This window comes from Podarcis bocagei, assembly GCF_964188305.1.
Source record: "Podarcis bocagei genome assembly, chromosome: 10".
NCBI lineage: Eukaryota > Metazoa > Chordata > Lepidosauria > Squamata > Lacertidae > Podarcis > Podarcis bocagei.
Genome location: NC_138135.1, coordinates 21,841,619 through 21,904,560, shown reverse-complemented (window position 1 = coordinate 21,904,560; position 62,942 = coordinate 21,841,619). Strand labels below are relative to the sequence as shown.

At 44.8% G+C, this 62,942-nt stretch overlaps 1 protein-coding gene across 1 annotated transcript; it reads right to left on the bottom strand.

Moving 5' to 3' along the window:
- Nucleotides 1–24,166: 24,166 nt before the first annotated feature.
- LOC308595642 (sodium- and chloride-dependent GABA transporter 1-like) lies at nt 24,167–61,443 on the bottom strand. The gene is made up of 14 exons (XM_081210173.1): nt 61,145–61,443; nt 55,969–56,100; nt 54,507–54,607; nt 52,900–53,009; nt 51,548–51,680; nt 50,048–50,182; nt 48,582–48,685; nt 46,373–46,497; nt 44,982–45,094; nt 39,878–40,009; nt 38,370–38,472; nt 38,054–38,154; nt 37,320–37,487; nt 24,167–25,022 (listed from the first exon to the last, which is right to left on the bottom strand). The coding sequence occupies exons 1-14, from the start codon at nt 61,386–61,388 to the stop codon at nt 24,918–24,920; spliced, it is 1,806 nt and encodes a 601-aa protein (XP_081066299.1). The 5' UTR covers nt 61,389–61,443; the 3' UTR covers nt 24,167–24,917.
- Nucleotides 61,444–62,942: the final 1,499 nt, after the last annotated feature.

Sequence of the window (62,942 nt, the reverse complement as noted above, 5' to 3'; positions counted from 1 at the left end):
CAAGTATGTTCTAGGGCTTGGGGTCCTGAGTCAAGTTAAAGCCATGAAAAATGAGTGTATAAAGGCTACTATGAGCTCAACACCATATGTAGCTCAAGTTAGAATCATAGAATCATAGAATCATAGAGTTGGAAGAGACCACAAGGGCCATCGAGTCCAACCCCCTGCCAAGCAGGAAACACCATCAGAGCACTCCTGACATATGGTTGTCAAGCCTCTGCTTAAAGACCTCCAAAGTAGGAGATTTTCTGGTTATTGAACCAGAAAATGTTGCCTCCATTTACAAGGGTTGGGCCTTGATTTCTGTACAATTGTTTGGAGTTATTTTCTATGTGAAATGCTTGGATACTAAACCACTCCAATTTGGAGCACTGGAGGCAGAATATCAGTGCTTGTGAACCAAAGAACCATAATGAGTAACCATGTGGAATGCCTATCTCTACTTATTCTAAATGGTTGCCAGATACTTTCTGTTATAACTAACTGTGTTTAGTTGTATATGCATATTTTACAGGCCATTCTTAAATCTTGAGCATATCTGGGTCAACCTAACTTAGCTTTCCCCAACCTAATGTCCTCTAGATATTTGACTATAGCTCCCATAATTCCTGATCATTGGCCATGATGCCCGCAGCCAATGGAAGTGGTAATCCAAAATTACAATCCAAAATGTGGGGGGGGGCACCAGGTTGGGGGAGGCTAGCCTAGGCAGATATTAGTCATAGCCATTAGAGAAAATGGCAGCCATAATATAGGCAAGTGTGTGTTTTAGTGTTTTGCTGAGCAGTTCTCGAAGCTAGCTCATCTTAATTTTCCCTGGGTGAAACCAAAGACACATTGTTTCCAGTTACGCTCAGTGTACACCCCAGGTCAGCCTTCCATACCCTGGTACCCTCCAGATTTTGTGTATCACAACTCCCATGATCCCTGGCAATTGGACATGTTGATGGGAATGGGAGTCCAGCAATATCTGGAGGGCTTCAGGCTCGAAAAGACGGCCTTTGCATGAGTTTCTAGATTACTGTGGCCACACCGACATGTCTTCATGTTTCAGGACTGTGTCATATGGAAGTGTGTGGTTTAGGAAAGTCATGAGATACAGTATTGAGAAAGAGAATCAGGCATATCCCATCACCTTCAAAATTGAGGTCTAGTAGTTCCATACTTACACTGGGAGTTTCTTGAGGATGACACACAAGTATTTAATTGGAAGTCCATGTTAATTAAAGTCTGTGTTTAAAAGGCCACAATTGCCTGGTTGGTTAGCTATTAGAAAATGTTCACACCCATGCCCTCCCAGATACACAACTGCAGTCTGTCTAATCTCTAGTGTTGTGTGCAGTTAGGGAGATGGGAGTTTAAAACATATTAAATGAGTGGTGGATTTCGGAACCTGATGTGCCACTTGCTATGTGTGATGATGTTGCCCAAAGCAATTCACAGACTTAGGCGATGGCGTTTTTTCCAGTGGTGAGAACAGCAGGGATCTTTTGTGGTCACAAGTTTAAGCATGGAGCTTTGCTTGAAGAAAGTCTGCAAGGCATGCCACATTGCTGACAGCTGCCGCTGCCTTTGGTTTATCCTGTATTTTAAAAAGAGAAGCAAACAGTTGTCTAGAGAAATAGTCAAGCTGGGATGGTTTGCATCCATGCAACACTATGGAGGTAAGCATGGAATAATCACCCACTAAGGCTAGAAGATGGCCATGCATTCTATAAATTAAAGACCTGTAAGATCCATCTCATCATATTCTTAGGCCATAACACAGCACAAGGTTATACACACACTAATTTCAGCAGGATGTAAGTTCATATATTTCATATATTTCTGGATTATGATCTTTGTGTACAAGTCACTCTTGAACACTTCCATCCCAATTAAGTAGCTTCCTAGCCTTAATTTAGGAATTGGCTACAGTAGATTAATAAGCATTTCCAAAGAAGGACACTCTAGAACAGCCTTCAAGAACCCGGTGCCCTCCAGATGTTCTGGACTACAACTCCCAACGGCCAGCCAGCAAGGCCCAAATGAAGGATATTCTACAGCCTTCACCAACCAACCTAATATATTTCAGATGTTTTGTACTACTACACCGGTCAGTACAGCTATGCTTGCTGGTGCTGATGGGAGTTGTAGTCCAAAACACACAAAGTTAGCAGGGATGGAAAACTTCCAGACCTCCAGATGTTATTAGATTACAACTCCCTTCATCCTTCACCATTGGGGCTCATGGGAGTTGGAGTCCAGCCAGAACTGGAGAGCTGCAAGTTTCCCATCCCCATTGAAGAGCTACAACACCTGAAATAAGGAATGCCTATTAAGTAATGAGAGCTGGAGAAGAGTTGCAATAAGATGCACCTTTTGCATAACTTTTAACATAAAGGATGTCAGTTCTACACTACAGAGTTAACCTGATTTAACATTAAATTCCTCTTCCTGGGCACTGTTAGTCTATAAAGTGTGTGTGTGTGTGTGTGTGTGTGTGTGTGTGTGTGTAAGGGGCACCATTTCTGGGTCTCTGGGAAGGGCCTTGATGGGTAAAGTCTGCAGTGTAGATAGGCTTCTAGGATTATTGCAGTGGATATGTGAGTGAGTGATCCATCTGGCTCACTATTGTTAGTCACAAATGTAGAAGGACCTCCAGCGTCTTGGATAGGCAATTCCTCCCCATCTTCTCCATGTGATATTGTTTAATCAGCGAAGCTGCCGATAGTGTCTGGAGAATCAATGTAGGGCAAAGGCTCAATTACTTTTTCCTCCCCTATTTGAAATGTAAAATAAATCATGATTTGAGCCATTACTTCCTGTCTATTACAGTGTAGTATCTTGTAGGACATATTTTAAAAATGCATTTTCACCTTGTTTCCCCCACCACCACCTCTTTTCAGCTCCTAAAGATATATGTGTGTGCGTTTAGGCTTCAAACTGGAACAGAAACATCATAGTTTTTTCTCCTCAAAGAAAGCAGTATTAGTCACTAATGGCACTAACAGCTTCCACTCCACAGCCGTGTTATTATAGGGACCGGTGTGTTCTTTTGTAGCCTAACCTTCTTATAACCATCACATAATACGGTTGGCTTTGACGCAGCACTACTTGGGAATTTAGGGGATATCTGAAACAATCAGTGTCCCTTGGATCTCTGGATTTGATGCCTGCCAGGAAGATTCTGCCTTTAAAATAAAAACAGAAGCAGCAGTTTGTGGGGTAGGAGAGGATTTTCAACATGTTGCTCTGCCAGGCCTACATAGTATATTCCATCTTCTGTGAACCCACCAACAAGGCCAGACTAGAACTGTTGATAGTAGTTCTTGAGTGATGTCTGTTACACTCTAGTGGCTGCTAAGCCCATTGTCTCTTCACTGCTCCATGGTTCAGAAGCTTTAAAGATCTCTCTGTTTTTGTTCCTTTCCTCTCCACTCAGTTGTCACTTGGCACATCCCACCGAATCTTTCTTTCTGTTCTCCAAGCAAGAAAACAAATGTTACTTACCTGTGTGCGTAGGCTATTCGAGAGCACCTGTCTGTCCGTCTGTCTGTACCTGTTTCCTGCTGTACAAGAGAAGCTTCCTTTGGGAACAGCGGTGTGCTCACATCTAGCAAAGACTCCAAATGGCTAATATTTTGTAACAGAAATAGACAAGATGTATTTTATCTGTTCAATTAATAGAGTTTTAGAAATTATATTGAGATATGTCACTTGTGCAAATCTGTCTTCTTTGCCTCCGTCGTGTCCTGTGCCCCCTCCTTCCCCAACACTATTAAATGCACATGGGCTGGGGGGCTTACTTTGAGTAACAAATCTTCGGTGGCACCAGGATTTCTGTGCCCAAAAGGTGGTGGTCTCTCTCTCAGTTTGGACAACGCTGATCACCGTGCTGGAAGCAGTGTGTGGAAGCGTGTTCTTGAAACATGTCCCCTCCTGCCCCGCTCCCACCCCATGAGTTATCATGATGGACACAGCCATACAATTAAAATGGTTACCGGGACAGTAGACCAGCTCCAGCTGTGAAAAGTGCATCATTATTTGCAAGTGATCTCTCAGCACACTGAACTTTACGGATTGGATTCCCTTCCGGAATAATACCTTTTTTCAGCCGTAGGCTTGACATTTACCAAACCCTCTAAAAGGAGTCTTTTAACACATGGACATGATCCATCGGATTGTGGATACACCTGTGAAAATGCCCTTAAAATAAAATCTAGAACTCTGGATGGAGTCGTCTCCACCAAAGCCCACCCACCCAATCTCTTCAGTGAGAGCAAGAGAAAAATCAAAGGATTCATTAAACTCTGTAGAGGCAGAGGATGTGACGGATCCCTCCTCTTATTTATGCACCTCAGCTGCTCATTCCCCTGTACTAGAGGGGAAGATCATAGGAGGGCTTGTGCTCTTACACAGTTTCTATTCAACTGAATTGTGTTTGACAGCTACCTAGTGGCTTGTGCCCTGTGGTCTGAATATGAAAATCCACATGGCATGTGCATTGGTTTCTTTAGAAAGACGGTCCAGGTATCCTTTCACAGCGAGCTTTGTTTGCATTTGTTTGCCTTTGCTTTCCTTTGAATGCAGCTCTTCTCTTAATGTTAACACATTGGCAAACATTTATGTACCAGCTGCGCCTCCCTTTCAAGTCACCAGCGGATGAATCCAGTCAATGGGAGTCCCTCAGTTTCAGGGAAATTGTGAGGATAAACATGAAGGAGCTCTTTACAAATAATTCTATGGGCAGCTTCGTTATTATCATTCCCTGAAGCTCCATAATGCACTTGATTAATGTAATGTGTTGCACAACCTGAAATCTATCTGCCAATTAGTCACAAGCATTGCAGAACATCTATAGACAGTTTACAGTGCGATCCTATATATGTCCACTCAGAAGAAAACCACGCTGTATTAAACTTACTTCCAAGTAAGTGTGTATAAGGACTGCAGCCTTAACCACCTTCCAGTGATGATGGACACAGTTCCCACCCCCACCCCCCACCAATGTACACTCATGTAGGTGAAATGTCATGGTCCCAGTTCAGAGCAGGGACAGATGCACTTATGTTCCATTGAAATCAATGGGACAAAGTAGTTACAACTAGTTTTCACCATTCATTTCAGTAACCCTTAAGTTAGCTGCAGCTAATCTGGTTCTCTGATTCATTGTTGCCATTTTCATTATTTAATTATTATTAATTCAATTTCTCACCTGCCCTTCACCATGAGGTTTCAAGGGCAGGATACAACTGTTTTAAAAACAGTCAAAAGGGATCACGTATATATTGGGTGTCAAAGGCCAGGATTAAGAGCTGTGTGGACTGCAGCGCAATTCACACATGGCTCTTGACACATGGCTCTTGGACCAGGCAAATTTCTACTATTTTCAGTGGGACTTACATGCCAGTGGGCAAAAGGTAAAGGTAAAGGGACTCCTGACCGTTAGGTCCAGTCGTGACCAACTCTGGGGTTGCGGCGCTCAACTCGCTTTATTGGCCGAGGGAGCCGGCGTACAGCTTCCGGGTCATGTGGCCAGCATGACTAAGCCACTTCTGGTGAACTAGAGCAGCGCACAGAAACGCCGTTTACCTTCCTGCCGGAGCGGTACCTATTTACGTGCGGTACTTGCACGTTGACGTGCTTTCAAACTGCTAGGTTGGCAGGAGCAGGGACCGAGCAACGGGAGCTCACCCCGTCGTGGGGATTTGAACCGCCAACCTTCTGATCAGCAAGTCCTAGGTTCTGTGGTTTAACCCACAGTGACACCCGCGTCCCATGCCAGTGGGTAGGTTGTGCTATTTTGAATCTGTGAGCATGGCCGGGAATAATTGCCAACAGCTCCACCTAGCTACAAGTATTTTGTCAGGATCATGTCTTCATATCCTAGAAACTAGCCAACTACATTTTGTTATACATATATGTGCTTGCACTCAACTGTGACCTAAAAGCTTCAGTAGGTGTCGAATGTGGCTGTTGCCTAGCCCCAGCTGGGAATTGAGAACTGGGAGCACATTACAACACTTTGTAAGTGGCTGCCCTGATTATTGTGTTCTAGTCTAGGCACAAGAAAACCCTAACTAAGCTGGAGCTGAGGATAGCCAAGAAATTGCTTATGGTGCAGGAACAAGAACTTACAACCTTGACAAAATGGGGTGAGGTGTGTATTATGGTTGCCCGCTAATAAAGCAATTGCTTCCCATGAAAACTGGCCTGAGATTAGGAATCATAACGTTGATGATTTTATATATATATATCGAGCCAGTCAGAGAAGTCTATGAGAACACAAAAACATTTCAACAAAGGATAGCAAGTCTTCTGCATGTGGCTTCACCACTGCAACCTACACACCTATCTGCTCACAACACAGGGATTTCCACAAATGCCTGTGTGAATTTAGTACAATCATATATCTCTTGTGGATGACAATGTAAGATTCAGTTTCAGTTTTCATCCCCACAGGGGATGGTTTTAAAATATTCCTCCACCCACTATGCCTGTTCCTTTATTTCACCCCAACTTTCACTCTCTGGCTTCTTACGTTCATTCCAGCAAGGCAACACTGAGTGAAAAATGAGATTGTATCTCCCATTGTCTTCTGATACTATACTGCAGCATGGGGAACTTAAGAAGCTACACAGATCTTCTCCAGAGGGTCAGGTGAACCCCTGAAACAGATTTAGGGGGCACATGTGGGAGGGGAGATGGGGGAGAACATTCCATTGTGTAAAGAGAACATTCCATGGCACTGGTGGAATGAGAGACTTAGTGCCACGTTGGAGTTCACCCACAGATTCTTATTGGCAATAAGCTCACCCTGCCAGAAAACACTTTCCAACTGGCCTGTCATCTGCATCTTATTTTCAGCTCTTTCTACAATAGTGCTGATGGTGAAGAGGTCACATGAGGTCTCCCATGACTTAACATTGCCTGCTGACTATGAATCCCACAGCCTGAGCCATGTTCCCATGGGTCTGCATGACACTGATAACTGCAGCAGCAGCTCCAGGTCTAAACTACAATGATGATCATGAAGGTTGGGCTCTTGGCAGCCAGCATATGGAGGAACATGAGCCACGTCACGTAGATTAAAAATAAATAAATGGGGGAAGGAATCACCAGGAAGTAACTAGAGGGCTGACCTGAGTGTTGCACCATTCAGAGGTGTTGGTAGGGAAGAGACTCGCTGTGCTCATCTGAGTCAGCAGCTCGCCATTCTCGTTCACAGTCAGATCCATATGCTCTGGAGTTCATTTCAGGCTGTGAGCCTGACTATGCATAAGTGCAATTGGGAAGGTACATTAGATGCACAAAGCAACGAAACAGAAGGAAACAGAACATATCCTTATGCAAACCATTCATCGCCACGGAAAAGGTTGCGCAAACAGCAGCTCTGCTGGAGCAGGCAAACCAGATGCCTGGATGAAGCCCACAAGCAGGACCTGAGTGCAACAGCTCTCTCCCCACTGGTGATTCCCAGAAACCGGCCGCCAACAGTGGAGAACACAGCCCTCATGGTCAGGACCCATTGATTGCCTTCTCCAACATGAATTGGGTCAATCCTCTTTTTAAAGTCAAGTCTGGACAGGGAGGAAAATGGCCCAAGCCCATAGCATTATCTGTTGGCTATTCTTTGCTCATGTCAAGCTGTCACAATACATACAGGCAGACCCTGCAAGAAGCCCCCAACACTATGAGACCTGTGGGAAGGCTGACATCCACACCCCATGCCCATTGTCCCCTTTACCGTAACACAGAAAGTCATGTCTTCTGCTAGGTTGAGTTATGAATATGTGTCCAGACGTGCAAGTCGTTTCCCCGCCTGCTATATCTGCTCTGACATGTTAACATCTCAATTGACCTTCAGCTTGGGGAACGTTATGAATATCACATCTAGATAAGCTTTAAAGATTTATGACTGGGTTGCGTTATTAGTTGGGTTTTATAGTTGAATTATTATTGTGCTTTGAGAAGAGCAAGCTATTTCCCTTTCTACCGTATCTGCTATAAAGAGCACATGCTTCGCATACAAAAGATCCCAGGTTCAATTCCTGGCATCTCCAGGTAGGGCTTATAATACCTCCTACCTGAAACCCTGGAGGGCCACTGCCAATCAATGGAGGCAGTACTGAGGTAGGTGGACCAGCTCTCTGACTCAATACAAAATAACTGCCTAAGTGTGCTTTGTATCAGCCCTCAACCCTTGAGGAATGATATGACTATACAAAGTAGATTTGCTTAAAGATATAGGCATTAAACTGTGTCCATATCAAGGGAACCCATAGTACCGCTCTATTCTGCCTTGGTCAGACCACACCTGGAGTACTGTGTCCATTTCTGGGCACCACAATTTATGAAGGATGTTGACAAGTTGGAACGTGTGCAGAGGAGGGCAACCAAGATGATCAAGGGTCTGGAAACCAAGCCTTATGAGGAGGGGTTGAATAAACCAGGTATGTTTATGCTGGAGAAGAGGAGACTGGGAGGAGATAGGATAGCCATCTTCAAATATGGAAGACGGAACAAGCTTGTTTTCTCCTGGTCTGGAGGGTAGGACTTGAACCAGTGACTTCAAGTTACAAGAAAGGAGATGACTAAATACCAGGAAAAACGTTCTGACAGTAAGAGCTGTTCAACAGTGGAACGGTCTCCCTTGGGAGGTGGTGGACTCTCCTTCCTTGGATGTTTTTAAGCAGAGGTTAGATGGCCATCTGTCATGGATGTTTTAGCTGAGATTCCTGCACTGTGGCGGCTTGGAAGAGATGACCCCTGGGGTCCATTCTAACTCTACAATTCTGTGATTCTATGATACTGATCAGTATCACAGACAACAACTCAAAGCACAAGCCACCGGATCCTCCCCTCCCTTACTGCTCTTCCACCAAGCAAAACTGGGACTTCACCACTCTTAATTTGCACCCCTTGGTGAGTGGTGAAAGCCACTGGTCAGATGTGCCCCCCTCATTTTCTTGCCACGGTGCCTAGGCTTGGATCAGAGACCTTTATAGTCCTTCCAGCCCCAGCCCTACATAAATTTATGTGACCCCCCCCCCAACTGCTTCACATATTTTAGTCCACACCGGAAGCAGCCTGGGATCTTTGCCAGCTCAAGCCCTCCCCTGAGCCAGTGCTGCTGCTGTAACTGCCATTGATGCCTCTCTCTTGCTGATGCAGACATAGAAGCTGACGCACCTTTAAAAATAACTCGGGTGCGTTTGCAGTTCACAGAAGCCTGAATTGTCTCATGGAAAGAGGGAAACTGCATCTTCTGATTCTTGTGCAAGACAGCGGGAAAGGGCCAGGCCAAAAAGGTTCTCAGCTGCTTCCAGGCATCTCTACTGCGTGTGGGGGCACTCAAAAATCCTACTGCATATATAGTTAACAGTAGTGACCCCTTTGGAGATGCTGCGTCCAACCTCTATAGAGTTTCCTGGAGCTGTGAGATTTCGAAGGCATGCTTGCTTAAAGCAAGGGTCTATTAGCAGCAGTTCGAATGTGCAGTGGTGAAAGAAATAAAAGAAGCAGCTGTCTATATGGAATCAGCCTATAGACTCATCCTGCACGATTTTAATATGCAATTTAGACTAATGCCCACATTTTTTTTGTAATTTCCCCTAATACTCCTGCATGTTATTTTCACTACTACCTTCATTCTTATGCACACTTTCCCCCAATATATGCATATATTTTTGGGGGGAAACATTGGTTGGTTGGAGAACTGCATTGCAAGATTCAGATACGTGCGAATCTTGAAGGTTGTGTGTGTTTCGTTCATGTGAATTGTTTCAGATAGTGTGAGTTTCATAAATCCGCCTTTAAATGGGTGCTGAATCGAATTCCTCCTCCTCCTCTGCCAGTGGCATCTCAGCTCCTCTTCAAAACATGCCTGTGATGAGGGAGAAGGGCTGCAGTTCTGTGGTCTGTTCTGATCCCCCACCTCTGTGCCATGAATATGAACGAAGCAGGGCATCAGCGGCATCAGGAGGAAGTCACAAGAGGCTGCGTGGCTCTTGCCAGAGAGATGAGAGAGACAGAGAGAGATTGAGAGATCATCCAGCAGTCACATTGCATAGCCATGCAAAGCGCTGCTTCTGAGTCATTCGCACAGCCAGTTTTGGGCACACAACTACAGGGGGAAGAGGGGAGTTGTTAGAAACCCGCCAACCTCCTCCCCCTACTTCCTATTTAAAGCATCCTCTACTAGAAAGTGATACAATTAAACAATCCCAGAACATTAAGTTGCCAACTGATCAGGGAAAAGAAACCAGCCTGCCTGGAACATAAGTTCGCTTTGCGGGAAATAAGCAAGTGCTTTTTGCAGCATGGAGGAGAAACATTATTCTCTGCTTGTGTCAGCTGATCGAACGGCCCTTACAAGCAGGGCTCAGAAATAATAATAATAATAATAATAATAATAAGAAGAAGAAGAAGAAGAAGAAGAAGAAGAAGAAGAAGAAGAAGAAGAAGAAGAAGTCAGCTCTACTTAATGGACTTCGACCTCTTTATGAGCCATAATAATAATAATAATAATAATAATAATAATAATAATAATAATAATACTGTTGGCGTGAGGGTATTGTTTTTGTTTGTTGCTATGTTGTGTATTTTTGTGTTTTTGTCTTTCAGACTGCCCTGTGATCCTGGATGAAGGGTGGTACAGACATTTAATAAATAATGATGATGCTTTTGAGTGGATTTACAGTACACTAGGCAGCAGCAGAGCATAAGCCCACGCTGCCTGGGGCAGGCACACTCCCGAGGGGGTGTGGCGTGGAGGGTGCCCTCCCAGGTGTGGGATAGATGCTCAGGTACACAGAGTGGCGCGCGCGCTGTACTGGTCCATTGGGTAGATCGAGAGGCAAGGTCCAAGTCGAGCCCGAGTTCAAAGGAGCAATATGGAGGCAGTCCGTAAAAGCTGAGGCTGGGTGCAGGGCAGGGTTCAGGCAGGAACTGGCAACCAACAACGTTGCTTCCACAACTTGAGACTGGGGCTGGCTGGCTTTTATCTGCCCCGAGGCATAGGGCGGCCCCGATCCTCTGGTGACTCGCCTCTCCTGGCCTGGAGGCGAGCACTCCTCCTGCGGGAACTTAGTTCCCTCCGCCTCTCTGCCCTGAGCCTCTGCAGCCCAGGTGTGATGGCCTGGGATTCCGATTCGGAGGATGAAACAGAGGAATCCCAGCCTGCACAGGAGTCCCCGCCTCCAGGGCCGGCTGAACTGGGGCAAGGCCTAGAGGCTGAAGAGCCTGCACCTGTGGCAGTGCAGCAGGAGCTGGCCCCAGGTGAAGTCCTCCTGGCCCCAGAGGAGCCTGATGACTCAGTGGCCACAGGTGAGCCTCCTCCAGGGCCCAGTAACCCTTCGGCCTCTCCTGATCTGCAGAGGCTTAGGGCAGAGAGGCGAAGGGAACTAGTTGCCCCCAGGAGGAGTGCTCGCCTTAAGGCCAGAGTAGGCGGGGCTCCTGGGGGTCGGGACCGCCCCTGACCTTAGAAGAGGATAAAAGCCCACTCATCCCGGCCCCAGGTTGCGGGAGCAACGTCGTTGTTGGCTTCGGACCTTCCTGTGATCCTGATCCTTGCTCGGCCTCCTGTTCCTGACTAACCGGTACTCCTGTTCCCTGCTCGGCTTCCTGTTCCTGACTATCCAGTACTCCTGTTCCCTGCTCGGCCTCCTGTTCCCGACCATCCGGTGTTCCTGTTACCTGCTCAGCCTTCTGTTCCAGCGTTCCTGTTCCCCGCCCGTCTCTCTGCATCGGACCTCGCCCCGCTTTGTGTGGACTCTGCTACACTCACGGTACCATACCCCCGGGACCAGCACACCAGGAGAGGCTGGAGGGTTATTGGATCCAGAGGCAACCTCAGCTTGCTCTGACGGGGCTGAGAGTGGAGCACCTGCAGGCAATGGGTCCTCCATCCCCTCAGGAGCCAGAGCAGACTCAGATGGTGCCTGCACCTGAGGATCCAGCACAGGGGAGGACCCTTCAGGCTCATGCCGCAGCCCCGGATCAGCTGGTTCTGGAGGCGGGGACTCCTGTGCAGGTTGGGATTCCTCAGGCTCAGCATCTGACTCCGAATCCCAGGCCATCACACACCCCTTCAGCCAGGGGCAGAGTGAGCCACCCACGTGGGTGGAGTGAGCCGCCGATGGCTGATATTCAGTGTGGCACCCGCCCGCGACTGCCCTCTCAGTGAAGGCACCTAGGGTGGCCCGCCCCCACTGCACTCCCCTTCCTCTGCCCCTGACACTAGGTGCAAAGGAGGGTGGGATTTCTGTCTCTTTTATCATTATCTCCTGCACAACAAGCTTTGCCTGCCATATAACGACTCTTCCTCCAAACACTTAAAGATGCAGGATCACTTTCAAAGCAGCTCATTCAAGCTGACTTGGGACAAGCCATCTTTCTTCCTACCCCGATGGCTTTGCAGTGGTACTTTACTTCTCTGGGTTTGCCCTGTGAACATTCAACTGCTTTCTAAAAACAACAGTGCCAACAGCCGGAAAGGTGGGGCTTCCTAGAGCTTTAAGAGACATTATAGTTTCGCCTCTTCCCAGCAATATATTTGTGTGTGCGTTGTCGAGATCTGAGAGAGCACAGCAGACACCCTTGCAATGTGAGAAGGAAGCTATTAACAGCCACCACAGTGTTTCTGCGCCGATGACCTAGCAAACAGTCTGGCGGTGAATTGGTGGTGGTGTAGCAATAACATATTGGCAGTGACAGGTGTCATCATAGCAGCGGCCGTCATAATGTTCTTGGCAGTTACTCAATTCAGTGTTGCAGTGACATTCCATCAGCGCCAGCCTCCATTGTGGCTCTGGGAAGGGCAGGGAATGCAACCAACAGCTCAGCAGATGTTTTCTTAGACATCCATCGTTTTAGAGAGATGTTCCCTGTCTAGGGATGCAAAAAAATAAAATCTGCAGCACCCCCAGTCTGTGCAGCTTGACCTGCAGAATTTGGCAGTGTGGAGATCACATTGCCCGTTAGTCCTTGCCCATGTCGGCATGGCACTGCACAGGATCAGCAGCTGGTGAAATAGCTGGCAACTCTACACGTATCTGAGACCTTTCTGTCCCAGCATAATGGAGGTGGAAGGCGTCTTTGTAGCCCAACCCACTGCTCAATACAGGAAGTGACCATTTTGCATAGGGGTTCCGTTCTTGGCCGCCATGTGTGCCAGTGGAGCATGCATAAGCCTGTCCGTCACACAGCGTTATGCCCCTGTTCTGCCCCCATTCCACCCCCTCCAATTCCAAAAGGACTCACGCATCAGTGGTTGTGTGTCAATTGTACATGCACACAATGGTCACAGCCTGTACAGGACATTCAGAGCTAGAGAATCACTGGCAAGTGGCTTCCCAGCCTTTGCTCTAGTGAGAAGAGAGCCTAACAACCCTTAGGCAAATCAGTTTTGTTGTTGAACTGCTCTTAAGAAAAGCATCCTAAAGTTCAAGTAAAATCTACCATTTCTTCCCTGGAACCTAACCCCTTTAAATGTAACCCTGCCCTTTGGGGCAGCAGATAACAAGTCTTTTCCTATGCAACAGACCCTCAGGTGTTTAAAGTATGCTATCAAATCCCCTCTCAGTCTTCTCCGATAGCAGCTGGCAGGGTTAGGATTGTCCTACACTTGTGTAGGCCCTGGCAGAGACATATGCCCAACTGGCATGTTCTCTCCCTCCTAGTCGTTTGTTTGGGAGCTTCAAAAGCTTTCTTCAGCCAGACCTTAAACTTTATTATGAATCAGCAGCTTTTTGCTGGCTGAAAGAATGGCTGCTTCTTGAAAACACAGACATTTTGGATTTAGAAGGTTTTAATAATGTATTTGGATGGCATGCATATTTGTGGTATGATAAGGTCAAAGCACATAAAGCATTTAAAAATCATATTGTCAGGAAAGCATTGTTTAATGTCTGGATAAGATATAAGGACGTACTTGAAAATAAAACCCCAAGGTGGTTGTCACCGATGGAAGCGAAGGCTCAGAAAAAGCTCAATATGGAGGCCAAATGGCCGAAATATTGGGAAATTTTGGAACAAGAGGGAGACAGATTGAAACTGCAGAGCTTTGAAAAACTAAAAAATAAAGTGCGAGATTGGCTTCATTATTATCAGATAATGGAGGCATATAATTTGGACAAGAAAATTGGCTTCTAGGTGGAAAAATCAAAATTGGAAACAGAACTGTTAGAACCCAAAACCAAGACTTTGTCAAAGATGTATAACTTGCTGTTGAAATGGAATACTCAGGATGAAACGGTGAAATCTGCTATGATTAAATGGGCACAAGATGTTGGACATAACATAATGATGGCTGACTGGGAACAGTTATGGACCACAGGTATGAAGTTTACGGCATGTAATGCCTTAAGAGAAAATATTATGAAAATGATATACAGGTGGTACATGACCCCAGTCAAGCTTGCAAAAATCTATTATTTGCCCGATAATAAATGTTGGAAATGTAAAGAAACTGAAGGTACATTCTTTCACCTTTGGTGGACGTGCCCAAGGATTAAGGCTTTCTGGGAGATGATTTATAATGAAATGAAAAAGCTATTTAAATATACCTTCCCTAAGAAACCAGAGGCCTTCCTCTTAGGCATTGTTGGCCAGAAAGTGTTAAAGAAGGACAGAACTTTTTTTATGTATGCTACAACAGCAGCAAGGATACTTATTGCAAAATATTGGAAGACACAAGATTTACCCACTCTGGAAGAATGGCAGATGAAGGTGATGGACTACATGGAACTGGCGGAAATGACTGGCAGAATCCGAGACCAGGGAGAAGAGTCGGTGGAAGAAGATTGGAAGAAATTTAAAGATTATTTACAGAAATACTGCAAAATTAATGAATTAGAATGATGTTGGATTGAAGTTAAGTGGTTTTTAGCAGCAATATTATAAAGGAATATGTAAAAATGGATTGGTAACAGGTGATAACCTAAAGTTATAATATATTAAGATAAAAGATTAAGATAAAATCAAAGAGGGAAAGGATTTGCTGAATTACCTAATTGAACTGGAATACAAAAAAGGGAGGTGTGAGGAGGTCAGGGAAACAAGCAAATGAAAGACAAGATATGGAAAGACTGATTTGTTTTTAACTGTTGCTACTTTGTATTTTTACTTTTATTTTTTATTTTCTGTTACTTTTTTCTTTTATTTTTGTAATATGCTGAAATTTTAATAAATATCTTTTTTAAAAAAGCTTTCTTCAGCCCAAACATCACAGCGACTGATCCCAAGAAGCATCAGCACACTTAGGGATCCTGCAGAGTATTGGCGATTTGTGTAACAGACTCAATAGCTCAGCATCTTGGCTAATCTACTTTATTTGCATATAATACACTTGGAGCATTCAGCCTTAGCTCCTTCCTCTTTCTCATCAGACAGCAAAGAGAAAGAAACAAAGGACAATAGTCCTACATTGCAGAACACAATAGTTCAAAACATCCTGTCTCCGTCACTTCCCACTCTGTGGAATGAAAACATACACCGTCATGGGATAGACAACAATCTCATGACTGCAAACACGGAGCAAGAATCCTAACAGCTGGCACTCATCTGACCTAACCCTCTCCCGGTCAATGGCTTTGCTGCAAATTAGTGGGGAGGAGGGGGAGAATGGGGGGAAGGAAAAGAGAAAGGAATTGGGAGTGGGGGAAAGGGAGGGTGATTGGACAAGGGGAGCAAGCTGGGGGCACTCCAGCCCATACTGCATTTTTGCACTGTTGTTGCACACCGCTTAGAGACTTTTTATAATGAAATTGTCATACGTACATGTCAGAGCTGCTTCCAGATCCTAGCTCACAGAGGATCACGCTAGCCAGCGGTCATTAAGTAAAAGTCTTTATTGAATTACAGTTTCCATTCTCACGCTGCTGTCTGCAACTCTACGTCTACTAGCTAGATCGGCGAGGCTCCGTCTGAGTCTCCGCCCCGTGCGCACCAACTTAATATCCTAGCCTTGCTCCACCTTTTCCTCCTGACTGTCCTCCTCTGGGTCCCTCTACCCCCCGGGGCTTCTTCCTTCCGGGATTCTTCTGACGCTGACCCGGACCCTTCTGCCTCCTTGCGCCGGGCTTTAGGACCTGGTTCCCTTTCGGGGCTGCTCACTGCGCCGCCTTCCTCTGCATTTGAACTTGGCGCGCGCGCCCAACCTTCCACTTTCCTCTTAACCGTTTCTTCGCTCCCTGATGGAGGTGTGGCCACTCCTGACTCCTGCCCTCCCTCCTGTGGTGAGCTGCCAGCGCTTCCCCCCTGGCTCCTTTCCTCTTCCCTGCTTCCTGGCGGTGACGCTGGTCCCGATTTCCAGCTGCTCCCCCCTGAGTCTCCTCTGGCTCTATCTTCCTGGGGTGCCTCCCTAGACTCCCCCCTTGCCCTGGCCACTGGTGCTCCTTTCTGTGAATCCTCTGATTCACTGGAAAGACTGGGAGATCTCGGGTCGTCGTCATCACTCATCCTTTCCTCTGTCTCCTCCCCTTCGCTCTCTGTTTCCTCCCTTGCCCGTGCCTCTGCACCTAAACCCCTGACAGTACATATGTACATACATACATACATACATACATACATACATACATACATACTATTCCCCCCTCCCCAGTGTGGTAACCAAATACTTCATTATAATGCCCAAAGAGGAATGTCCTCTTGCCTGAATTGGCAACAGAGAAGCCCTTGTACAGATCACATCCGTAGGCTAACCAGATCCTGTCCTGAAAGGAGCATCTCAGAGAGACTTTTGGAAGGGACAGCCCCATCGGTTGCTTGTGCGTTGCGGCCACAGAGCAGCCTCTTCCTGCTACCCTTCAACTGTTGAAGGTCAGGCCAGGCTGGAACCTGGCAATTTCTTGCCCTACGGCAGGACTAGGAAACTAGGGCCTCTAGATATTGCTGAGCTACAACTCCCATCAGCCCTGGCAGGTATGGCCAATGGCCAAGGATGACTAAAGGTTCCCCACTCTTGCCTTAGAGCTTGGGAATCAGGGAAACCCTTTCTCAGTTGGAAATGCATTAAAGCATTATTATTATTATTATTATTATTATTATTATTATTATTATTATTAAAATTTGTATAACTCACTTCATCTGAAGATTACAGGGCAGTTCACAGCATAAAAATGCACCTAAGGCTGCGTCAGATTTTGGTACTGTCCATCCTTCCCATCATGGCCGGTCTATTTATTCAGGCCATGTGGAAATGCCACCAACTTCATAGATATGTGGGGGTAAAGGTTGGAGAGGAGAGGAGAGCAAAGGACAGAATCTGCTCTCTGGGGATCATTCCACCCTGCCACTGTTCACATTCCCCTCCTGAGCCCGTAATAATAAGCTTATACTAAGTGCAAAAGCCCTCCTGTGTTTATCTGGAATCTCTTCCCTGTTTCCCTCTGCTAGCAATTACGGTGCCAGCTCTACTGAATGCAGCGCGGCAACAGATGGCTTTGGGTTTTTATCTCTGAGTGCGCTCTTTAATAAGGGCTCTTGGCTCTGCCTCGTTGTTCCTTGCACATGTCTTCCCTGGCTACAAATCGCAGGCTGCCTGGCATGTTTTGGGGGGTTTTTTGCTGCAGTTGTCAGCGAACAGATTTCCGTGAGACAAACGATCAAGCGAGGGTTTCAAACAATGGTGGTTGAGCCAGGAAGACCATGGTTATGGCGACGCTTGAGTGTGGACTCAGGGCCACATTGGCATGAAGAGATGCAGACCACACCCTCACCCCTTGGATTAAGAGATGGTGAATCCATCTGCAAGGGCATACTAGTTACTTGTGCCCACTTAGGGCTGCATACACACCATACATCTAAGGCACATGCCTTCCCCCAAAGAATCCTGGGATATGTAGTTTACCCTTTGCAGAGCACCAATTCCAAGCATCTTTAGCAAACTACAGTACCCAGAATCCTTTGGGGGAAGCCACGTGCTTTAAATATTTGGCGGTGTGTATGCCATGTCTGACTTTTCCCAAGAGATTTGCAAGTTGACTCCAGCATTCAGTTTCTGCATTACTCATAGCCTTCTGGTTGGTCACTATTCCAGTGTGTGTGGCCTGTCTTGGAGACACCTGATCTATTATTGAAACACCCCTCCCCACTCTTGTTGTGATTCTCTCTATAGCTGGGAACTCCTTGGAACGTTGGTCTTGCCTGATGAGTCGTTCTGTTGCTCATAAATAAACAAAATTACTGAAGTTCTCCTGACTCCCACTGCTCCTTGGGATTAGGCAGGCAGTGAATAACTGTCCCAACTCTGGGAAACAAGGTACTGCACTAGATAGGTGGGATTTCGGTTTGAACCAGCAGGGCTCTCCTTATGTGCTTAGTATGTGCTTTTAACATGCTTCTCTGCTAATATATGCACTTTAATATGCAACTTTGCCTAATAAATGCATCTTTGCACATTAATTTCACTAATGCCTGTATTTTTGGGTGCACTTTCCCCTAAAATATGCATTTTTCATTTGGAGAGCAGTGTCGCAAAATTCAGAGAAATGCAATTTTCAAAGCATGGCTGCATTTGGGTTGACGTGGCGGTTCAGGAAGTGGAAGTTATGCAAAGCAGACAAATGGTTCCTCCATCCCAGCCTGGATGTCATTTGTACAGCCTTTACCTCAGCACAAGGCATTTGGCAAGCACCCTCTCTTCTGTATTTCAAGGAACATTGAATTATATCTCTACAGGACATGATCACGCAATGCTGATGTAAAAAGCTCTGTGATGGTATAAATAAACGGCAGAAGCAAAGAGGAAAGGGGAGAATAACATTAGACAATATCAGATATTTTTATTCAGAGGCTTTTAAACATAGAAACTCCTGCATGTCGGCACCCTTGGAGTTATATTATTATACATTCCGCATGGATGATAGTGAACTAAGGTTTCCTCATTCTGAGCACAAACATCAAAAGAGATTCACAGCTATCCCAGGTAATAGAAATGTGCTTTTATGGGCTACTTTTCTCAACTTTGGCCGCGGAGCAGTGGGGGCAATAGGGGCTTTTGAGTTCAGAAAAAAAGGTGCATAATGTGAGGTGACAGAGGTTTGTAAAAATTATGCATTGTGTGAAGAAAGTGGATAGGAGTTTCTCTCCCTCTCTCATTAATGCTAGAACCTGGAGTATCCCTATGGAGCTGAAGGGCAGGAGATTCATGACAGACAGAAGTTTTCAAATGTCAGAAGTTGGCTGAACCTGTGAGTTCAGAGAGGCTTGTTTGGAGAAAGCTGGTGGTCATTTTCCCATCACTTAAGTCCAGAGTTTGTGGAGCAGAAGTGTGTGTGTGGGAACCGCATTCTATGCCTCACTGTGTGATTCTTGAGAGAAGTGACTGTTCCAGGCTTCCATTTATTTTCCTCCACTTCTTCAGTTTCCCCTTCAGCCTCCAACTCTGCACAGGAGAGTCCGGAACGATACTCAGATTACAGAAGACAAGAGTTCAGTCTCATCTCCATCTTTTCTGTACCAGAGTAGATAATGGCTTCGCCAGCAACACATAAAGCCTCTCCCACCATGCTGGGAACAATATTATGTTTTATTGCACACATCTCCCCATGCTCTAGGTAGCTTACAGCAATTAAAAATGCAAAACCAACCACAAAAGCGAAAACAGTTTAAACGACTCAGCGAAAACACTGGAGAAAAGAAAACCAATCAATAAAACCAATAAAACCAATCCTTTGAAAGTTGGTTTGCAATATCAACATGTCCCTGTTGCTCAAATGCTTTGCAAACTAAGCAGACTCTCTTTGACCTTCTTGCCTAAAGTGCATGAGAGAGGGACACTGGCAAACTGCTTTGGGGCTACTGTTGGAAAGGCCCTGCTCCTCATGTCAGATGTTCTAACTTTACATCATGGGGGAAAATATGTTTTAAAAACAAAGGTATTTGAGGATCAACTTAACTGGCAGTAAGGGGATACAAGAAAGGATGTTCTTTGAGGAACAGATCGTGAATAATGGCACTTAAGGACAGAGCAGAGAGACTTTGCAATTATTGCTTTTTATGAATAATTTAACATTCTAAACTTTTGAACAATAATGAATGGATTAATCCAACCTTGAAAATATGCCTGCAAAATGGAGCCAGTGTAGCATTCTACTTAAAGTGTTGGATTTTGATGGACGAGGGTTTCAACCCTCACTCATCCATGAAGCTACTGGGTGGCCTTGGGCCAATCACTACCTCTCAGCTTTGGCCATGGTGGGTAACCTCGGGCCCAGGACCCATGTGTGCCCCCCAGGCCTCACTCTCTGGCTTTCAACCCTCTCTCCAGGCCCCACCCCTCAACAGACCTGTTCCATGCTCTCCCTGAGTGCCTACAGAAGGCATTTTGGCCCCTGGGGCAAATTTCAAAATGGCACCCCTCCCTTTTGCCTCTGGGTCAACCCACAACTGACAAGTGCTTCTGGAAGGAAATGAGACATTAGGACTGAAAAACTTTGCCCACCCCTGACCCAGCCTGCTCCACGGAGAAATTGTGAGAATAAAATGGGGAGGAGATGGAACATGTATTCAGACCTCAGCTCCTTGGAAGAAGGGTGGAATTAATATGTAGTAATGTTTTTAAAAGATTTAATACCTATGCTAGTCATTGGTGGCTCACTGAGAGGTTGGGAGAAGGAGAAGGAGAAGCTCCTTCCCAACAGTCAGTCTGACATCAATACCAGGGAAGATTCTGGAGCAGATCATTAAGCAAATGAGGAGAAGATGGTGAAATGCAAACAGGGGACACAGAAAGGGCTGAACTCCTCAATGCCTTCTTTGCCTCAGTCTTCTCCGATAAAGAGAACAATGCCCGACCTGAAGAATTTGAAGCAAATGATTCAGCAAAGGAAACACAGCCCAGAATAACTAAGGAGATAGTACAAGAATACTTGGCTAGTTTAGATGTATTCAAGTCTCCAGGGCCAGATGAACTGCATCCAAGAGTATTAAAAGAACTGGCAGATGTGATCTCAGAACCACTGGCAGTCATCTTTGAGAATTCCTGGAGAACAGGCGAAGTCCCAGCAGACTGGAGGAAGGCAAATGTTGTCCCTATTTTCAAAAAGGGGAAAAGAGAGGACCCAAATAATTACCGCCCAGTCAGTCTGACATCAATACCAGGGAAGATTCTGGAGCAGATCATTAAGCAAACAGTTTGTGAGCACCTAGAAAGGAATGCTGTGATCACCAATAGTCAGCATGGATTTCTGAAAAATAAGTCATGTCAGACTAACCTGATCTCGTTTTTTGACAGAATTACAAGCCTGGTAGATGAAGGGAATGCAGTGGATATAGCCTACCTTGATTTCAGCAAGGCATTTGACAAGGTGCCCCATGATATTCTTGTAAAGAAGCTGGTAAAATGCGGTCTTGACTATGCTACCACTTAGTGGATTTGTAACTGGCTGACTGACCGAACCCAAAGGGTGCTCATCAATGGTTCCTCTTCATCCTGGAGAAGAGTGACTAGTGGGGTGCCACAGGGTTCTGTCTTGGGCCCGGTCTTTATCAAGGCATCTTTATCAACGACTTGGATGATGGACTCAAGGGCATCCTGATCAAATTTGCAGATGACACCAAACTGGGAGGGGTGGCTAACACCCCAGAGGACAGGATCACACTTCAAAACGACCTTGACAGATTAGAGAACTGGGCAGAAACAAACAAGATGAATTTTAACAGGGAGAAATGTAAAGTATTGCACTTGGGCAAAAAAAATGAGAGGCACAAATACAAGATGGGTGACACCTGGATTGAGAGCAGTACATGTGAAAAGGATCTAGGAGTCTTGGTTGACCACAAACTTGACATGAGCCAACAGTGTGACGCAGCAGCTAAAAAAGCCAATGCAATTCTGGGCTGCATCAATAGGAGTATAGCATCTAGATCAAGGGAAGTAATAGTGCCACTGTATTCTGCTCTGGTCAGACCTCACCTGGAGTACTGTGTCCAGTTCTGGGCACCACAGTTCAAGAAGGACACTGACAAACTGGAACGTGTCCAGAGGAGGGCAACCAAAATGGTCAAAGGCCTGGAAATGATGCCTTATGAGGAACGGCTAAGGGAGCTGGGCATGTTTAGCCTGGAGAAGAGGAGGTTAAGGGGTGATATGATAGCCATGTTCAAATATATAAAAGGATGTCACATAGAGGGAGAAAGGTTGTTTTCTGCTGCTCCAGAGAAGCGGACACGGAGCCATGGATCCAAACTACAAGAAAGAAGATTCCACCTAAACATTAGGAAGAACTTCCTGACAGTAAGAGCTGTTCGACAGTGGAATTTGCTGCCAAGGAGCGTGGTGGAGTCTCCTTCTTTGGAGGTCTTTAAGCAGAGGCTTGACAACCATATGTCAGGAGTGCTCTGATGGTGTTTCCTGCTTGGCAGAGGGTTGGACTCGATGGCCCTTGTGGTCTCTTCCAACTCTATGATTCTATGATTCTATGAATAGAGTAAACTCTCAACTTACCTGGGGGTTACATTCCAGGGATTGTGTCTAAAGACAAAATTGCATATACTCAAAACACATTGGGTGAAATGGTGGGTGGAATTGCCAGAGTCTTTTCCCCAAAAAGCCCACACCCTTTCATCTATATCTATATCTATATCTATATCTATATCTATATCTATATCTATATCTATATCTATATCTATATCTATATCTATATCTATATCTATATATCTATATCTATATCTATATCTATATCTATATCTATATCTATATCTATATCTATATCTATATCTATATCTATAGCATATATATCACATATATATGTGCCAAACATTTGAAACTGAATGTGCACAAGTTAAGTGTGTGCAATTTGCAGACTTACTGTATACGAAGGCTCTTCTGCTGGGCTGCAATTTGTACCACAATAAGAGAGCAGGCGACGCGGGTGGCACTGTGGGTTAAACCACAGAGCCTAGGACTTGCCAATCAGAAGGTCGGCGGTTCAAATCCCCACAACGGGGTGAGCTCCTGTTGCTCAGTCCCTGCTCCTGCCAACCTAGCAGTTCAAAAGCACGTCAAAGTGCAAGTAGATAAATAGGTACCGCTCCAGCGGGAAGGTAAACGGTGTTTCCGTGCGCTGCTCTGGTTCTCCAGAAGCGGCTTAGTCATGCTGGCCACATGACCCGGAAGCTGTATGCCGGCTCCCTTGGCCAGTAGAGCGAGATGAGCGCCGCAACCCCAGAGTCGGCCATGACTGGACCTAATGGTCAGGGCTCCCTTTACCTTTACCTTTAAGAGAGCAGGCAAGTGACTGGTTACAAGCCTGGAATCATCATGGGTTTAGTGGGTGTAGACAGCCCAGGTATAAAGCAGGAATGGATACCCTGCAGCCCTCCAGATGTGGTTAGACTCTATTCTCATCAAACCGAGCAAGAATGGCCAGTGGTCAGGGATGAGGGGAACTGTAGTCTGACAACATTTGGAGGTCCACAGATTAACCTGTTATAAAGGTTAATATCTCCTATGGCACTTCAGCTCAAAGCAATAGTTTAGGGGTCACCAACATGGCACCAAGTGTGCTCACCAGTTCTCAGTGAAATCTCCTCAAAAATCCATAACACACGAGAGACTGTTTGCTGTTCCTGTTTAGTTTCTGTTTGCACTGGCTCAGCCTCTCCTATCTTGAACATGCCCACATTTCACTCGATGTGAAAACTGGACAACTCCCCCCCCCCCGTTCTGAACAGAGAAGAGGTGCAAAGAACCGCATTGATGGGGTGGAGGTGTGCCCACACAATTTTGTATTTTTGGCTCTTTTCCTGCTCTTCAGGATGTAGTAGCCACTTTGTGTTATGCCACCCTCCCACAGCAGACGTTTTGTTGTCTGGAACCCATGACACTTTCTCAAAATCCAAAATGTGCCCACTAGCTCAAAGAGGTTGGCGACCCTTAACCTCTCTATCCTGGCAAATCATATCCTCTGCACCATCGTGCATTCCATTCAGCTGCGCGGCAAGAGCAATTCATACCCATTTAGCACCACCTGCCAAAGTTAAAGGTGCTTCATGCTAAACAGCTGGGAGCTTAATCCGTAGTCGCAAATCGGCAGTTTTTATATGGTGGCAATAACAATCCACACTCACGGTTCCTTAAGTGCCTAAGAACCTTGGCACTGCACGAAGCAAAGTGAAAGTTAACAGACCCGGTGCTTGCAGGCATTCTGCAGGCTGAATTCATACACAGAAGGCCACAGGGAAGGAATAGAAAAGTTAGAAGGAAAAACTTAAGTGGGAAAAGCCCTGGAAGAGAAAGACGGCAAGTTGTTTAATTTTAAAAATACACACAGAGGGAGTCTGTATCACATGTTGGGTTGAGCATTCCACACATAAGGAGCACCCAAGGAAAATGGATAGAGATGGGAAGCAGTGGTTGGGGCCATGAGGTGAAACATCAAACAAATCCTGAAGCATGGAGAGACTGAGTCAGAACATGAAGCGCAGAAAGGAAGATCATATTGTTGACCAGTGGAGAATAATTGGGGGAGCATTTAAGGAGGAAAGCTTTTAAGTACATCACAAACAGGGTCCCTTGAGAGCCAACGTTAAATCTGTGGAGAAGAGGAAGGCGATTCCTCTCAGGAGGTCACACAAGGAAGGGAATCTCCAAGGGGCAAAGTGATGCCTGCACATTGTCCTTGAGGATGTGGGATATGAAATCACTCAAAGGATGCAGAAAACGGCTTTTCCAATACGGCCTTTTCTTTCTTTCTTTCTTTCTTTCTTTCTTTCTTTCTTTCTTTCTTTCTTTCTTTCTTTCTTTCTTTCTTTCTTTCTTTCCTGATTGAAACCAATGGCAGAGATGTGAATGGCGCATTGGGTTCCGCAATGGAAATAAAATGGGGTAAAAATATATAAAAGTGCTAAAAAGAGTACGAGCAGTGTCAAAGTAGGTGAAAGGGCAGAGAGTGAGCAGCTGCAGGCCACAGTAAGGTTTTCTTCTCCACCTACACTGGAGCTTCAGAGACACTTCCAGTTAGTGAAGTATTTGGTCGCAGTCCATTGTGCTGAACGTCTGTGTCTTGTGTCGGCTGGGTCATCAGTTGGAAGCGCTGGCCAAAGGATAGGCAAAGATTACCAAAACAAAGACGATACAAACAACCTTAGCAAGAACAAGGGACAGAAATGGACACATCTTCCCTTGTGTTACACATCCTGAACTAGACTAATTCTACTATAGTGTTCTTGGGTCATGTAACAAATTCCATAGCTTGTTACAGTCAGAGGCGGATTTAGGGTAGAGCGAATGGTTTGCTGGCACAGGGTGCAGGGGCCAAGCAAATGCCTTCCTGCCTCCTTCCCAAAGTCTGGTTAGTGCTTGTCCAGCTTTGGGAAGAAGGGTTTTGGACCCTAACAGAGCCTCCCACCTCCTTCCCAAAGCCTGGTCCTCACTTACCTGACTTTGGGCTGGAGGGGGCATAAAATGTTGACCTTGCACGGGGTGCCATGTTACTAAGCTATAGACTCTTGAGATAGAGTAGGAAACATGGTACTCTTCAGATGTTTTGTCCATGCCAACTGGAGACAATTATAACCCACAGCATATGGGGGGGGGCACCAATTTGCCTACACCATGCTCTATCTGGTTAATAGATGGTGGTCAATATCAAAACTCAACTTTAGTGCATATTAGAAAGTTGAAAAACAAAGCAACAGAGACACTCCAATATCAATAAAGGTGAACATTTTGGAAGTGCCCATTGGGCTGAGGCCCTACTTTAACCAACTTAGGTTGAAGCCAGTGACAGAACATAGAGGTTGAACCTTCGATCTGATGCAGAAGCAAGTCACATAATTGGGATGCAGCACAGAAGATGAGGCAGAACACAAGGCGGGGATACAGAGCATGTGTAGCCAAAGTGGTGCCCTCCAAATGCTGCACCCAGAATCCCTGGCTATAGCCCATGCCGGCTAGGGATGATGGGAGTTGTAGTCCAGCAACATATGGAGGGCATCGTGTTGGCTACCCCAGTCTACAGCCCACACGCGGCAGGAGAAGTAGAGTTATGGGCACACCCATTGAGTGTTCCTGTGTGTGGGATCACAGGATCTCCATATTTCAGGTGCAACATTTGTGAAAGGCCTACATGTGCAAAGGTAATAACATGAAGTCCAACTTGTACAGTCAGCTGCACTCATTTTGAGGAAGATCAGACTTGCCCATGGTGAAGCATTCCTTAGTTACATCCAGAACAGATTACTGCAATGTACATGGGGGCTGCCTTTAAAGATTCTCTGTAAACTTCTGCTGGTTCAGAATATGGCACCAGGGGTTTGACAGGGTAGGTTGTCCTTCGGGGTACATAACACCTTTGTTTCACCAGCCTCTGGTTTGTTTCTGGAGCACAACTCAAGATGCTGATTATCACCTTTATAGCTATGGAGGTTTCGGACCTAGGATATCTAAAGGATTGTCTCCATCCATCCATCCATCCATCCATCCATCCATCCATCCATCCATCTATTTCTAACAGCATTCATCAGGCTGATCTCAGGGCAGAGTATAGTACCATCAATTCCAACCAAAACAATCCGGATAAAATAGCAAGTCCTTAAAACACAGCTTTCCTGCTACAAACTATGGTTTGCAGGGATGTCCTAACTGGATGGATCATGACCTTCTTGCTTGCCATGCCTGGATTTGAGACTCCCAAACTCAGAAGGTCTGCTGGACCCTTTTCCACCACCTAAATAAGGCAGGTTTTTCCCCCCAAGCAGGCATTTGACATGCCAGACCAGTGGAATTTTGGTGCAATGACCAGTTAAATTATTTTTATGTGCCTGCCTTTGCTTTTAATGGTTTCCTGTGCTGCTTTCCCTTTGATGGATGACTCGTCGTTGTTTCGAACACTGTATCTGCACTGGAAGAGGAGGGTGTAGACCCCTCCAACTTAATGAGTTAAATTTCATGCATGGAAGCCCAGCCATCCTATACAGTAGGTGAAGGTTTGCCCAGTCAATGGGGCAGGCAGCTGTGATCTTTCTCACACCACGGATTGGAAGAGCTTGCCCCCACTGTCTCAGCACTGTTATGCAGAGATGGTATTGAACAAGGCAGGGATGTGGTGCCTTCAGGAGAGAGGAAAAAGCCCTCGGTTTCCAAATCAGAAGGCAGATGAAATGCCTTTTCCTGGATGAGGTCTAGAAAGCATTTAGCCTAGCGTTCCTACCATTGGTGTGTGTGTGTGTGTGTGTGTGTGTGTGTGTGTGTGTGTGTGTACCTCTTTACATTTATGCTCAGTAGGACTGAAATGGCCTATAATCTTTCCTGTCTGTCAGAACCACTTTATTCTGCACCAACATCTAATTTCCCTCCAAGCCTCAGCTCCGTTACAAACTAATCCAGGATCATTGCAGACAAGAGGCCACAACATCGCACGCAAATCTCCCTGCTGCCACCTGCTGTTTGCTGCCACGATGGAGAATCCAGCGAAGAATGGAGGGAGGAAAGCGGGCATTGATTGTAGGCTGCCTTCCTGTAAAAATAGCATCCCGCCGTGCTGTGTAGGAGGGTCAGAGTGCACAGGGGAAAGAAGGATCCCACACTTCTCATTCTAAGTGTTTTACCTGAGCAAAATGCACAGATATTGTCAGGGAACTGCCATCGGGCTCGGGGGGGGGGGAGAGGGGAAAAGCCGGATGGATTACAGAAAGCCCCCAAAGATCGTGGGAAGCAGCACTTCATAAGCGGAGGAAGGAAGCCACGCCTCTAGTGGGGAGGAGATGCGGGGCTCGGAGGAGGCGAGGCGGTGCCAGGACACCTTGCCTGGGCAAAGCGGGGAGGAGAGAGGTCCCCCGTTACCAACACCCTCCTTGCGCAGTAAGGTTTCGCGCCGAGAGGTAAGGCGCAGACTGGGCGTCAAGAAACTACTTTGCTGGGGAAGGTTTAAAGACTGCCCACTCACGGATTCTGCCAGTGAATGAGCCAGCCACAGGAGAGTGGCGCTCTGAAGAAGAAGAAGAAGAGTTTGGATTTGATATCCCACCATTCACTCCCTTTAAGGAGTCTCAAAGCGGCTAACATTCTCCTTTCCCTTCCTCCCCCACAACAAACACTCTGTGAGGTGAGTGGGGCTGAGAGACTTCAGAGAAGTGTGACTAGCCCAAGGTCACCCAGCAGCTGCATGTGGAGGAGTGGAGACACAAACCCGGTTCCCCAGATTACGAGACTACCGCTCTTAACCACTACACCACACTGGCTCTCCAAATCTCTGGACAGATAAAGTTTATTTTGGCATCAAAAGCAAGGCTTCACAGCCGAGCAGGGAGGTATTTGCCTGCTTGCTCTCGAGCAACCCCTTGGAACCCTAACAGATATGAACCTTTAAAAAAATCCTTTTTCAACTGGCCTTTTAAGAGAGGTGTGTGTGTGTTTGTGTGTGTGTATTCCAGTCTGCATCTGTAATGGGTTTGAAATTATCATTGTTGATATTTTTTTACTGTTAAATAACTCTTGAGATATTTCACTGGAAGGGACTCCTTTAATGAATGAATGATGCAGAAAGAGGACATCAAATAAGGATTTGGAATAATTCCATACAATACCTTTCCCATCACAAGGAATAGCCTACTCTTTTGCCCCCACGATTTCCCCTGCATTTCATCTCATGCGCATCCCTGAATATGACGCATGATATTAATTTTTGGCTTTTAAGTCACTTGTAGGCCCGGCCCTACCATTAGGCAGAGTGAGGCAGCTCACTCAGGTGGTGGGTGCTGGGGGGCAGCAGCAATGCCAAGATATTGGCCTCCCCTGTGTCCCCCTAAGGTAGTTTGCTGCCCTCAGCTGCAATGGAAGAGGCAGTCATGTTAAGAGTGCTAAGAATTGTGCCAGAATTGGAGAGGGAGGGCATTTTACCTTTTGCTTCAGGCAGCAAAATGTTGTGGGCCGGCCCTGATTGCTTGTGCCTCTGCAGTCATATTGTTTAAAATTTGCCCAGGACACACTTTGTACTTGTCAACTATTATTTTATTTTTGGCCTCTGCCAATCCTTTGCCCTTCAACAGAAATTATATTCTAAGCACAACCATGAAAACCTCCCTCAATTTACTCCTCATCTGCTTTTTATCACCAATTAATTGAGGGTGCTAATTTGGGCTTAACTTTGGATTTCATGGTTTTAACCTTGTTGCAAAATATAGTTTCTGCATTGCACACAATAAGCCAAGGAATTTTTCCTCTTGTTTTCCTCCTAGGAGTCAGTTCATTTGTTATCTGGATCCCGACTTTGAACGCAGCATGAGATCAATAACGCGTCCCATAGTTGTGCAGATGTTCTTCTAACTAAAGAAGTGAAGCTTGCTTGGCCTGGATTTGGAAGTATGCAGTGCTCAATAATTCCTGGCTTATCCTGTCCTTCACAAACACAACACAACCCTGTTCCCTTCAAAGAACACTGACCAAGCTGTGGCAGAAATGGGACTGGCACTCTGGCCACAGGAAGAGAAGAGGGAAATTTCTCTCTCCTTTCATCTTGTGGCCAAAGAAAAATACTGCTTGTCCTTTGGAGATGTAGTTTTCCCAAGGACTAGAGCAGGCATAGGCAAACTTGGCCCTCCAGCTGTTTTGGGACTACAACTCCCATCATCCCTAGCTAACAGGACCAGTGGTCAGGGATGATGGGAATTGTAGTCCCAAAACAGCTGGAGGGCCGAGTTTGCCTGTGCCTGGACTAGAGGATCCTCCAGCTGTCCTTTGTACTATACATTCATTGGGATTTGTGCTGCTGATGCTATCTGGGGGGGGGGGTGTCATATGGGACCCCTGCTTTCTACACTGTTTGCACATGCAGATATTGGAGGGGGGTGGCTGTCACACTGCTTCATTTACAGCCACTGCATATCCTGTAATCTTCAGCTGAAATCCAATAATTTTGGCCCCACTTTTGCATCACTATAGCACCTCTGCACAGCAATCCTGTGGTAGCATTGGGGAAACATCGCAGAACAAAACTCAAGCAGAATAAACCCACCATTAACGCACTATTATTGTGTCAAGAACAAATTGCAGAAGACACTAGTAAAAGCACACCAAGCTGGAGGGGCCCTAACACTTGGAAAATAAGCCAACCTATTTCCCAACCTATTTCCATTAACCTGGAAAAGTAGATGGACTCCCCACCGCAAACCAACCTGACATGAGTTAGAGCAGTGTTTCCCAAACTTGGATCTCCAGATGTTCTTGGACTACAACTCCCATCACACCTAGCTAGCAAGAGCAGTGGTAAGGGATGATGGGAATTGTAGTCCAAAAGCAGCTGGAGACCCAAGTTTGGGAAACACTGAGTTAGAGTGAGGAGTGACTCACCTCTACTACCGCTTGCAGCAGGACAGCAAGCAGCAACACATGAACTTGCAGCAGGGATAGGGGGAAAATTTGTTTGGTTTGCATTTTAACTAATTTGCACCTCTTGAGGCTATAACGGAAACACAGCTAGCCTTCAAAATGTGCCGTCCTCTCCAATTTGTGATGCAGCCCTTCAGCCAAAAAGTGTGCACAGAAATGCACAAATTAGTGAAAAGTAGCATACCAAAATTGCATAGTATTAGGGGAAAGCCACTTGCAAAAATTGGACAAAACTGCATACAAAAATGTACATATTGAGAGAAATGCACACAAAAATGCAGATTTAAAAACAAACAAACCACCAATTGGGGCAAACTGAATTTAAGGTCAGAAAAATGAAAAACGCAGGAGAAACTGAACTTGACAGCTTCGCCCGTCCCTACCTTGTGAAATTGACTTTGATAGGGAAGGATTGTTTATGATCAGGCTCAGTTCTATATTTCATCCTGAACACAACTGTGAGAGTCATGCAATAAATGAGCACATCCTCTCCAACTTTCCTCTGATTAAAATAGGGACATTCTATTCTACATCAGTGTCTGTCCCTCCCCGCCAAACCCCTCTATATACAGTAGTACCTCGGGTTACAGACACTTCAAGTTACAGATGCTTCAAGTTACAGACTCCGCTAACCCAGAAATAGTACCTCGGGTGAAGAACTTTGCTTCAGGATGAGAACAGAAATCACGCCACGGCAGCGGGAGGCCCCATTAGCTAAAGTGGTACCTCAGGTTAAGAACAGTTTCAGATTAAGAACAGACCTCCGGAACGAATTAAGTTCTTAACCCGAGGTACCACTGTACTTGGACTGCTAATAGAATATGGGGAAAGACTGGGTCTGGCTAAGATGCCCCAACAGCTGTTGCCAAGAGGAGTATGTAACAATACCCTACCAGCAACTGTCTTGGTTATATGCAGGAGCCTTAGGTGATATATGGTAAAACTGCAAGGCATCAGAGGAGGCACCCATGCCAGATGTTTACAAGGTGGCACTTTGGCACCAGCAACGTAGTCTCCATGGTCAGCAGCTATAAGCTCCCTTTGGCATCTGTGTAAGCTGGGCTCTCTTAGGCCCCTCCTGCCACCACCATCACCATACTCTGATGTGTGAGCGGTACTGGCTGGCAGAGCTGAGGAGTGCAGCAGCAGCAGCAACTGGTGCTCCTCCTCCTCCTTCTCCTCCTCTTCCTCCTCCTCCTCCCCTTGCTGCAGGTCCCACTGTGCTACCATGAAGGGCCAGGCTGCCTCCTCCCCCTCCCCCCCGGCCCCACCCTTCCTCGCTCCCTTTCCCTGCTTGCAGAATTCAGGATTCTGCGTGACATAAGGAGAAGCTGTGATGGCTTAAGGGTTTTCATGATGGTCCCACCGTTTTCAGGGCAGTTGGAGACTATGCGAACATGGATCCAGAAGCAGTTGCTTGTCTGAAAACTGTAAGAGCAAGGAGCTGCCTTTTTCTTTTTTTTGCTTTGTTTCTCCCGAGCCTAAAAAAGCTATTTTTAAAGTACCAATAACCTTGAAGCTAACTAGTTCCCCTCTTTGTGAAAGCATGAAATTTTGACTTGAGGTGCTAGTTTGAAAAATAATGCTCTATCTGTTCTCCAGGGGATTTGTATTCAAGCCTATCTTTGTTAGGATCAAGCAGATTTATTTCATTATCCAGGCAGTCTGCTGGAAAGGCCACAAGCCTGATTAACCCCAACCCTTTGCCTATCTTTCTTCCAGACACACTTATTTATTGTCCTCACATAAGATCAGCCTGACCTCACCAACTAGCCTCAGCCCTGCAGTAATAGTGTTTTTGCTCTGATATGGACCAAATTATGCAAAATGAATAGGGAGAACTGTACAAAGAGAGAAGAGCAATTCCTATCAAAGCCTCTTTCAACTGCACAGAGCGATCTTCTCCCTATTTCTTCTAATGTCTGGGCACAATAAATGGAGGTATTGCATTGCTGTAACTATTCAGCTCCACAGGACAGGTGCAAAGAGTCCAAGGAAGCTTTCTCTTTGGAGGGCAGCAGCTGCCTTTCGGTTGAATGGGTCTCCGATTAGATTTACAGCTAGGAAGGATTCTTCTCACAGTTGACTGCTTTCCTCCATTTTCCTCTGTATTCTTCAGCTTTGGCTCATACCTCGTTTCTGTTCCCTAGTTGGGATTCCCCAGAGCTACTTCCAGGGCTGATTTTAGGGAGATTTTCTGGGGGGAAACAATATGCCCTCAGCCAACCCCCTCCTCCTCTCTTGGAAACCACCGTCCACTTCCTTGCCCTCGCCGTCTGTGCCCAATCGACACAATCTACATGCAGGTGCAATCTCAGATTGCTTGGGAAGGACCCAGGAGAGGAGAGGACATAGACAGCTGTGGGAAGACCTTCAGTCTTCACAAATGGCCTCATAGGGACAAGACCAACCGAAAAAGAGTTGCTGTCCTCATCAGGCCTCCTGTGCAGACCTTGTTTTTCTAACGAAGAGTTAACTTCATCTACTTTGTGTGATTTACTGCTGGCTCGCTCATGACACCCTGACTGCTTTCCTAACCAAGATGTACTTGTGGAACATTTTGGTTTCAGTTTGGAGACACTGTCAGACAATGGCCACCTTGCATCTGCTTTACTATCGCTAATCTCTTTTCCCTTTGTAGTTTTGGAGGTGTTGGGGGGGGAGGGCAAAACTCAGGAGCTGAATATCTAGTTTGCCTGCTGAATGTCCCCAGTTCAATTTCTGGCACCCCAATCAAAATAGCCCCTGCTGCAGGGATGAAGGAGAAATATGATTCAGTCTGTCAAGTTAAGCCAAATTAACCATAAGTAACATAAAGGTAAAGGTGACTGACTCTGGGGTTGCAACGCTCATCTCGCTTTATTGGCTGAGGGAGCCGGTGTACAGCTTCTGGCTCATGTGGCCAGCATGACTATGCCGCTTCTGGTGAACCAGAGCAGCACACGGAAACGCTGTTTACCTTCCTGCTGGAGCGGTACCTATTTATCTACTTGCACTTTGAGGTGCTTTTGAACTGCTAGGTTGGCAGGAGCTGGGACTGAGCAATGGGAGCTCACCCCGTCACGGGGATTCGAACCGCCGACCTTCTGATCAGCAAGTCCTAGGCTCTGTGGTTTAACCCACAGCACCACATAACCCCCTGGCTAAATTTGGCATAAACAAAGGACTGATTGGAACCTGGTTTTGTATCAACAGTCTCTCCCTACAACCACCACCTCACATGTGAATGCAAGATGCAGCATTTGAGGAAATATATGGATCTTGACACTATTGTGTTTGGAATTCATCTCTCCCCTCGGCTGGTGAAAGGTAAATCAAAGTTAAGCAGAATTGTATTAAATTATCCTCTCAGCAGGATGTTGATGATGGAGTCAAGATGAAGGTGTCTAAATTTCGGGACAGTGTCTTTGAATCCTGAAAATTGGTTTGGTTTTTGGTTTTTTATATATATAATAATTACTGGAGAGTTTGATATGAGAGGCAAGAATACCATTTCATCATTACCCTGGGAGAAAGGAGTACCAAAAGCCCCACAAGACACCAAGAAAACTATGTAACAGTTATCAAGTCTTCATTCTTTTTCTTGGATTGCCTGACGTTGTACCCTAAAATGTGTAAAGGTTACCTAAACCTAGAATTTCCCTGAAATATTCTCAAAGTCAGATTTGTAATGGAAATGGAACGTAATACAAATGGTGATGTAAAAAAAGAGAGGGAAGATTACTTTTAACCAGGGTTGGGGGATCTTTTTCAGCTTGAGGGCCAAATTCTTTCATCGGCAACATTCTGGGGGCTGCAAAGCGGGGGGGGGGGGGATAGAGGCAAAAGTGAGTAGAACAGCAGATGCAGCCTACATTGCAGCCACACAGAATTCAGAGATGCTCACATCCTTCCTTTACATCCCCACTCCATCTAGATGAGCAAGAAGCATGATCAGAGTTCAAGAACAAATTCCAGCCACGCAAAAATGCTCAAGGGCAGCACAGAGCAGGGTTCGTGAGGCATGTGGCCCACAGAGTGGGTGTGGCCTGGGAAGAGTCCTGAGGACCAGATAGACAGGCTTGAAGGGCTGCATTTGGTTCCAAGGCCTGCGGTTCCCCACCCCTCTTGGAGTAACTGGATGTAAGAAGGGGTTGATTTCCTTCATAAGCACAAATCACCCCATGGATGAGCTAATCGCAGGTGCAGGGTCAGTCAATCTGGTTGTTATGGTGATGGCCCAGTGCCCCAACTATATCTGTGATTAATGTATGCCAGTTTCCAGGAGTCTGCAGTTGTCTATCTGTTAGTCCGTGTTACTTATCCGGTATTGCGTCTTGAATTGCTGGACGTATTTAGAGTAATATTTGTACATCTCTGTATAAATCTGCATCTGCAGAAGCCTACAAGCTGTATCTATATCTATATCTATATCTATATCTATATCTATATCTATATCTATATCTATATCTATATCTATATCTGAGCATCTTGAGAGATGAATGCAGGGTCTGCATTGGCTTATGTGTGGAGAGGCAGTCCTTGAGGTATTGGAATCATGAGCCCCATAAGGCTTTACAGGTTAAAACCAGCACCTTGAGTCACAGAATCATAGACTTGTAGAGTTATAAGGTGCCCCGAGGGTCATCTAGTCCAACCTCCTGCAATGCAGAAATCTCATCTAAAGCATCCATGACAGGTGGCCATCTAACCTCTGCTTAAAAACCTCTAAGGAAGGGGAGTCCACCACCTTTCACGGAAGTCTGACCTACTGTCGAACAGAAACTATTGAGAAGCCAGAGCAGTCATGCCAGAATTGGTGTTCTATGTTCAGACTACCTTGTCTTGGTCAACAATTTGTCCAGTTGCAGTATCTGAACTGTCTTCAGGTACAGCCCAACATAGAGGTTATCTGAGTGTGGGCAACAGAAGCTGTCCTATCCAGATAGGGGTACTGAAGCTGATGGAATGCACTCTGTGTTGCAGAGGCCACTTGGGCCTCAAGCAACAATAATGGATTGAGAACTACCCACAAGCCATGTACCTTCCCCTTCAGGGGGAGGTCAACCCTATCTAGAAGAGGTTGACCCCACCTATGCAATCAAAGAAACCACTCACTAACAGTGCCTCATTCTTATGTGGGTCGAGCTTCAGTTTACTGGCTCTCCTCTAGTCCATTGCTGAGAGAAGACATTGATCTAGCACATTCACTGCCTCACCTGCAGATGTGAAGAAGAATTAGAGCTGTGTGTCATCAGCAAATTGCTGACAGCATACTCCAAAACTCCAGATGACGCTGCTCAGCAGTTTCATGTGGATGCTTTAACCAAATGTGTGTATACCTGGCCATACTGAGTTAATTTATTGGCCCATCTGCCTCCATTCCTGTAGCTAGCAGGTTGTGGTTTTCCAAGGTCTCAAACAGACATCTTTCCTGGTCCTGCCACTTTTAAACACCGAGGCAAGGATTTTTAAAGGAAAAGGAAAAAAGCTTCCAAAATCTGAGATCCTCTGGATAAGGAATTCTGTCTTTGATTTACTAAATTCGATGTGTGCACAGTACAAAGATGGAAGTACAAAATATATAGGCTGAGCATCATTTCCTCCAACAACAAATGAATTTCCGTTGAGTTCTGGGCCATTCAGAGTATATGAGCCAAGCCTGATGAAGGTTACGAAATGATGTCTATCAGCCTGCAACAGAGTGCAATCAGTAGCCTAAAGGTCAGACATTCATAACACATACAATCCCCTGAGCCACTTAATCCTCCAAGAAGGAAGGGCTTTCTATTGGATAACGGAAGGTCTTTGCCAAAATCAGAAAGAAGCTTAAAGAATAGCTTTGAGGATATGAAGAGGGATGATAGATGATGAGGATAAAATGTGTCTGAGAAGGTCTGAGTCCAAAGAGCCATGCTGCATTATCAGCACATGTTTATCTGAACTTTCTAGGCTGCAAAAGCTAGTGTAAGGTAATGGCTGAAAGTTGTTGTTCTAACAACAAATCTTAAGATCAATTCTCACTCTCACTGTGAACTCACACAATAACCTTATTATTTCGTACCAACCACGCTATCTGCAATACGTGTACAATAATATTGATCTACCTTAAAGGGTTGTAAATATTTCAGAGACGTTATTATCACTGTAATATCACAATCAATGGGAAGCTCTTTGAAAGCTGAGAAAGAACCGTAGAAACCTAAAGTCAATTTGTTGCAATATGAATCTGCTGCACAACTGAACTCGTTGAAGTTGAGTTCAGTTGCAGTTGTCTGCAAAGGTCAGGTGTCTAGCTACCAGTGAGAGGGCATTTTCTGGGGTTGTATTCCAACTATGGAACTCCCTCCCCAAAGAGATCTGCCTGACACTTTCATTATGATCCTTTAGGCTGGGAATGAGGACCTAAGGCCCTCCAGATAACATTGGACTTTCATGAGCCCCAGGTAGCATGGGCAGAGGTCAGGGACAATGGGAGTCAGATTCCAAAAACATCTTGATGGCCACAGGTCCCCCATTCTTGCTCTAGATGCCAGGCAAAGTCTGTCCTGTTCAGGCAGAACTTCTGGAAGTTCGTGGCTGCTGCTTTCATTGTTATTTATTACACTATGCTTCCAGATTTGATGTCCTTGTTTCCCTGGTTTGCTCTGTGGTTTGAGCTTGGTGTTTCTGCTGGATTTCTTAATTGCTGCTTTTAAGAATAAATAAATGCTTTTATCCTGCTTTTTGCTTTTATTTTGCAATGGTTGTTTTGTTTTTATGAAAATGTGTTTATGCTATTTTGCTCAACCTCCTTGAAAGGCATGTGTTTGACAGAAAGGGAGCACATAAAGCCCATAAATAGACATATAGCATTTCCATACTGTCCAACAACAAATACATCATGCTGAGTTTGCTGGTGGCGTGTCTCTGCACCTGAGTCACTGCTGTGGTGAAATGGCTGGTTATTTTTTTGTTTGTTTGTTTTGCTCCAGTGAGGTCCTCACTCAACACCGAGGGAAGTAGCGATACAATTTGCCCTTACCTGTTGGATCGTTCCCTTTGCAGTGAAGAAGAAGTACAGCATATATCCTGGGATCAAGATCATAGATGACAAAGCCATGCTCCAGCCAATCCCTTGGCCCCAAGCAGGATAAACGTATTTCCCTAGACTCAGGGGAGTCATTTCAAACACACTGAAGAAGAAAACTCCCTGAACAAAGAGAAGAAGAAAATGTTGCAGCTCAGCAACAGCACAGAAAGCAACAGATTTGTTTGAGGATTCTGACCTTTCTTCTAGACCAGACTATGCCAACCTGATGTTTTGAACTACAACTGTCATCAGAGGTAGTCCAAAATGTCTAAAGGGCACCAACGTAGCAAAAACCGGTCTAGACTCTCCATAGATGACTTCTCCGCTGCCCTCAGCCCAGGGAGCTACTCTTAACACGCCCCAGGGGTGGCTATGTAATAGAACCCATTCAATCTCCTTTCAGTGTAACTTGTGCAGTTCATTAAACAAGTTCACAGAGGATAGGAAAATTAGTAGTCACATTTCAGATGTAGACAAAGGACCAGCTAGCTTTCTCTAAAGGCTAAGGCCCCCTTCCCACACCCCATAGTTCCTAGCCAGTTCAATCACTGCTGCAGCTGTTGTTGTTTTAAAAGGAAACACAAATGAAGGACTAATGACACCGGCACTTACTATCTTGTCTAGTTTGACCCTTTAAAAAGAGACCACAGACCTGGAAATGAGATTCTTAGGTTTGACCATCTTACCAAGCAGACAAGTGGAGTGAAGAAGGCCCAGCAGATCTTCCACCATGCACAGGGCTTATAACCAATCATCTCTTCAATGTTACCATAAAATCTATTCACACCTGAAATCAGAAATATCTGTTAAGTGGATGGAGTGAGAGGTGTACTTTGGATTCAGATGAATCCCTAAGGTGATTGTTGCCACTTTTGGTGGTACAGAAATTGTGTGTGCAGACAGACAGTCAGGCGAACAAGCTGGCCCAGCAGAAAGTGCCATGGAAACCCAATCCTGACCCTGATGGAGTTTGCAAAGAGGGGTCAGCTTGCACTTACTTACCATAACACCAAGAGATGGAGATGGTCTCGAAGAAGACAAGGAAGAGCAGGCACATGCCACTGGCTGAGTAATAATCAAACAGCTTGAAAACATAGATGCCACCCTGTGGGGACACAATACGAGCCCTTAATGCACTTAGAGAGCAAGCAAAGCAAATGAAATTATAAGAATTTCATTTGAAGGGAGGTTTTTGCCTGGAGCTTCACAATACTGTCTCATGTGCAGGTTTGACGGTTAAGAACAACACTGCAGGACAGAAGTTGTGCATGTTTTCCTTTCATTTCTTTAAAAATGGAAATACTAGGCTTGTATTGCAAAATAGGAGAGCAATCAGGGCTGGGAACTCACCATGTGAGAAGGATGCCCCCAACACTGACTCCCTTGCAATGATCTTGATGAAAACCCATCCCCAAGCTGCTGTTGCTGCTGCTGCTGTTGCTGCTGCTGCTGCTGCTGCTGCTGCTGCTGCTGCTTCTTCTTCTTCTTCTTCTTCTTCTTCTTCTTCTTATTATTATTATTATTATTATTATTATTATTATTATTATTATTATTTCCATACTGCCCTATACCCACAGAAGCATGCTATGGGGAAGAAAGGGTGGAATCCCTCACTCCTTCTATGGCATGGTCTTGATCCTTGATCTAGGCTCTCCCTAGACATGCCATTTTGTCTGAAAAAATGAAACCCATGAAATGCAACCACACATTTCTGGTATCTTCCAGGTTTACTCCAGTCATCATGGATTTCCACAAAGACCTCTGGGATGGTAGTTTGACCAGGGTAGTGAGATTATAGGGCTGCCCACTAGCCCGAAGAAAAGGCCTATGTCTACTCTTTTACAGACATAGGCTATGCACTGCTCTTTTCCAGCGTTTTCTACATGATTACGGTATTTACTGGGATGGAGAGCTAGATACCCACTCTTTTTGCAGGGTCTTTGGCTGAACCCCTCAATCCTCCTTTCCAATTGTATCTTTATATGTTGCTGTGACTGCAGTTGTCCCAATCAATCCCTCATGACCTTTGCTTTTCTCTTCCTCTCTCTGTTTTCTCCATTGCACTGCACTGGGAGGCTGCATGTCCTGCCTCCCAACAGTAACACTGAAGCAAGCGGGAGACCAACCTGGCCCTACCATTTACCAAAGAAAGGATACCAGCAGGGAGCTTCATCTCCCTCTCCCTGCCAGAAAGAGCACTGTGCTCTGACTGCCTGGTGCTGTGGAACCCTATGTAGAAGCAATGATGAAAGCACACTCTGTCCCCATCCAAGAGTCAAAGAACAGGAGCCACCAGATGCTATTCAAGCAAGAGCTCCAGATCAGAAGGATCACCCTGACTTGAAATGGATAACAGTTGCCTACTTAGAGCTCCCCACTTTGTTTGGGCCTTGAATAACAGATCTGTCATCAAAAAGAGACTTAGAATACTGGATCCACACCTGAATAAGCGCTGAAACTAAGAGATCATCAGCATCTAATAGTAAAAGGGTATGCACCATTTTTAATACCTGGGTGATGTTGGAGAATCCAATGAGGTAAGAGATGAAACACACCACTGCAATAAAGATTTTCTTCCTTGCTCTCAGCACATGTGGAAACTCATCCATCAGGGCTGTGATGAAGCCTTCCACTGTGCAAAACTGCAGGAAGAAATGAATAGGAATACATCAGCAACCTCCTTGTTGAATCTGTATCTCCTTAGCTTTTCACATCAGCCTTTGAATCCACACAGTAGCTTGGTTCAGGAATAACGTCAAACCATGGTTTGATGCTATTAGAAAGAACGTTCAAAGGGCCACAAATTTGTATGCTCCCCTTCTTTTCTCCTTCCATTACATGTTCATGGCAATTCCCTTCCTTGCCTCCTGGTTTAAAGCAAACCTTGTTACACACCCAGGGCAGAGAGGGAGGGGTTATTGTTTGGTGGGGTATTTTTATTCTTGTTTTTATTACCTATTTTGTGTTTATATCTTGTATTTTTATGTTGTAGAACCACAAATGGTGGTATACAAATTTAATTAAAAAATAGCAAACTATAATTTGACTGAGGAGAATTTAGGAAACCTGCATTTTATTTTTATTTACTTATATGGAGATTTCTACCCTACACTTCTAGCATCTTTGCACCACTCAGGACAAGCCAATAAGAATTTTAAAATCACATTGTCTTAAAATGTATAAAAAATATATTATAAATACAATAATTTTTAAATACACAACATTAAAAATACAGTGGTGATCCAATGTTAGTCATGCACAGAGCAGACCCATTGAACTCAATGGGCTTAAGTAACTTCATTGATTTCAGTGGGTCTGCTCTAACTTGGGGTTCGTCCACACTGTCACATGATATCTAGTCACAGGCCCAAGAGGCTTTAGTTTTGTCTCACCACTTTCTCTGGGAAAATCTACTTTTACTGCCGAATTGGAACAAAATGTCTGTGAGATAAATTAGCCTCGTATAGCCAACATGCTTAGGTCTAATTGAAGCATGAAGGGGTTAAGACCACAGAATAAACTTTCCTGCCAGGCTTAGCTAGGTCACTTCCCCTCACCGTGGGAGGGTCACCAAATACTTTGTTCTCTCCGGTTCCACCATTACCAGTAAGGAAATCTAAGATGGATGCTCCAAGCTTAGACTGTATGCTTAAAGAAAGTTGTTTTTGTGTTTCTATACAAATAATTTAGAAATTTTTACCATTTTGGAACCTAAGTTATACTGCCTGTCTTTTCTTGCTGCTGTATGGGAAAGCACATGAATCTGACATTTGAACAGTTTGTAAGTAAACCATTTTTAACCTACAAAATGTAGGTTACCACCTATATTTAACCACCTATATTTCCATGCTTACTTTGTTGCATGTTTTGTAATTTTAAATCTCTGCTGGGGCTCTGTCACCAAAGAGTGCTTCTCCCAAAACTGAACCTAGACATCCAGGGAATTCTCCTTTTATTTTACCTACATTTCCCCTTTTATCAAACACACCAACATCAATCCGCAGAAAACATTCCTTCTGATTCAGCGGTACATAGCAGATTTTCCCAGGGAATGTAATGGAACAAAACTAAAATCTCTTGGATTTTCAGTCATGGAACAAACAGAAGTCTGAATGAGTCCTTAGTTGAAAGGCAAAGCACGCAGGTAAAATATGACAGAATAAAAATGTGTTTCCCAACTGGTGAAAGACAGCCAGAGGAGAGACCATCCATGCTTCACAGGGCACTGTATTGGGGCAGACACTGAGAAGGCCCTGTTGGTTGTTGCCACCAACTGTGCCTTCAACTTACATAGGGCGCAGAGAAGGGTCTCTCCATTTAACCTGAGGATTTGCCCATATGGCGTGCCTGTGTTTTACCAACAACAGGTGTGCAATCCAGAGAAGATGGCCTTAATTTCATTTCGCTTCCATGTTTGTTATACGAACAAATAATTTTTTGCAACAATGCTTCATTTGCCCCCACCCGTGGTTTGATTGGCAAGCTGTTTGTCAGAGGAACAACCCCTCCCCCAAATTCTTAACCCGAAAGGCTTCAGGGGTAAGCCTTTGTCATGACATATGTAATACTAATGGGCCTGGTTGAGAGGGGGCAACTCCAGACAGCTCTCAGATGTCACTCTTCAAAAGGACTCTTGAATGCCGCAACCCTGTGGGCCACTTCTGTGTGCAAACTGATTAAGAAGCAACACGAAAAGTCATTAATTTTAGAAGTGTTTGAGAGCTTAGCGAGAGCTGTCACTTTAAAAGAATCCAAGAGGCACCTTGGGGAAACAAGCAGCACTCGATAAAATCATGTAAAATTAAATGCTTTAAGAAAAATGGTATTTAGTGGAATAAAAAATATATATAATGAATTAAAGTAGCTGTTCAGTTAGCATTTGCGTCATTTTTAAAAGGTCTCTAAATTATGAACTGGGTCAAATTCAGCTACAACTGAAGCTCCCAGGAGTATTAAATTATAAATAGCCAACACAATATATGGAAAAGAAATGGAGTTTGCGGGAAAGCAAGGACACACACACACACACACACACACACACACACACACACACACACACCTCTTAAAAGGCTGGGATACAATATAAAATTGAAAGCCAATCAATTTGTCATGGATTCCATAATAGCTGCTACTATACACACCGCAAAAGCCTACCCCATTTAATCATTCAAACTGTGCCTGTAAAATTAGAATGTGGAGGAGAAGACTTGCAAGTTAGCTGAAACAGGTAATTTTCTATGTACAAGGACTCCCCCACTCCTCACAGCAGAACATTTGACAGAAGGAGTTTATCCCCCTGCCTCATCTGCAGTGTGAATTGTACAGCCCAGGAGAAGTTGCATCACATGGTTCTGCTGCATGTGTAGATAGGTTCTGAGATGCAGCTACATTATTATATTTTATATTTCTAGTTGGTGTCTAGGGTTGATTGATTCACAGTTTATACAGGGCGAATAATCTCACCACAAAGCTATGTGAAGCAGTAGCTTGAGGTGGTAGATTCCAAAGGAAGCACCAATTTCATGCCTCCAGCCCTCATCTCTAGAGAACTCAATCTTAGCTTGTCATTGAAAAAAAATGAGTTCCTGTCCAGAGCAAGAATGGAGAGTTATCATGCACTTACATTTCAGGTACATAAGCAACTATGAAGGCCTCACTGATTTTGCATTGCTTGTTTATTTTATTTGTCATCAAAGCACTGGAGCTCGAATTTCAGGCAAGCAAATTTAGGGGAAAGATCCTAAATATAAGGGTTCAGCAACGGGATGAGATGGCATGGGAATTAGCAGCAGCTGTTGCCAATCAAAGGTTCATGATAAGGGAGGCAGCTCCTTGGGATCAGAAGTTTGTGGCTTCTGACAGGAAGCCCCTGTGGGCCAAAGGAGCTTGACCCATGCAAAGGGGATGATTCCCCCCCCCATTTTATTCTTCCATTTTCTCATTTTACATAAATTTAAACAGAAAAACAATCCTTACATTGTGTTTTCTTCTTCTTCTTCTTTTAAAATGCTTTTTATTGAGTTTTCATAAGCACAAACAAACAAAATAAAGACTCCAATATTCCACAATCATAGTCTACTTATTTTCTAAACGCTCTTTCGCGTGTGGACTTCCCTCCCTCCCTTCAACAGGTTTTTGTGTTATTCTCTTTCCCCGAAGATTCTTAATTACATTCTATACACATCACAAAATTTATTTTAATCCTACTACAGTCTTTAAACTTCTACAGTTATTACTTATATATTCAACAAATTTACTCCACTCCTTTTTGAACTTTGTTTCCTCTTCGTTTCAAATCCTATGTGCTAGTTTTGCTAATTCTACATATTCAACCATTTTTGTCTGCCACTCCATACATTTTCTTCAACTTCCTTCCCTTCCTTTCTGCGATTACTTATTTTATATCTTTTTTACTATTGCATATCCCATTTATAACTAATTATTAACTTCCCATTGTATTTTCTTTTAATTATCTCTTGCTACACCAGTTTATGTCGACCCTGCTAAGAAGGGGGTGATTATAGAGAAGGGAAGGGAATTAGTACAGCCTGTTGCTACAGAACTTCCACCTGTAAAAACAGTGGTGATGGCCACCAACTTAGATGGCATAAGACAAGTCCATGGAATATAAGGCTATCCTACCTCCAGGATCAGAGGCACCATGCCTCTGTTCATATATTGGACAAACAGGCCAAACCTTACGCCAAAGAATAAACGGACATAAATCTGACATCAAGAATCACAAAACAGAGAAACCAGTAGGAGAACACTTCAATCTCCCAGGACATTCTATACAAGATCTCAAAGTAGCTGTTTTACTACAAAGGAATTTCAGAAATAGACTGGAAAGAGAAGCTGCTGAATTACAACTCATTACCAAACTTAAAACAATGGAGAGACCTGGTCTGAACAGAGACATTGGATTCTTATCTCATTATACATGACTAAGCCATTTCTCACCTTCTCACCCCTTGCCTTTTCCTGTAAGACCTATTACAGTCGTTAAGAGTTGTCAACAGGCTCATCTCAGCTATCTGCCAATCTCCGATTCCCACCACCCTTCTGAGTAATACCCCTCCCCACCTTCTCAATATATAGAAGGATCTGGCAACTTCTGTTTCAGTGTATCTGAAGAAGTGTGCATGCACTTGCCTTTTCTTGTAAGACCTATTACAGTCGTTAAGAGTCGTCAACAGGCTCATCTCAGCTATCTGCCAATCTCCGATTCCCACCACCCTTCTGAGTAATACCCCTCCCCACCTTCTCAATATATAGAAGGATCTGGCAACTTCTGTTTCAGTGTATCTGAAGAAGTGTGCATGCACACGAAAGCTTATACCAAGAACTAACTTAGTTGGTCTTTAAGGTGCTACTGTAAGGAATTTTTTTTATTTTGACTATGGCAGACCAACACGGCTACCTATCTGTAATCTGTTCATATAGTTGCAGGAGGGTGCTATTGCATTCATGACCTGCTTGTGGGCTTCGCAGAGGCACCCAGATGGCCTCTGCAAGAACAGGACGCTGAACCAGAGAGGGCTTTAATCTGATCCAGCAGGGCTCTTCTTACTGCACAGCCAAACACGATGTTATTTTTTAATGGGTTATTCTTACCTGGCTGTCAAGGCCAAGCATCATTAGCATTGAAAAGAAGAGGATCGACCAGAGAGGAGACATGGGCAGCTGTGTGACAACCTGCGGGTAGGCAAGGAAAGCCAGTCCTGGACCTGTAGCCACCAAGGACACAATGAATGGTTATAGTTTTATTTTGTGATACGAGTCAGACACAAGTCACAGCAGGGTGAGCATGTTATTGCATCTCTTAAGCGGTTACTGAGTTATGGTAAGTTGTACTTTCCACCAGCATTTCCCCTTCTGTCAAAATGTTCAGTGGTGTGAGATGGAATCGTCGCTTGGAGCAGGGAAATTGGCAACAACATCTGGAAGTAACAGATCAGATACTTGAGTTTAATCTCAATTTGGGCTCTCTTTAAGATTTGGACTGATGGGATTCAATCTTCGATAAACATTTCATGTTGTAAACCAGGGGTCAGCAACCTTTTTCAGCCATGGGCCAGTCCACCGTCCCTCAGACCATGTGGCGGGCCGGACTATATTTTGAGGGGGGAAATGAACAAATTCCTATTCCCCACAAATAACCCAGAGATGCATTTTAAATAAAAGGACACAATCTACTCATGTAAAAACCACGCTGATTCCCGGACCGTCCGCGGGCCGGATTGAGAAGGCGATTGGGCCGTATCCGGTCCATGGGCCTTAGGTTGCCTACCCCTGTTGTAAACTCTTTGATTGCTGCCAATATTATATTAACCAGGTGTCAAGAAAGCTGACAATACCAATTGTGATTCAATGGCTAAGTAGGGTTCTTGTCAAAGTAGATACGCTATCTGACAGTACATAAAGAAAAGATGGCCCTTATTGCATCCGTCTCAGTGCCAGGCAAATGGAGGAGCCCTTTTTTTAATAACATCTTTGTAATTTGCTATGGGATCATTTGGTGAAGGGCAAACTGTAAGTACAGATAATAAATAAATGCAAATGCAGCTGCATTTCATTGAAGAAGTTCATTTTTGCAAGCAAATGATGATAAAAAACTCTTGCAGGGATGTGAATCTTGGAGCACCACCAAGATTGTGCCTGATTAACAGATATAAATATTATACAATGAAGTACCTCTGAACATGTGTATTATGGTGCAAGATGGTCCATGATGGCAAATGGAGCACTGCTTCACCAACCTCAGTCTGCTCTCAACGGACTAGCTGCCTCCATCTCAGTGCCTTCCATCCCATCAGTCCCAATAGGAACCAACAGCCACCACTGATGCCTCATGTGCCTTTCCTTCAGCAAAGAACAACTGCAGCCATTCCCCCACAAAATAGTCCATTTTTTTATAGAAATGCCTGAAGTTTAGTTTCCACAGTGCTGCCAAACTTATGCCCCTTGACTGTACCGGCTCACATTCCCTATTGAAGAGATTGTACCTGAGGATGCCAATTCAGCTATTGACTTCTTGGTGATGTGGGCCATGAAGCCGACGATGGAGAAAATAACAAATCCTGCAAATATGCTTGTTGAAGAATTTATGCCACAAACAATTATGGAGTCTCTGGAGGGGGAGAAGAGAGAGAGAGAAAATATATGTATGTATTTTCTGCATTGCTTTTCAGCCTTAGGGTGGCTTCAGGATTAAAACACAAAAATGCAATAAAAATAATGAGATGAAACCAAGCACAATATAAGTCAAATCGTTAAAACAGCAGCCTGAGGGCATGAGGGCGTGAGGGAAATGGGCCAGTTTACACTGCCACTTCAGCTGGTTAAAATAGATTAAAGGCATGATGGAATAGAAAAATCTGAGGTGCTCCTAAAACATAAAAGAGAGGGAGCCAACCACTTTCAGGAAGAGGTTCTACAATCTAGGTACCTCTAGTAGGAATATCCACTCTAATGTCTTCACCAAATTGTGGAACTGTAGATAATGTTAGCATGCAGGCAGCCATGCACAGGAGGTGGTGGTCTGTTAGATCCCAAACTATGTAGGTCAAAAGCAGAAACTTGAATTTGGCCCAGTAGCATATCAGAATGCAGTGCAGGTTGAGAGAGGACTGGTGAAGAAGGACCTACAAAGCCCAATAAACAGTCTGAGGCCAACCAATCAGAGAGCCCAGCTCAAACTGCTCTGTTCCATCACAACCTCTGAAGTAGACGAGGAGCTAGAAGTATTACGTTTCCTGCCTATGTAGCACAATAAGGCAGCAAAGGTGCAGACAGAGAGGTGATCTCAGCCATGGAACATCAACTTTGGAGTGTCCTTCAATACATCAAGGCATTTTTTCTAATGAAAAAAAAGATGTTGCCTTTTACTGGTCTGGGACAGAGAGGATGGTTTTCATTGTTCTAGGGCATTCTGATTCCAGAAATGCTATCTATCTATCTATCTATCTATCTATCTATCTATCTATCTATCATCTATCTATCTATCTATTTTAGTTCCAGTAATTTTGATCCCACTTTTCTGAGTTTACAAGCCAAGTGACTCTCAGATATAAAAATCATGAATCAATAAAGTCATAAACTGAACAATTATTACAGCAATACTGTCATACATTTTAAAACTTGCTGGAACAACAACAACAACAACAACAACAACAACAACAACAACAACAACAACAACAACAACAACAACAACAAATAATAATAATAATAATAATAATAATAATAATAATAATAATAATAATAGCAGCCACTACTGCAAAGACCCTGTCATGGGACTCACCATTTGAATACCCTGAAAGTTATCTGCCCCAGTACTTTGGAACATGATGAAATATAGAACAAAGGGATGAATGAATAAATGTTCAAAAGCAGAAATTATAACAAAAGAGCATTACACAAAGAAGACAGAGTGAGATGGCAGAACAAATGAGAGCAAAGAGGAAGGCCCAGTTTGGTGTTTATGCAGCAGCTTGATTGCCACCACAAATCGTTTCTTCATGGATGGACTGCCTGAAATTCAGCTTGAGGTTTCTAAGCAAGGCCTGGGTTTCTCGTTAATGGGTTAAGAAGAGAAAACTGGGTTGAAGAGGTTTTCCGTGTGAATGTTTGAGACCTCTTCAGCCTCTCCTGGGAAACATATTACCTATCAATAAGCAGAGGGCAGGCCAAACCCATATCTGAAGGAACATCTGATGCTCAGTGGCCCTGAGAAAGGTTCCTCATAATGGAAAGATTGTGTCAGGGAAAAACTTAAGTGTTTGGGAGTGACTGGCACAGAGAAGACAGGACCAGATAGAAATTGTTATACAACTTTTGCTAATGAACCAAGAATGGTGATAGTGATGGATTTTAAAACACTCACAGATATGGGAATGTTCTCATATAGCAGTCTGCTGCCCGTGTTGGGAAAATTGTGTGCTGCTGAACGATCATCAGTCAGGAAATACAGTCAGGGGGAAATAAACCTTGGTTCAAATCTCACCTCAACCATGAGATGGCTAGGGTGGCCTTGACTAAACTACTTTCTTTTACCCTCACCCTGCCTCATCTGCAATATGGGATTAAAAACAACACCTGGGATTGCAATGAATGAATTCACGTGAAGTGCTTTCCACATCTGCAAATGTGATATTAAACGCTTTTGAAAAAGCATTATTGGAATTATTATTGAACATAAATGTATACATGACAAACCTGTAAACGTTGTTGTGAAATGTGTTATAGCTTCCCAAGGCAATCAGAGACCCCAACCCCAGACCATAGGAAAAAAAGATCTGCGTGGCTGCATCCATCCAGACCTACAAAAGGAAGAAGATGGTTTAAAATCCTATAAGAACATCGTCTAGAAAGGGATTAGATGTACCATTGTCTAGAACCTTGGAGAGTCCCTGCCTGTCAGTGTGTAGATAGTACCATGGTAAAGGTAAAGGTAAAGGTAAAGGGACCCCTGACCATTAGGTCCAGTTGTGGCCGACTCTGGGGTTGCGGCACTCATCTCGCTTTATTGGCCGAGGGAGCCGGCGTACGGCTTCCAGGTCATGTGGCCAGCATGATTAAGCCGCTTCTGGTGAACCAGAGCAGCGCACAGAAACACCGTTTTACCTTCCCGCTGCAGCGGTACCTATTTATCTACTTGCACTTTGACGTGCTTTCGAACTGCTAGGTTGGCAGGAGCTGGGACTGAGCAACGGGAGCTCACCCCATCACGGGGATTCGAACCGCCGACCTTCTGATTGGCAAGTCCTAGGCTCTGTGGTTTAACCCACAGCACCACCCGCGTCCCAATGGTAGGGAACATCTACTGAAGCTGTACGTTGGGAAACAGACAAAATAAATTACTCATTCACAAAGCATGGAGTTAGACTATGCAACTGGCTCCCATGGGATGGCCACCAACTTGGAGCACTGGAACAATTTCATGGAGGAGAAGCTACTAGCCTGGATGACTATATTCCACCTCCACAGTTGAAGGCAAAATGCTTCTAAATACCAGTTTCTGGAAACTGCAGAAAGCGACAATGATCTTGTGTTTCGTTCCTGCTTGTGGGTTTCCCATAGGCATCTGGTTGGGCCACTGTGAAAACAGGATGCTGAATCCAGCAAGCTCATCTCATGTTCTTAGGCAGAGCAATGGTTTAACACTTGGGTGGGAGATTTCCATAGTGTTATGTACCTGATATTTTTAATAGGAGATGCCAGCAGGGCAGGGATTGGTCCTTAGACCTTCTTCACGAGAAGCACATGTTCTACCAGTGCACTGTGTTCCTTCCCACATAAGAAGAGCTCTGTGGGACTGGCCCAAAGATCTACATTTTGTTTCCGACAGGAGCTAAATGGAAGCCTCTGGTGAGCTCTCAAGCAGGGTATGAAGGCAACCACTGTCCCTTGTTAATGGCTTGTCTGTTTTGTGATGTTGGGGTGGAGCAGCTGGCCTGCGGCAACATCTTCAGCATTCTCCACATGACAGATATCAAGCAAGAAGTGGCCCTGCGTCGTGATGCACCAGGGCATTTATAAGACGTTCTTTGGGAAGCATTGATCTAAATGATTCAATTCCTATTTCCATTTTAGATTCTAGGAACTTGCCGGGAGAACAGGCTGTTTATTGTCTGCAATGGTAATTAGTTCCCCTGTCGCACGGATCAGATGAAAATACAAACCTCGGACTTGGAGAGTTTGCTGAAATCGGGCGTGATGTAAAAGAGGATTCCCTCCTTGGCTCCTGGCAAGGTGACTCCACGAAAGAACAGGATAAAGAGCATGAAGTAAGGGTACGTGGCGGAGAAGTAGACAACCTACAGGCAAGAAGAACAGAGAGAAAGGTTTTGGAAGCTGCTGTTAAATGTTAAAATTGAATCTAGTTTACCCGCAGCACACTCCAAAAAGGTATCTCAAAATTAGGATGGGGGAAGAAATATGCAGACGTCAGATTCTAAAGCAGATTCAGTTGTTAGTAATTATGGGATGCAAACTGCCTGCTAACATACAGTGGCAGTTGAATATTTGACAGTATTCAATATTCAGTGTTCAGCATGTGATAATACCTAACAGCTGACCTGCAGTAACAATAAGTATTTGACAACATCTGATAGATAGCAATATTTGAATTTTTTGAGAGAGCAAATTTACAGCGGCAGTCAATATTTGGTAACATCTGGCAGGTAGATGTTGGTATGTGGCAGTTTCTGGCAACAGACATGCAACGTCAGCTAGCATCAGGAAGCAAATTTCCAACAGAAGGAATTGTTGTTGTTTGCTTGCTGGTTTGCATGTTTCTAAATTTTGAATGTTGTATTTTGCGTTCAAATTTCATCACCAAAACATAACTTAAAATTTTCCAGGTTTCAAAATGGTTGTGAAACTCCTTTTCACATCCATTTACAACATGCCAAGCAGTCATTAAATCAAGCCACAGATCTCTTGGGTTCAAAAAGTGACTCATGCTAAGAACTCAGAACTAGAACCCAACAACCCCTGGACAGTAGTAGATAGGTAGCCGTGTTGGTCTGCCATAGTCAAAATAAAAAAATTCCTTCCAGTAGCACCTTAAAGACCAACTAAGTTAGTTCTTGGTATGAGCTTTCGTGTGCATGCACACGAAAGCTCATACCAAGAACTAACTTAGTTGGTCTTTAAGGTGCTACTGGAAGGAATTTTTTTATTTTAACCCCTGGACAGCCACACGTGCCCCATTTCTGCCTTAGCAATTTTAAAAGGTTAAATTTAGTTTTAAAACTACTCAGCTTGTTCAGTTTAGGGGAGTGGGAAATGTTCCAACAAGAAACCCGTGCTCACGTTTGCTATTGTATTGTGTGTTTAACTTGATTCTATCCAGTTTTTAAGGTAACTTTATCACAGTATAAATGCAATAATGACAATTAAAAAATGCAAACTGCTTAGAGATTTTTTATTACATTAGGCAATATATATATATTATATATATATATAAGTAATCATTTTTAAAGCTGGGGCGGTGGCTGGGGAGGGTTAAGGTCAAAACTTGATTGCACTAACACCTATTTAAGGTAGAAACCTTCATTATAGGCACTCAGGCAAAATAAAAAAAATGAAAAAACCCTGGAGGACATTTCAGTTTCAAGATAAACAAATGAAAGCAGCAATCAAAGGTAGTATTGGATAACACAATGAGCATGAAGTACCTTTCCGGTCCACTCAACACCTTTCCATATGGAGAAATAGACCAGAACCCAGGCCAACGCCAGAGTGCCAGCCAAAGGCCAGCGGATATTACCCGGTTCCCCCAGGCCTCCGGAGATCTGGTGCATATTTCTCCTGCAAGAAAACAGGGAGAAAATAAGAACAACTGAGATCCAGAGAGACTGAATGACTAGATTCTCCAGGGGCTGAGAGTCATTTGCAATGGTGACTGATGTCCATTGGGGCTGGTGGGTAGGGCAGCTAATGGTAAATGAAGCCGGCTGTGGGTAGAGTCAGGGGCAACAGCAGGCTGAGCTAACCCAAGACAAACTGGCATGCTTTCTTTTTAAGGGGAGAGGGAAAACAATTCAGTGGGTCTAGTTTCACATGTACCCGACTGTCAGATGGGATGCCAAGAGGTATGAAGGGGAGAACATGAACACTTGGACACTGTCTGGGCAAAATTGACAGCAGCCTTTAGGATTCATTTAGGAGTCCAGTGAAAGATCCCCCCCCCCTGGTCCAGAAGAGAGCAAGGGGAGCACAGAAAGACAGCCTCTCAGTCCCAGACAATGTTGGATGCTGCTGCTGAACTTAGTTCCATTTCAATCCAGTTTCAGGTCTGGTTTGGAGACTTGGTTTGGAGAAGCCAGTCTAGGGAAGGGGTGCTGGTTCTCTTTTGCCCTTCACTTAGCCAGTCAAATAAAAGAAAAAATCAAAGATGGAACTTCATGCTATACAGGCAGTGCAATGGAGCAGATGCCCAAGAGGACTCTGCCCTGAGCTTGTCCATTGTGGTGGTATGTTGGCAGGAAGCTTGCTGGTCCCCATCAACCCAAAGTGAGGGGAGGGGTAAAACTGTGAGATCCATCCCACCTGCACTTGCTGGCCAGGGATGAGGAGCAAGACCATGCCTTGCTCCTGGTGGGGGTTCCATCCTGCTCAGGCAGAGGTTAGCTCAGGACAACACCAAACCTTCTCCAAAGCAGAGGTTGGGGAGGGGAAGGAGAACACCAACCAAATATTAAGAATAACAACAAGAATGTCTATATTCAGCATTTCGATGCTCTCCTCCTTTTTCGCAACACAAATACTGTGTTTAAATATGAGTGATGTAAGGGCAGGTGCTGTAACCTTCCTACACTTTGACTTCACCCCTGAAGATGGACTCTCCCATTGTCTCCCAAGACAGACAGATGCCAACAACAACAACAACATAAGGGTACTTCTACAGAAGGTGAATGAGAAAGTCCCACCACCCTTTTCATCCCTCCCTCCTTCCTTCTCACCCCAGCCCCTGCACTGACGAGATGACCCCAATGATGGCAAAACCTGACTTAGGCTGGGGACGTACTCCCAGAACTCCGTCACAGCGCTGGTCAGGTTGGTGGTGTCATTGAGGGAGTAGTTGGAAAAGCATTGGTCTGTGTTCCAGGCATTTCCACAGCTCTGCCATGGCAGGTCCTGAGTGGGGAAAGGTCAGCAGAGAGGGTGACTGTCAGCTTCATCTGTTGAATTTCTGCCTGTGGTGCAGCTGTCAAGTGCACAGGAGGCTTGAGGTTGTCAAAGGGTGGGCAACCCAATTTCCTGCCACTTGTGCCAGCAAAATGGTTCTGGAGAAGGTGGCAGGTGGGCAAACAGAGGCGCAAGAGATTCTCCCGTAATATAAGCTATTGTACCATTGTAAAACTGTCACTACCCATTCTGGGCTCAGGAGAGGGCAAAGTCCCGATCTAAAGTTCTGTTTTGGAAATCCTCCAAAGCCCCGACAATGTAATCTGTACAAATGACTAGGCGGCATTTAAGTGACAAGAGCAGAAGTTGCAGGTGTCTGGTTTGCTCTGGGGACTATCGACATATGGCTCCGAAGTGGCTCAACAATACAAATATTTTGGCAAGATGTTTCACCGGTGTTTGTGGAACACAGTCAAACAAAAGCCCTAAAGTGGACAGAAGCCCAAGATACACACATAGCCTCTTAGCAGCTGTGTGTCTAAATAAAGTGGAATCCCAGGGCGCAATAAGCACAGATGCTTTGTATGTCTATTGATTGCTTGGAGAGTCATCTTTCAATGGAGCCTTTTACGTTGATCAGAATGGCTTCACTGCCTTGAAATGCGTTGTGGAGAAAGAACCCAACAAACTCTGGTCATCACCGCCCCTGAAATACTTCAGAAATAAGGCACTAGAAGTCAATATGGTTACTGTTTTGCTCTTTCCTGTTTTCTATATGTGCCATATATTTAACTCAATGTACACTACCACTAAGTCTTTTGTTCTTAACAGGTCTGTGACTGCATTACAGTGGTACCTCTGGTTACATACTTAATCCGTTCTGGAGGTCCATTCTTAACCTGAAACTGTTCTTAACCTGAAGCACCACTTTAGCTAATGGGGCCTCCTGCTGCCGCCGTGCCTCAGGAGCACGAATTCTGTTCTCATCCTGAAGCAAAGTTCTGAGTTAGTGGAGTCTGTAACCTGAAGCGTATGTAACCTGAAGTGTATTTAACTCGAGGTACCACTGTATAACATTTGCTCTAGCAATTCCTTGTTCCAAACCAGAGAATGATAGCATGGTGAGTGGGGTGGTGGTGGTGGCCATACTCCCAGTATTCCCATCCACTTCACTCCTACCTTCTTGCACTGAGCCAAGAAGCCTCTCCGTGACCAAGAACCCCACATTACCAGGGTTCCAGATCAAGCCTCACTGTCTGCCCCATTCCACACCTCACCCATTCTCTCCAAGCAATGCCCTTCACTGCCCCAGCTTCCCACGCACCCCTTGAGTGTTTTTGCCCATCTGGAATGCATCCTTCAACTCTAATAAGGTCCCTTATAATGCCTGGGAGGAGGATAGAGAGTGATGCATGACTGGAATAACTAGTGTACTGTGCAAAGGTGGAATTTGCATACATTGCTCCATCCATGTGCTTCACCAAAGAGAGGATGGCAGAAACTCACCACAGTGAAAGAGTTGAAGAGATAATACAGTGCCCAGGAAATAATGACAATGTAATAGATATTCAGCCAGAACGAGAGAACCACTGCAGCTAGCCCCACTCCTAAGAGACAAGAAATATAGTATATTGAGAAGCCGTCGTGTCAAAGCTGACATGGGCAAGGTGTAGGGGTGGGCAAATCTGTCAGTTCTGATTTATTTTAGTTTCTATTTTTCCTAGGCTCAAGTTCAGTTCTACATTTCTACATCAAGTTGTGATATTTTTTAAAAAAATGTTTTCATGAAAATTTGTCAGCGAATCCCCCCCTAACACATCCATTTTTTGACAAAGCAGTTTCTCCTAATATAATGTGTGTTGACATTATTTTCACTAATGTATGCATTTTCACACACACCTTACCCCAGTATTTGGATTTTTGTACAAATTATTCGGCTAGAGAACTGCATTGCAAAATTCAGAGTAGTGCAAATTTCAAAGGATGGCTGCGTTTTGATTCACATATTGTGCTGGAAAGTGTAAATTATGTAGGTTTGCCTTTAAATGTGAACTGAGTTAAATTTCTCTTCTCCCCCCCCCCTTGTAGAGTAGTAGTGAAGAGAGCAGTGGATGGCAGTGACCTGGAAGACTTGACACTGCATTGTTGAAATGTTTCAGTTCAGGATTTTTTGTCAAAGCATAGGTAAAGGTAAAGGGACCCCTGACCATTAGGTCCAGTCGTGGCCGACTCTGGGGTTGCAGCGCTCATCTCGCTTTACTGGCCGAGGGAGCTGGCGTACAGCTTCCAGGTCATGTGCCAGCATGACTAAGCCACTTCTAGTGAACCAGAGCAGTGCACGGAAACGCCGTTTACCTTCCCTGCTGGAGCAGTACCTATTTATCTACTTGCACTTTGATGTGCTTTTGAACTGCTAGGTTGGCAGGAGCTGGGACCGAGCAATGGGAGCTCCCTATTGAGTTCTATGAGAGCAACATCAAGTCTAGGGAAGAGGAAGGTGACAGCCAGCGTTGCCAACCCCTGGACTGGTCATCTTTGGACTGGTCATGGGTAAGAAGGCAGGCAGGCAGGCAGGTAGGCAGGGGCTGGCTGAGTTGCAGACTGAGGTTGGTGGATCAGTGCCCTATTTGTCCTGATGCCCATGTCTCTACTGACCAAATTCTATTCTTTCAGCCAGAGCCAATATATACAGTGGCTTTCAGGGTCTTAAAGTCTCCAGCCTCATAGGGATGCAACAAGCTGTTTGCAGTGCCCCTCGCCCAATGCTCACATCTACTGCAACTCTATGGGGAAGGGCTGTGGCTCAGTGTATGGGAACTGCTTTGCATGCAGAATGTCCTGGGTTAAATCACCATCATTTTCAGGTGGGTAATCTCACCTTAGCTAGATGGGCTGATTGCCTGACAAAGCAGTTTCTGATATTCCTGTGGCCTATTTATTTTGCATCAATGTCATGAGCTCACCGTACCTTTAAACATGGGCGCAAGTTTCCATACTCCAAGTCCACCGACGGAGGTGTATTGCCCAAGAGCTGTCTCCAGCAGGAAAAGCGGAATCCCAGCAAACACCAGTGTCAGAAAATAGGGAATCAGGAAGGCACCTTGAAGGAAAAAGTGGAAAACATCTCACTGCATCTGCTTTGTTATGGCTGGTAAACCGTGTGTGCATCAAGACCTGCAAAAAAACCTTGGCAGAGATATATATATTTCCCGTTGTTAATAAGTGCTTCATTCCCTTCGGGGTAATCTGTCAGTGGTGGTCACAGCCAGAGCTAAAAATGAGTAGGGCTACAGGTTTCCCCATCTTTAGTTTATAATCTCAGGGCGGACTATTATCAGTAGAAGCTGGTGCCCATAAGGGCTAGGAGGGTGGAAGGCAGGGAGGACAACAGTAGGTGGAGCCAGAGCCCAAGAAAGACTAAGCCAACTAATTTTGTCCCCACCATCCTCCCTTCTGAGTTCTACAAGGGCAACATGGAAATTAGAGGAGGAAACTAGCACACAGTACAACCCTCTGGACTAGTTGTAAGTAAGAAGGCAGGCAGGTTGGGGGTGGGTGGGACAGTGCCCCATTTGCCCCCCCCCAATGAACTAACCTACACTGACTGTTAAAGGTAAAGGTAAAGGGACCCCTGACCATTAGGTCCAGGCACAGATGACTCTGGGGTTGCGGCGCTCATTTTGCTTTATTGGCCGAGGGAGCCAGTGTACAGCTTCCGGGTCATGTGGCCAGCATGACTAAGCCACTGCTGGCGAACCAGAGCAGCGCACGGAAACACCTTTTACCTTCCCACCAGCGTGGTGCCTATTTATCTACTTGTACTTTGACGTGCTTTCGAACTGCTAGGTTGGCAGGAGCTGAGACCTAGCAACGGGAGCTCACCCCGTCATGGGGATTCGAACCGACGACCTTCTGATCAGCAAGCCCTAGGCTCTGTGGTTTAACCTACAGTGCCACCCGTGTCCCTTTTCCACTGAATGTTAGTTGTTCTTATATATATTGGCACGATCATTGGCCAGTATGATAACATCTTATTTTGCTTAATTGCTTACAAGTTCTCTAACAATTTGCTTCCTCGCTAGAGCCTTTTACCCCACAGCTGAAACTTGCCTTTCCCTCCTCTATCAGCTGGAAGCAGAATGAAAGGTGTAGCTCTGTTCTGGCACCAGCCACAAACATGGACAAGCTCTTGCTGTGATTTTGATCCAAAATGAAGTCTCATTAAACAAAGATACCTTCCAATAGTAATTAAAAGTTTTCTGCTTCCTGTTGAGTGTGGCAGTGGGATTATTTGCAAATAACCCATTAATTGCCCCTTCAATAGCTTTTCTGAATTTCGCCTTTATGTCACCTCCTGTTCCCTAGAAGGTGGTTTGGTTGCTTAATTCCTCTCTTTTTCTTTTTCTTTTAGTGAAACAGCTCTATTTTGCTATATTAAAAAGGGAGGAAGGAGGAGAATGAGAGGAGACATAAATTGACATTAAGGGACGGTAAAAGGTGAAAAATCCATAAGTATTATTCACATTTTCTGATTTCTCCCTTCTATATCCACCTCTCTCTGTTCATTTCAACTATATGGTGCTCTCTTAACTTAATATTTCAGGCATTTAAACAGTATAAAATCATTTTATCTTTGGTTTAAGAAAATATTTGTTGTCCAGTGATGACCAAAGGATTATTCTTATGTATATATAACCTTCCCTAAATCTATAAGTATACACAAGAGATCATCATCATCATTAAAATTGACTCCATCCCCTGACTTTGATATTAATAAGAATGCTATAAAATCTTCACTATCTGTTAGTTGACAGAGTCAGTTCATAGCTGTAAAGTGTTTAACAGGGCTGTAAATGTAATAAAATCCTCCTGCAAGACAAATACTCTGTTATTAACTGCAGTCCCTGAGTGCTTCCTCCAAAATTCACTCCTGCTACTTCCCACCCCTTTCAGTTTTTCTTATTAACTTTACTGCAGTGGGTGGGACAGAGACATCCCAGGAAGCTTATGGAAACTTCTCCGGTTTTTGCTTCTTCTCCTTCGAAAAAGGAAAGTAGATAAATGTCTAACAGGTATTATTAACTTAGGTCACTTCCAAATGACCTCTTTGTGGAGTATTCATCCTGTTTTATTTGCGGTCAGGTTAGATGATGTTGCACCAAGCAAGTGTTCTCTTTCACTTTCCAGGGCATTTCTCCAGGGGGGAGATTTCCGAGGGAAGCGCGTTCCTTGCACAAAAGCTCAAAATCAGCTCCCATTATGCCACTTGAATTTGCCAGTATATGATTGGTTGCCCTCCTGAAAATGTGACAGTCTTGAATTGCCCTTCGTTTATAATTTACATCTTGATGGAAGGCTTTGTATGCCTGGAAATTCCTTCTGATTTGATTCTTTTTTTATTATCTTACCCTATTTGGCTAGAAATGGAGGGCTCTGTGTGCCTAGCATAACAAAGATTCCAGTATGAAACTGGCCTTTGGAAGCGCCGAGGTAAGAAATTAGATCTGCAGCCGTTAATGCAAATGGTAACACAAATAATGATTCCTAATTAATACAGCAATGACTGCCAGTCTGGTTCTACTTATTGAGAAGAATATAAAAAAGGCAGACGAGGGGGGGGGGGTTGCAACATTGTCTTTCCATTTCCATAGCACTATTTGCAAGTTGTGAACAAAGCTATCCAGACTCTCAGGAAGTTCACATTGTTTGCAAAAATGTGGCCATGTCCACCTTTTGAAATCTCAATCTTTTCTGTTAACTGGAAGTTCAACTGGTCTGTTTTTGCACAACAGCCTTTATTCCCACTTAAAGATCCTACTTTCAGCCTTGTACCTGGATTTTCTACTCAGATTGCTTTGGTAAAAAGAAATCTAGAGGGGAAAATTATAGTAAAACAGAGGATGTAGTAGATAAGAGTGTTGGAGCTGGAACAGAAAGAACTGGATCCAAATTGCTGCCCCTCTCTCTGGAAAGCCTAAGGGAGGCACCATAGTATTTGAACACAGAAGCAGGTCCCAACTGAAAAGATCAGATAGCAGGAGATAGAGGCCTCTGCCTGAGACCTTGGAGAGTCTCTGCCAGTCAGAGTATGCAGTACTAGACTAGCTGAACAAATTAGCCTCACCTGACTTAAGGAAGCTTCCTATGTTCCTATCACAGGGTAGTTCCGTTTATACAAGATGCATCAGTTTCGCTGCTGATTTTTTGCTTTCACACAGCCATTAAAACCCACCAAAGAAGCAAAACGGCCATCTTTCAATGGCAGCCGTCTACATAGATTCAACATAGTTCTTCTGTTGGAATGCTTCTCTTGGACTTGATAATTTTATGCATTTTAAAGTTTTTTAAAATATTTTTGTAAGTACCTTATGAATTTTGTCAAGTAAGCAAGATAAACACTTCTCAGAAATCATAATTCCAGCCAGAGAAGCTGTGTAGCTTCCTTATAGAAACTCTAAATCACACTCACAGCACATTGCTCAGATTTACGGCAAATCCCTCTCCATACTTGCGCATTAGCTTGTGGTAGATAAAACACTTTAAAGCCAATTTGATCAACTGCTTCAGACATGACAAGAAAACTCATGACTGCTGCAGTGTTTTCTTCTGCGCAATCACAAAAGGGAAGGGAAAGGGATGCCCTCTAGGTCGGGAATGGCTCTAGGCTGGCTAGTTATGCCATCAACCAGAAAGAAGAAATTCATCACCAGAAGAAGACAAAGCAAGGTGCTGAATTGAATATGTTAACTTTGCATGTGTAGATGCAAATTCATAAATACTCACTAGAGCTTGAATTGAAGCACAAAACATTTGCCATAGTAGTGAAGAAGGTGAGCAGGTGACCTGTGTGCTTGCTCAGTCTGCTGTCTAGCTGCTAACTGTTGATGGGCAACCTCAAGGCCCTGTCTCCTCTTCCTTTTGATGGTTCTTTAAAATGGACCATCATATAGAGGACACCTTCAAGCAGAGGGCTGTCCTCTGTAAAGTAGGACACATGGCCACTGAATGCTGGCAACCCTAATTGGAACTGATTTAGTAACAGATGGAGAGGCAATGATATAATTAAAGTAAGTAGGCAAATTACATTAAGAAAAATTAGGAGCAATAGAGCCTGGAACTGAGGAGACGGGTTCTTTTTCTTCAAGAGCAGCCACAGATCCTTGCTTGAGATTTTCAGTCAGGATGGCTTGATTGCACTTTGGAAGTCTTTTGTGCCCCTTTAAGACTGCAAGCCCCTGCACACCTCTTTGGAGGAAGATCTCGTCAGTGAGAGAGACTCACTTCTGAGTAAACATATCTAGGCAAGGCCGGCTCAATCATGAAGCAAGGTGAGGCGACTGCCTCAGGCAGCAGAATGCACAGGGGCAGCAGATCCATCCTCTAAGGTAGCGGTTCTCAACCTGTGGGTCCCCAGATGTTGTTGGACTACAACTCCCATCATCCCTAGCTAGCAAGGCCAGAGCTCAAGGGTGATGGGAGTTGTATTCCAACAACATCTGGGAACCCACAGGTTGATAACCACTGCTCGAAGGAATGCATTACTTGCTGCTGCCACTGCTGTGGTGGCAGCGACAGCTGCAGTGCGCTCCTTGGAGGCAAGATCTTCCATCTCCTCAGCAGCAAGAGCTGTCCCTACAGCAGCCTCTCAGTGAATAGGAGGTGTTGCTGGTTCCCTCCTAAGGAAGAAATGAGAGGGGTTGCCCTTTGGGGTCTCCTCTGCACCTACCTGGCATGATTCAGAGTGCTCACACCTCCACAGTGGCCTTTGATTGCCACTTCAGCTGTTGGGTAAGTTTGATTTGATTCCCCACCTTGTTCCCAACATAGATCTTTATTCCGCACCTGTTCCTAATGCAGATCTTCACTCACCTCTTCTTCCGTGGCTGGAATAGGGAGGCATTTTGTGGTTCGCCTCAGGCGCCAACATGTCTTGGGCCAGCCCTGCATCTAGGATTGGTCTGTAAACATTCTGAAACTCTGAGAGAGCGTGAGGCCTAGGAACATAGGGAGTGGCTTATCATCTCCACCTTCTATCAACCGTCAAGTGAAAATATATAATTGAATAATAAATTTGAATAGCATTTATATCCTGAAATGTGGGGTAAACAAATGAGTAAACAAAGTCTTGATCAGGTCAATCTCACCTCCTCCATTCTTGCCACAGAGATATGGGAAACGCCAAACATTCCCTAAGCCAATGGCATATCCTATGCAGGAGAGCAGGAAGTCGAATTTGCCTTTCCAAGATCCTCTGTCCGGGACCTCCTTTTTCTTCTTGCTGGCGTATTTGCTTTCTGAGTCAATGGGCTCCTCCGACTCCTCTAGGGCAGCTTCCTTCATCTCAGAAGGCGAGTTCAGCTCCACGGACGTGGTGTCAATCTTTCCCATTTCTGCTTACATTTACGTCATGGAGGAAGGGGAGGGGAGACCCTCAGAAGATCAAGACGGTTGGATCACAGTGGGCAAATTCCTCAGTGGTACCTGAAAAGTGTAAGAGAAGTTATCTTTGGCAGCCAGTCAGCAAGAGGGTTAGACTTCTTGAGGCACGTTGTACGTAAAAGACAAAGTGTTTTAAACAATTGCCGGGCTTTGAATTGCATGCAAGTGTGTGTGTGTGTGTGTGTGTGTGAATACCAGCTACTGGGAATTGCAGAAGGGGGAGCGTGCTCTTGTACACGGCCGTAGTTAGTTGCTCCGGCACCCGAAGTGGTGGGGGCAGGGCGAGCTGCGCACAAGGGCGCCATGGTAATCTGCACAGGGAGGCACTGTGGCAAGCTGCCCATGGAGTCCACCTGGTGGATGCAAGCCCAAACACTGCCATTTCAGGCAGCGCAGGGCCCTGAGCCACTGCGTCACTCCCAGGAGAGATGCATGGCTCAGGTGCGCTCCAGGCCAGGCCACCACCACCCCCTACGGTGTGCCATTTTGTCACTCCCTCAGAGATGACACCTGAGGCAGACCGCATCTCCTGCACCCCCTTCTTACGCCCCTGCTCTTGTGCCTGGTTTCCCACTTAAGCCAATATTGGGGGGGGGGGTGTTGCAGAATGTCAAAGCAATTCCGCAATGGATTGCACATAAGGAAGGCTCCCCCCCAAGGTGACCCTGTTGCTGAGGTTTAGGGAATAATATGACTGTCAAAGGGGCAAGATTATTTCTAACATACACATACCTTCCACTAAAGGTAGCCTAGGGCCATTGGGTGAACACATTGCTACATTTAAGGAAACTCTTGTTTTTTACTATTATTATTTTCACTTACAGAATTTTGCTATGGCATACTAGAGAAGCACCATATTAGCTGAAAGAACCCAACTTGCTTAAGAACACCCAAGGAAATCACAGTCAAAAATCTCCTCCCCCAAAAATGCCCTGCGTCACATATGATTTATAGCAGGACCTCTAGGCCTGCAGCCCTGAAACCATTTACCAAGCCAGTAAATTTCATTTAAATCTACGCCCAAGGTAATGACTCAGTAAATCTTCCAATATGTTTCTCCCCTGGCTGCCTGACTGGGTTGGAATAAGATTGCCATTTATTGGGGTTAGATGAAGACAACCTGATGAATGGTCAAACGCTGTGCTGCCAGCCGGGCTGAGCAAGAAGAGCTAGTAATAGCCCATCATGTCTCAGAAATACCTTCCTCTCTACCTCTAGTGACAAATACTTTCTCAAAACCTTTCTCTTATTAACTGAGAGCAGCTCACCTATCCAAACTGGGTCAAGAGTAGGGATGTAAGAAGGCATCGTTTTCTGTTCTGCCCTCTAGTCATTCCATGCAGCTCTGTTTCCATTCTGCTGCAGTTGGTCTTCCACCCAAAACGACGCTATCCATCACACTGCCTTCCTTATTGTGAAATTCCATAACGTATGCAATTAACTGTGCAAGTTACATTAACGTTATGTTATCCCACCCCCTTAATTTCATTTTTCAATAGGTTT

Excerpts from the sequence above, each read along its gene's own strand:
- LOC308595642 (XM_081210173.1), bottom strand. The coding sequence starts at position 61,388 with ATGGGAAAGATTGACACCACGTCCGTGGAGCTGAACTCGCCTTCTGAG. Across the intron at positions 45,095-46,372 it reads AGCTGAATTGGCATCCTCAG|GTCCAGGACTGGCTTTCCTT; the intron begins GTACAATCTCTT and ends TGGTGGCTACAG. Across the intron at positions 40,010-44,981 it reads TGCTTGGCCTTGACAGCCAG|TTTTGCACAGTGGAAGGCTT; the intron begins GTAAGAATAACC and ends TTCTTCCTGCAG.